This window comes from Lycium ferocissimum, chromosome 3 (assembly GCF_029784015.1).
Source record: "Lycium ferocissimum isolate CSIRO_LF1 chromosome 3, AGI_CSIRO_Lferr_CH_V1, whole genome shotgun sequence".
Classification (NCBI taxonomy): domain Eukaryota; kingdom Viridiplantae; phylum Streptophyta; class Magnoliopsida; order Solanales; family Solanaceae; genus Lycium; species Lycium ferocissimum.
Window position 1 is genome coordinate 7,180,490 of NC_081344.1, and position 72,089 is coordinate 7,252,578.

Here is a 72,089-nt window from a genome sequence, read left to right on the forward strand (position 1 = left end):
GTAACCCTCGATGATTTCTCGCGTGAACGCCGTAGTTAAATGCGAAGCGGCAAAAATTAAAGACCAAGAACATGAAAGAGCACCGAGCAAAGACCAATAAATACGATGAAAATTTAAAGCATCCACCCCAAAGTTAAGTGTTAACCGTAAAAAAAACATGTAGTCTTGCTCCAAGTAGTCATGGGCCTAGGTAATTCCCGGCCTTCTTTATATTGGGCTCATGGCATCTTGGATTTCAAGACACTTTTTGGGGTTGGGCCATGGAACTCTTTAAAAGTTTTATCAAGAACTTGAAATAAAAATTTCATATATATTTATTTGGTCGCCGCCATTTCATTTGTATTTATTTTTCATTTTTAAAATATAACTAGTTTCTCGTCACGTGCGACACACGTATATGTCGAGTTATGCTGTAAATTATTTTATAAAATGATTTCAGTACTATTGAAACAGAACTTTTTAGCTACTAAATATGCGCGAAACCATTAAGCAAAAGTTTATATAATTGATCTTTATGAATTATCGCCATCTACTTCCTTACGGACAATCTTTCTAGTGTATCCCCCTTTTATTATTTCGGTTTCTCTCTAGAATAAAAAAAATTGGGACTTTTTCCCTAGAAAATTTTGAGGAAAAATCTCTTAAGTCTCATCTTCATAGTGACTTGTTTGCCGATATAAAATTGATTAATGTGTCATATAGTGACTTGTTTACCTATGTCCAAATGATTGGATGTCGTATGAATGAAAATGAACAATCAAAGCTTAACTTTTGGTAGGAAGAGCGTTTCTTTAGTAGTATTATTTTTGTACTTTTTCAGTCACCATTATAGTGTGTAACTGTACACATTCAACTAAGTTGGTATCATTTTTTCTCACTTAGTAAATTTATTGTTTGATTTACCACTATATTTTGTACAAATCATATTATTAATATTGTGTTGAATAAAACTCCATGCAACAAAGTAATGTTTGAATGATTAAAGTTCAACTGTTGCCTTGGTTTTTATATATTTCAACAACACAATTAGTTTAAATGTCAATATGCATGATTATAAAAGTTTCATGTCGTAAACTTATAGTTAATTATTTAACTAAATAGATACTCCCTCCGGCTCAAATTATATATCCCTTTTTTGTTTTACACGCCCGTTAAAAAATATTAATATCTCTCTCCATTAAATGTTTTTTCTATTTATGGTGTCATCTCCAATAATGACAAGATTATACTAAGGTTAAAACGGGAAAAAATAATTAGTTGTGCCTTGGAGTTCTGAAACGACAAATAATTTGAGACAACTATTTTTAGTAACCACGATAAATAATTTGAGACAGTAGGAGTAATAAATATAGAATTGACTTATACAAATGGTGTGAAATATAACTTTGACATCTTTTTTGATCGAATAATTATCTTTATAGGTAGATATACCTTTGAAAGTCAAACACAATTAAAGTATTACAAAATTATGGATCAAACAAGCTCTCAAATTTTGTCTCAGCTGGCAAGTATGCCCTTTAATTTTGAGTATCTTAAAACGTTAAGAAGACATAACTTCGCCTCCATTCACGCTTAAACACTTCAACTTACAAAATGATCATCTAGGCACTGCTCCAATTTTGTATGTACCGAAAAAGCATTTGTGTTTGTATTTAACTTACACAAGTTGAGTTTCACTACAAGACACTCAAAATCGGAGCATACTTACCGGCCGTAGGTAAGTTTGAAACAGGAACTCGTTTATGTACATGCTATTAAAAATTGAATTTTGAAAGAGATATATTATGTATGACATTCGCAAGAAAAAGATTACAAATCAAATATATATGAGAACAAATACATGTGAAAAGGTATCAGAGAAATAAATCCAAGACACATTAATTCTCCGAAACTTGAACTTCAAGAATCTTTATTCCAAAACCTCTATAATGAAGATGTTCTTAATTTGTTTCATTGATTTCTTCATTCTCACAAGAAGCAACACTGGTCATATTTAAAATATACTCCCTCCATTCCATAATATACTCTTTTAGCTCATGCACACCCTTTAAGAAATTACTTACTCCTAGAAAATTATGAGTATTTTTACTAACTTACTCCTAATTAATGCTTAGAAAAAGAAAAGTTATTTAATAATTCTTGATTATAACTAAGGGTAAGTTTGGAAGAATAAGATTAATTTCTTCTTGAAATCCTAAAGCGTCACTTATTTTGAAACAAAATAAAAAGCCTAAAGGTCACTTAATATGGAATGGAGGGAGTAATACCTTAACTCTTGAGGAGTTACAAAATCCATTTAGGATGTAACTATTTAAAGACTTAATGAGACAATTTTTAGACTTCTCAACGATAGTCTTCTCAAATTTCACCGTAAAAATAAAGAACACAAAATTGGGAAAAATGAGGACAAAAAATGAGAAATAAATAAATAAATAGAATTCCTATTTCATGAGAGGTGCTACATCGCTTTACTATTGCCCAGCTTTATATTTGTAGTAAATTAAAGCATAAAATACAAATTGATAATGAGCCCTTATTAACTATCGATTACATGTGCCTAGTGTCCATAATTTTAAGAGTCAATCAATTCAATATCTGTCATACTTTCATGTGACCTTTAACCTCTTTGTAGGTGATAGAATATGTGAATTAAACTGAAACTATAAGTTGAAATGAGTAACTCCGGAAGTACCAAGTTGAAATTTGCTCTTCATTTTTTTTCCGACCAAACGACATCCACTTTCTGAATTCGGGAAAACAAATTCAAATAAAAAATCAATCTAATTCACCATTTATTTCACGTGTAAAGAATAAAATAATATTAAATAGTCAGATCGTTCTAAAATGAAAGTGATGTTTGAGTAGTCTTTATTTCCGATGCACTGTGTATTAATTGTATGTAGGAAATTAAAAGAACATGAGTTTTTTTTTTATAAAGAATTGTAATATTTAGTTTATTTCCATGGTCTACATGGATAACTCTTAAGAAGCCATGAAAAGTTGGTAATTCAAACTGAAAGCAAAAAAACATACCAAACAAACGAAAAAATTGGCTAGCTAACCAACTCAGACGCCCATGCTGCTCCAATTAATGTGCTGCTTTCATTTTGATACTTATTTCTATCTCTTTTTCACCATTGTTATTTCTTTATTTCTCCAAATCATTTTACAAAATCAAAAATATGGGGACAACCTTTTTTGTTGTTTACGAAGGAAAAAGAGTTGAATTATTATAATTCAGAAGGGATAAAGCCAAAATCTTGAAGAAGAGGTTGTCTGCATACGGTTAAAGGGCTTTTAATAAACGGAAAAGGCTCAAATATGCCATCGAACTATCGGAAATGAATTTATGCCACTCATCAATAGTTTGGCTCATTTATGTCACTCACCAATAGTTTGGCTCATTTATGCCATCGCCCGTTGCCAAAATGACTCATCCATGCCATTTTTCATTAACTCCGGTTTTACAATACTAGATATGACACGTGGCCTCCAACTAGATTATGGTTGTGGGTGGTAGGGTGTATGGTTCGGATTTTTTATTAATTTGAGATTTAAAATTTTATTGGTTTAATTAAACACTGTAGACCTCTAATTGAGGGCCACATGTCATATTTGGTATTATAAAACCGATTAATGAAAAATGACATGCATGAGTCATTTTGGTAACGAAGCGTAATGCTTTAAATGAGCCAAACTATTGATGAGTGGCATAAATGAGCCATTTTCGATAGTTCGATTGCATAAATAGCTAATTATTGATGAGTGGCATAAATGCAAGCCATTTCCGATAGTTCGATGGCATAGTTGAGCCTTTTTCGTTTAATAAAAGCCACTTAAATCAAATTAAATGTGAAGAATAGGTGTCTTTTCTTTCTTGAAAGAAGGCATCCGTTCAGTGAAGGATTGTATCCATGCAACAATTGTGTTTTTTAATAAATAGAATAATTAGGTTTTTAAGAAGGATATTTTACTAATTTAATTTTAAGTTTAGGGGGTTCATGCTTTTAATATAGTATAGATAGATAGACTAGTATTCAAATTATAGGTAACTTCAGAAAAATTCTGCTCTATTTTGCCTCCTCCTCTTATCTTCTTCTTCGTTGTTGTACAATAATATTTTCAAATTTATAGCAATTGAAATATAATGTTTTGAAAAAGTGATCTTGAATTTTAATTATGAAAAGTAAATCTAAATCAAACGGACGTTGTTGGAAGAACTTGAAAACCTGGCAAATCATCATTGTTGCAAAATGAATTTGTTAGATTTGTCGTTATTTTGCCAAATTGATGATTGAAGTTTGTTCTTTATGATATATGGAACTTATGTTTCAAATTTGAGCTCATTTGAGGTAGATTTGGGTTTTGCATTGTGTGTTGAATTGTTAAAATTCGAAGAACAAATTGTTGATTCTGAACAAAAATTGTTCACCTGAAGTTCATGCCAAATGTCTAAAGTGCAACCAAATATATGCTTTACCTCTTGCCAAAATGTGTGTAGTGCAACATTATATGTCAGAAGTTTGGCCTTGTCAAGACCACTACTTTAGTAAAATGTATCAAGTTATGTTGGCACTGTCAAGGCCACAAGTTCAGCAAAAAAATAATTGAAATTGGACTTGGCAAGCCATTAAATGTCTGAAATGCAACCATAAAATGTCTAAAGTTGGCCCTTGCCAAGGCTACAAAAAAATATTTTAAGTTGGCCTTGGCAAGCAAGGCCAAATTTCAGCAAAAATGTTCGATGTTTGGCCTTACACATTTCAGGTAAAAAATGTCTGAAGTTTGCCAAACTTCAAACAAAGAATTTTTGCAACTTCAGTCTCATATGTCTGAAGTAATTCCAAAATAGATATATTTGTTTAAAAAAAGTATTAACTTCAAAATTGAGTATTTTTGCACTTTCAATGACACAACATAAATCATCATAATATGTATATTACAGAGATTAAAAAAAATATTTAACAACAAAAATGCTCTTAAAGAAGGTAATTCCTACATAATATTTCCCGTATTATTGTCCATTTCATAACAATTGATATATTCATATTATTGTTTTCACAGTATAATAATCACTTCGTTATGTTGATGTATACATAATTTTTGCAATATAATTTCACGAAACTACTACGTCATCCAAAAGATCCTAGTTTTGCACTTCATATACATTTCTAGATCTGGTCTTGTGGATGGACATTATGTTCCTTGACGTTTAAATAATCTCTGCATAGCTGCTAATGCAACATTTGGTTGACGTCTTGACGTATTAAATAATACAAATCTGAAGTTATCAGAAATAGGATTTGAAATAAAAATATAACAATATAAAAAATTAAAAAAGAAGAAGATAAAAGTACTTAAAACAAAAATGATCTTAAAGCAGGTAGTCCCTTTCTTACAGATTGTGTCATTATTCACAAAATAACAATATCTATATTTAGCAATGTGAATCAGACCACCCTAGCTTTTCTTTCTCTCCCTTTGACAGCAATTTCATATATTAATTTCTGCTCTAGTGGATGAACATTAATTTCCTTGAGGCCTATTAACTTGGGCTATGATTGATAAAGACATAGAAGTTAACTTTCCATAAAGATTAGACATTAAATAGGGAGCCGTTGATTCTTAATGATTTTCATACTGAAGCCCAAATTAGCAGAGCCGTGTAAGAATGGAAACATTGCATTTTGCAACTTCCCCAAATGGTAATGTGAAAGTCATTAAAGAATTTGAGCACACTATTTTTGGATTCTTTAATTAGTGACCCCAACATGATGGACCATTTCATTCTGTCTCATTAATCCTTTGATTACGTTTGTGGTTATGCTATAGAGTTTAGACAGACACATTTGCAGAAATCACAACTACGTCAAATTGGTTGACACATGTCTGTCACAACTGAGACTGTTTGTTCTGGCCCCCCTCCACCTTCCTTTATTTTTCACTTTTAGATATCACGGCTTGGCTGCTAATCACATGCCCACTTGGATATTCCATTTTGGATTTAAGTTTATTAATTGACAAAATACTGTAAAGATCTTTTAATATTATCAGTGTAATTTAACACGTGAAAAATAGATTAATGACATTTTTCCCGAGTTACCGATTCCGACAAGGTGTTTTTCCGATAGACACTTTTCTGTATGAACGACGTCGGTAATCGCCTGTGTCTGAGGATTCTTCCGATGAAAAAGAACTAGATTTTTTTGAAGTGAATATCAAACTATAGTAAAATATGTCCAATATCATTATGCCTCCAGAATATTTTCCTGGAGTTTTAAGTTGCAAAAAGTTGAATTATCCTGAAGTTTCACTTATACAAGTTTTGAAAGAAGAAGTGGTCGTCTATCGTTGATACGTGTATAGATCCAAATATATTTTCGTATTAAAAGTGACTATTATTTGTCAATATCTTCCGTTTGATTCAATCTCACTTTACTAAATCAAACATAATTAGGATTGCAGATGTAAATGATTTTCTTTTTTTCTTCCTTCTGTTCATGTAGATATCACAATCTTAAATTATTGGGCGATAGTGTTTTTCTTAATGTCTGTTTCGTATCTATAAGCTTTGTTTTCTAAAAAAAAAAAAAAAAAAAACAGAGAGAGAGAATGATTTGGTCGACATGCGACCAAAAGTTAAACCATTACTCTTGAAAATCAACTATTATCTAATTAAAAAAATAAAATTTAAATGGGGGATAAGAAGAAATAGCCCACCTAAGAGAAATGTTTCCAGTTGAGGGATTATATCATTATGGCAAGCAAGTTATGATATTTTTTTTTTTTTTTAAGTTACATTCGTCAATGTCAAAAAAAAATTATGTCATCAGGTCACCTTTATATGTTTTTGAAGGTAACATGATTTATTTTAGGAATACAAATATCGCATTTTAAAGAGATTTACTATAGATATTCATCTGATAGTTTTAAAAAAAATATAATGATAGTGTATATAATTTAACTTTCTTTTTCCTTGTACCATCTATGAGTTGCCATTTTAAAGTGTTGCAAACAATGCCAAAGGACTATGCCAGCATCTAATCTCTGGCTTTCTGTTGCACTTTGCAGTTTGCATGAAAAGAGTTGTCTAAAATATTAATTTCTTCTACCTACCAACTTAATGCAATATAATTACTACTTACTGATCGTGTCATTTTCATTATCAAAACTCTGGGTACTTATTATATATGTTTCTCATCAAACATATGGAAGTACCAATTTTCAAGTGCTACTTTAATTTGATGTGCACTGCCCCATTTGGCTGTCTATTTCACTTTCTAAGTAAATGATACTTGACATCAAATATTGGGGTGAGATGAGCGGATTTTGGGGTTTGAGCTCTGGAATGAAAAAAGTCTTAAAAAGGAGCGTGTTTCTTTTTAATAGATCATATGTGACACGAATCCGAATTAATCAAGATCTCAAAACGGATATAGAATACCGAGTAGGAAATTCAAAAAGCAAAATGATGATTTACCCCATCTGTTTCATTTTTGTAAATTCTTCACCTATAAATGAACTTAAATAATTAACATCCAATCCAACCCCCCCCCCCCCCCCCCAACGCCACCTCTTTGCTAAGACCAAATATTTTTCTAACCCATCCCCTTTTTCATCATAATAATTTGACATTCTTGGCACACAAATAAGCACGTGGCACTTGGAAGAGCAAATGAACTTGAGGTTATATTATGTTATAAGATGTTTTTTTCTAAGTCCCTTGCCGACATTATGTTATTATAGTCTCGTGTCTTAATTTATGAAGTCTACTTTCCTTTTTTTCTATTTTGTCTATAAAATAATGTTGTATCTTTTTTTATTTAGAAACAATTTAATTTTAAACTTCTCATTTTTAGCCACACAAATATCTTTGACTTATTCTAAAATATGTTTTTCTTTCTTAAATTCTGTGTCAAATCAAATACCTTCACATAAATAGGCCGATTGAAAGAGTAGCAGAAAGCCACAATATAGTAAGAGAAGGAAGGGAAGAAAAACCATGTGAGTAATAGCCTTTGTTTATATTTAGGGTGGTCACTTACATCTATAAATTAAATACAAGTAATAAATAGGGTTTATGTTCATGCATCCTTGAAGTTTTCTATGTGAAGTGGTTCTCCTTCATAGACCATTTGTGGCTCCAATAAACACACCCATAATGATAATGAAAACATGCAAAAATATTTGGATAAGAAGAACTTCTTGATAAAGAGTGCTGCTCCTTTTAATAGATCTACCTAAGGTAAATCCTAATCAATTGGACGAGTAAGTTCCGAATATCGAATATGCAAAAGAAAAATCTTTGCAAGCCTTTCCCATGTTTCAACATCATTGCACTAATTAATTCCTTGACGAATTTTCACAATAAAGCCCAAGCTAAAACAGAAAATAGACTCTTCAACCACCAATACCATATGCCTTTTTGCCGCTTCTCCATATATTCTCCAAACTAAAACCAGTTGAGTATTCCTCGTTATTATGCATGAAAATGGGGACCAACAATATGGTGACTATCATTTTATCTAGAAGAATCAAATAGTGGACATGGAGTCTGTTCCTTTCTCTTTTGCAGCTAACCTTAATTATTACCCCTTCCATGATATATCAGTGTCAATATATCTCATTTGTTTGACTAGAGGCACCACTTACAATTCCTTGAATATGAAGCAGAGGCCCCTCTTTTAATTTCTCCCTCTTATTGGGCCCCCTTCTGTTATCTGTCTTGTTCAAGGCCCATAGCATTGTTATCGTTGTCCCTTAACTGAAACCTTAACAGCAAATACCTATCAAAAAATCAGTTGAAACATGTCCATCTGTTACACAGTATAGCCCCTCTTTTACCATTCCCCATTCACGAAACGTGTCAATATTTTGCCTTTTGGAAAATTGTCCCTTAACTGAAACCTTAACAGCAAATACCTATCAAAAAATCAGTTGAAACATGTCCATCTGTTACACAGTATAGCCCCTCTTTAGCATTCCTCATTCATGAAACGTGTCCATATTTTGCTTTTTGGAAAAAGTTTTTCCATATTTTGCTTTTTGGAAAAAGTTTAAGTTTTGTGCACTGACGTATGACGGTGTAGACATTAATTAGTAACCTAATAAAAATGATAATTGACCTGGTAGAACAGTAAGCTATATTGATTGTGTGTACATCTTTAAAATGTCAGTGTATATAATTTAAATCATTCAGACGATTCAATTGTCTCTGGCTTAATTTTGTAGTACTAGCTGGTCCTGATCTAGTGCATCGTGGAAAATGTGACTGTTTTGTTAATGTAGTGAAGTTGCAAGACGAAAGATCAAAATGGCTTCATTCATATCAGTTGTTATCAAGAAGTTGCTGTTGTAAATGAACTTGAACATGATTACGATTTGTTGCTGCTGTGGCTGTTTTAGTAATGTAGTAAAGTTGCAAGACGAAAGAGATTGACATGGCTTCATTCATATCAGTTGTTATCAAGAAGTTGCTGCTGTAAATGAACTTGAGGATGATTACAACTTGTTGATGCAGCAATGCATAGTTGATTTATTTCATCATTTAACATTTTTCTGTATATACTTTTTCAAGAATCAATCCTTAAGCATCCTTTTTCAACAATTGGATGATCTATGTTCAGTTCTTTATTAACTTTTTCTGTTTATGTGGTTTTAATTCATGGCTGATACGAAAGGAAATCACATACTAAGTATATAACAAATGGGGACATAAGCTTTAAAAGCTTGGGTTGAATCAGAAGACAAATAATCAGAAATACAAAAAGAATTTAAAAAGGTCAACTACGACAATTGAGCCTACAAATATCACTTTTGTTTCTTTTAGGACTAAAATATCACTCAAATATCACTATTTTCCTCGGAATATACTAAACACATAATATTCTCCTCCTCTCCTAGTTGGCATGCCTTGTCAAATAAAATTCTATTTTTACTAAAATTGAATTATTTTTCAAATATTCTCCATTAATAGAAACTTTAATTATTTTATGGCTTCCCAAAAGGATTCAAGAGTCGGGTTTTCTCTTTTTTGATTTAATATCTTAACGGCATAGAAGTTTTTAGATTTTTTATTATCAAATGTTATGCTATTACAAAATATGTGAAGTCACTTTAATATCAAACTCTTGATTTATCAAAGCTACTTCAATGGCTAACAAAAATGAAAAGAGTATGCAAGGATCCTTTTTCTAGACTGAATAGTGAATAGCAAATAAACAACAAAAGACGTCATGTGAGACTATCGGTACTGAATGACACAGTAGGAATTTTACAACTATACTTCTCAGATTGTTAAACTATCAAAGTTGGAATTATACACTTCTCGTGACCAAATATCTCTAGTATGATATACAACAGGAGTATCAATGGCATACAACAGGAGTATCAATGGCAGGTTACGTTCTGTTACATTTGAGCTGTTTAGGATGGATTATTTGCACCGTACGTGTGACTTTTTGCTTGAGGTCACTTTTTAAATTTTATTTTCATTACCCGAGTGAGTTAAGTTTCGCTAATAAGTCTTTTATGCATGGTTTTGTAAGAAACTACAGAGATTAGGGTGCATATAATTTTAAAAATAGGATAGGTGCAAATCATAAAAGGGAGTATACGTTAAAGGTGCAAAATGCAAAAAAAACAAAATTGGGTATAAAAGTTATGCTTCTTAAATGTTTTCTAACCAGGTTAAATGTGTATAAGACACGAGTTGATTGGTTAAATGAATTTGAGTTGGATTGAATTAAATAGATTTGATGAGTTAAATGAATTTATTATTAAATTAAATAGATTTGATAAGTTAAATGAATTTATTATTAAAAAATAGAATTTTATGTGACATGACATGACATGCCAACTATGAGAGAAGGAGAATTTTGTGCATTTAGTATATTTGGAGAAAATTAATGATAGTTGGTGATATTCTAATCTGAAAAGAAACAAAAGTGATATTTATAGGCATTCTCAATACATGGCTGACCATTTAGGGAATTTACTCGAAATATAAGGACTAAACTACACACTATAATAAACATTAAGAAGAAGTCCATATGCATATCTTAGTAGTTACAGCTTACAGTAAACAAGGAAATTTCCACTCTTGAAGGGGGTGAGATACTGTTATCATTTCTAGAGTGATTTACAGGATGAACACAAAAAAGAACACCCTTCCCCATGACAAAAATTAAGAATTTCAAGTTAGCTTCTCCCAGTAATTCAGTATTTCCACGTCCTAACGCACAATTCTATGCTGCAAATCCAGCTTTCATCTTGCAATTTCTTGTGCTTGGGGGTAACCAAGTTGCTCCGTCTCCCAGCTCAACTTAGAAGCAACTCCTTCATGGCAAGGAACATATTCCTACAATCGCAAAGAAAATGTACACTTCAATAAAGAATGAAATATTTTTTATGTGCATGGCCATTCCAACAAAGGAAGTTAGTTTCTTTTTTTAAAACATTGTGTCTACCTCCAGTTTCTTGACTAGTTCCTTTGGTGTTGGTGCTGATATGATGATGTGGCGGGCATTTGGGCTGATGAAACCTTCCTCAACAGCTTTGTCGATAAATGACAATAATGAATTGTAATATCCATCCACATTCAGCAATCCTACCTGCAAAATTCATGTTTCTTGATTACGAATATTAAGCTAGAAACTCAAGTACAAGAACAAAAAAAATCTTGATGATCTAAAAGTACATCAAAAATTAAAAATATACCGGCTTATCATGGATGCCTAGTTGCGCCCATGTTATCACTTCAAGCAGCTCCTCAAGAGTTCCATAACCACCTAGATGTGAACGGAGACAATATCGTTAGTGTTTAATGATAATAAACCCTAAAATCCTACTTAGGTTGATCAAATTAGTCAAATGTAAAAAACAAAGTGGCAAAATGAAAACATAAACAAAGAACAACAGAGGAATGATACAGGGCATGAATCTCATAAATACAGTGTGTGACTAAATAATATGACTAGTTTGAATTTGTGAAGAAACTGGAGACTCCTAAAGTGGAGTTAGCATGATGGCTTGTTATGTCCAGCAGCCAGTTGGCATTACCAAGTCAGTGAAAGTATGACACTTTTCTCCTTTTTCTATCACCCCCCCAGTGGCTATAAGCACATTAAAGGAAAAGAACAAATCACAATAGTAGGTTTTCTCACAGTGAATAACCTCCAATTTCAGTGTAAGATGTTGATAGGTCAACAACTATGGTTTGAACTGTTGGTCCTTAATGATGAGTCTTGGAGATTGTGACAACTTCAAGGTCCAGTGAACTTGTAAAATAGTACTGATTTATCCCAGCATTAACCTATGTTTGCTCGAAACCTCAAAAAATGTTGCCGTGTGTGTCGGATTGTATAAAAGTAATGTATTTTTGGAGAATCTGACAGGGGTGCGACGACAATTTTAAAAAAAATTCAGCAACATAGCCTCTGACCCCTCACATTCTTGATATACATAATTTGAGCATAATTATTCTTTATGGCAATCACTTATTTTGAACTAGTATCCAAGAGTAAGATTATCAATTCAAGGTTATTATAAATCCGGCAAAACTCCAAAATTCTATTATTTGTGTCCTTTTAAAGGAACTTATACATAGTTTCTATTATGAGGACAGAAGAGGAATACTAAACCAAGAAGATGACTGACTGAACTATCAGAAGAATAAAAAAAAGGAAACATATAATGAATCCAATGCCCAAAATAGCAAATATTAAACCACTGATTGTCTTTTTTTCCCTCATTTATTCTTTTAAGTATTTTTGCATAGGAATTTGCGTGCAAAAGTTAAACTTTGACTGTAAGGCCTTTTACCAACCTGGTAAGGCAATAAAAGCATCAGAGTGCCTAGCCATCTCTGCTTTCCTTTGATGCATACCTGCAACAGCCTTCACTTCTCCTACTGTTTCACCAGTTAACTGTGAAAACAAGTACCATATATCAGAAAAAAAAATTATTACATTTTTGGACCGTACTAAAAATAATAGTCAGTAAATGTATATGCTTTGTATATTAAGTATATAAATATACATATAGTATGCATAAAATATTCATAAAGATATACATATAATTTACGTAATCAATGTTTATGTTTTGTTTGTTTTGGCTAGCGCCCGAAATTAATTTTTGACCGACGGGCCAAAAATGGCAAAAGCCCAAAAAAACTTTTTTTTTTTTTTTTTCAAGAATCAGAGTATTTGGTAGAAATAAAGATAAAAGAAGTTATTGTAGTGTAGTGAATGTTGCTGCACAGTGAAGCAATGATGAGTACTATTTCAGAAAAAGAAGACTTAATCCCAAAAAAGTCCATAGGGTCAGCAGGTGCAGAAGAAAGTAATCTTAGCCTTAGCCTTATCATACACCACCACTTCAAGATATATACACATATACATACATATAAAAGTTGCAGAAACAGCAAAGGAAAAAAACACAGGAGCTAATAGTGGTCTCTGTATGCAGAAGGAAAGTGAAAAAAACAACATATATGGAACCTAAAAATACATTAGACTAGTAAAAAGCCAGATATCGAAGTACCATGGTATATGGATAAGGCACTCAAAGGAGAAGAAAGAAAAAAAAAAAGTGTATACAGCACAGCATAGAACTTTGTAAATACCCTCTTTGGTACATCAACTGACAGAACCATAATCAATATTTAAATTAGAACCAATAGTTTAAACTCAAAAGTATCAACTCTTTAAACATGGATTATAAAAGATTAAAGGGTACTACTAATACTTTTCTTGATCATAGTAGACATACCTCTCGAGGCATGAGTGTCTTGGGAATGACTCTGCAGACAAACAATAACATGACAAAAATTCAATTTTTAACAGACAAGAAAAAAAAAAAAAAAAAAAAAGAAAGAAGAACATTTGCACTAATTAACACAAGACACACAAACTGAGATATTTTTCTCACCCAATAACATGGCGACCACCATCATGAACTGCTTGTGAAACTAAGCCCATTAGGCCTATGCTACCTCCTCCATACACCAAATCAATATTCCTTGAAACCTTTCATAAGACAAACACCAGATCAACCCCATAATTTAAAAAAGAATGACAATTTAAAGTATAAAGTAATCACGTTTAAGTCTAAAAGCACATTCAAGTTGTTTATTGATTATAAAGAGGGAAGGGTAAAAATGGATTATACCATTTGTTACTAAAAACAGATGTACTTTTAAGTGCAACTATTTCATTTGCTTGGTGTGAAGAAGAGAAGAAGGCATAGAAACAAAGATTGTGCAATGAGAAAACTATGACAGAAAAGAGGGCCCGGAAGAAAAAAAATCCTGTAGATGAAAGTATACATTACACAAAATTGTAAAAACTAGCACTAAAAGCTGAAAACCTTGTCATATTTCACATGTGTGAAAATCAAAGCAACTTGCAGAAAAGAATGAAACTTGAAATGAGTGGTATATACACACACACAAAAGGAAACAGAGAGAAAAACAGAAGTGTTCTGTCATTTTAGAGAAATATAAGCACTGCATGTAACAAGAAAACTATGTTGCTCGGACTCTTTAGAAATATCGACGGGTGCGTCTGGTATTCTCCAAAAGTAGTGCATTTTTGGAGAATTCAACATGTAAGGGCTTTAATATTTTGAAGAATCCATAAAGCGAATATAAAAAATTACTAGAATAATAAGGGGACAATAGACCTAAAATTCCAATCAAGAACCATGTGAACAACTTGAAAAAACTAAATATCATTATCAAGAACTTGTATTTACTTCAAAGTAAGAGAACCCCATTTTCATGGACACAAAAAAGGAACAATCTTTATGCAAAAACCAGCAAAATGAGAAAGAAAAAAGGAAAAGAAAAAAAGGGTTAAAGATAAAATCAAGAACAAAAAAAGGGAGTCATTGTTGATATTTGAAGGTAATATACCAATTCTTTGCCAAGTTCAATGGCAGCATCTTGATAACTACTCTTTTTGCCTTGACTACTCCCACAAAACACACAAATCCTCTTGAATTTTGAACCCTTTACTACATCACTTTCCCTCTCCATATTTTTACACTGTTCCTTTTATGTTGTAAAACAAGAACCACTTCTTGGGTTTTGCAAAATAGATGATAAAGTAAGAATGTTGCTATGCTATTATTCTTTTTGCATATGCTGAGAGAGACTAATATATATAGAGAGGGAGCTTAGCTAGCTTTATAGATATGCATCCTTACATATACATGTACCATGGAAGAAATTAAACAGTGCCTATATAACTTTTCAGCGTGACCACTCCATTGGCTACTCACCAAATGGTTCTATGTACGAGCCGCATTCCACGTCACCAATACTCGACACACTTGTTTTATACGCACTCCAGTAAGCACTAGTGGACCATTTTATTTCTTTTCTTTTTGTTTCCATCCAATCCAATGTCCCGTACATATATGGGGGTCTGATTTAATGGGAATTCACGCCGAAAAGTCTCACATAGCGAGTAATGGCAAAACTACATAGATTGAAAGATGGTCAGTGGTGAGCCGCAAGTCTTCCGCATACTGAGAAGTCTTCGCTCCAAGTGGTGAGCCGCAAGTTTCCATACCTCTATATTTGTGATTAAAGCTCGGCTCTGCATTCGTAGTGAAATCTCGACAACAAGTAATCCGTCCATTCAAGAACAAGCAGAGCCCTTGATTGATGGTCGTATCGTGAGGAGAAGAATCAGAGGATTACATCTTTTTATTTAAGATTTCATAAATATTGTAACCTCCGCACAAATTCTTGAAATCAAATATTACCCCTGCACAAATTCTTGAAATCAAATATTACCCCCGCAGAAATTCTTGAAATCAAATATTATTCTTTGTTGCTATTTTCTTGTCTTGATTATTATTTTCAGGAACGAAAACTTAGTCGTTACAGTCACTTAAACACTCTTCACCGAAAAATTATACGTTGATCATCCTTTGCCAGGAAATTATATAGTATATATATAAAAAATAATACTATGTATATAGGTAAAACAATTACTTCTTATAGATATAGATATTAAATCTTGAACACCCTTAGAAAATTATTTTGCTACTGTTTGCGAAACCTCTAGTTAGGAATGAAGGAAGACTTACCACACCACAACTCATGTAGGTATCAGTAATCTTGTTGTCGTATTATTACCGTGATATGATTGAATATGAAATTATAAGAAAATCAAAATTTTAAAATTGAAAGAAAAAGTTTGACAAATATGAAGAAGAAAATACGGATTTTTTCAGGTACTTAATTTGGCTTTCTCCAAATTTAAATAAAACGGTTGATTTCAAAATATCTTGAAATCAATGACGAAGTTAGATTGTGTGATCAACTTATCCTAGGGACATTTTAATATTTTTTGAGTTATTGATAAAAATATCTCGTCACGTGTAAATTTTTTCTCGATAAATTTACACGAATAGTCACTTTTGTGACTTTGTATTTAGAAAGTGACCTTTTTTTTAATTGGGACTATTGGTTTAAAGTTCTAAAGTGATATCATCTGATCTTATATAAAGGCAGACACGTATAGCACATCTAATTAATTGATGTAGCTCAAAAGTAATATTCAGTTAAGAACTTAAGAAAATTGTTTTTTGTTTAAAAAAATGAAGGTAGAATGGAATTAGGACCTAAAATCTCTTGTATGTTCTGAAAAGGTGTTAGATTATGTAATTACCTTTTTAATTGATTTAACTTCTAAAGAGAAAATAAGTTTATTTATATAGTTATGTCTTCAAAATCAACAATTTTATATGTGAATATTATAGAGATTGACATGTATGTTTTCCAATTTATGTCACAATAAAAACTGTTGTCCCGTCAAAAGTTCACAACGGACTCCACAAGGTACAGTTCTCCTTAAATGTGGTTGACTATAGTCAACTGTAATTATTAATCAAAATTTATCAATTTCTAATATCTAATTTTTTTATAAATTCTATATCCGATTGACTAACATTATTCAGTCTTTCATGTATACGATCTTTCCGAAACTACCTTTTACTTTTCAATGTGGCATTGCAAATATTTTTTAGAATAAATTATTTTTATAAATATTTTCCAAAAGATATTACCAAACACCCTAGTTAGCACAATGACATGCTACTTTTTCAATAGTATTATCCGGTTTGCATTTTTCCTTTTGTTTTGTTAAATTCCTTGGATCATTCTAAAGAATCTTCACAAAAATAATTCCTTATAATTTTTACACTTTGACTCATCAATGTTAAATTTTTCATGTGCTCGTTTTAATAAGAGTATTACATACCATCTGCCGGAAAGTTTTCAATGTACCCTTGTCTCTTTTATTTTTAAAGTGCATTACTAATATTGTTTCTTTTTGCTTACTTGTACTTATTTATTACCACTCATGTTCTAAATTCATGGATATTCCTTGATCCACGTATGTAAAAGGATTTCAGTTAAGAGTAAACAATAAAATTAAGTCATATAATCAATAAATTACTCCTACTTACTATATATATTTTGAACCAAAAACAAAAATAGTCTTTCTTTTTGCTTACTTGCACTTATTTATCACCACTCATGTTATAATTTCGTAGAGATTTCTACATCCATGTATATAGAAGGATCTCCATTAAGAGTAAATAATAAGATCAAATCATATAATCAATATATTACTCCTACTTACTATATTTTAAACCCAAAAAAAAAAATTGCTTACTTGTACTTATTTATTACCGCTCATGTTCTAAATTCGTCGAGATTCCTTCACCCACGTATATAGAAGGATCTCAATTGATACTAAATAACAAGATCAAGTCATATAATTAATATATTAGTCCTACTACTTATGATCTTTTGAACCAAAAAAAAAAAAATGATCAAGTCCCGTTGTCTTTTTCTTTTCCAAGTTCCAGTCCTCTGCCCCTTTTCTAAAAGTGGCCTGAGAAACTTTAATTAGAATATAAACAGCACATAAGAATTACGTGATCAATACCTATAATGATTTAAATTTTTATTTATTTACAGCATAAAGACTAATTTGACAGTCTCTAACAACTCTACACCATTTTTTTTTTTTAATTTCTGATCAGATGCTTAATTAATGTAAATATTTACATGATGATCAGTAGAGGAACCAGAATTTTCACCTAGGGGGTTCAAAAATATGAAGAAGTAAATACAAGAAAAAGCCAAGGGGGTTCAACATCTACTATATATATATATATAAAAATAATTTTAATCGTGTACATACACTGTAATTTTCCACCGAGGGAGTTCGGATGAACCCCCTAGAGCCTACGTAGCTCCGCCCCTGATGATGGTCGCTTTATAACTTGATTGAATAAATACTTTTCATAACCATCAATCATACAACTTAAGTCATAAATAGAATTCATGTCCTCCCTGTATGCAGATAGGGCTGGGCGTAGTGCAATAGTTACTGGTTCATTCGAACTCAATAATTTTGGTTTGAACTCTATATAGTATGTGTTAAAAATAGATTTCAAACCTAGTGAATCAAATAATTAATTGAGATAGAATTTGATGATGAACTCATAAAGTTTAAATCATAAATTCGACTTTGGATACAAATCTTTGATCTTTAATCTTACCTTTATACCTGCAACTTGAAAAAATTGGCACCTTTTCAACCTGAAAAAAGTTTTTTTCAGATGAACATTGCAAGAGGATAGGTATTAAAAAAGTATACTAGTAGCTTGGAACTACAAATTTTACAAAGCAATGTAATGTATAAATACTAAATTGTATGGGCAATAAATACATGGGAAAACTCAATGGAGGCATGTGGAAATAGCCATGGAGGTCTGTGGAAAGATGATTGAATAAGAAAACATATGGGTATTTGTGTATCAGGCTTGTACCCTCATACACTAGACAAACTTGTTACATTCTTAGGAAACATTTCATTCTTATTTCATAATCCCCATATCACTTCTTTTACCATGTTGTCCCCAATCCCATTCCCTATAAAATACTCCCTCCGATCCAAAATAATTGAAGATTTAGCCTCCAAAAATTGGTCTAAAATAATTGAGGCTTTTAGTCTATCAAGATGGTATTTCATTCTTTTTCCAAATTTATACCAATATACCCAGTGTAAAATATACAGTGATAGCATTATTTTTTTCATAATAGCAGCATATACAATAATACTAGGGTATATCAACATTCAAATGTAGGGGTCAATTCCGCAGCAATGAGTGTAGAGTGCAGACTAAGCCTGTTAACCGGTTCACCCGGAACCGGAACCTGACCCAGTTGGCTAACCGACCTGTTACCGATTTGGTAACCGGTAATCTATACCGGTTACCGGTTAGCTAGTTAGTTTTTGCTCTAACCGGACCGGAACCGGTAGGCTTTGTAAAAACCGGCAACCGGTTAGCCCAAAAACGTATTTTTTTTAAATTTTTTTGCTTAATTACGTATTTTACACATAAATTATGTTATGTTATGTTACTATAAGTGTGTATATATATATATATATATATATATATATATATATATATATATATATATATATATGTTTAAGTTATATGTATTACTTAAGTTTATATATTTACTAACAAGTAAAAACTTATGAGTATTATAAAATTCATGATTGTTTTTTTTTCTAAGTATATAACTTTCTATTTTATGTATATTATAAGTATGTTCTAAGTATATTGTAGGTGTATATATGTTTAACTTATATGTAATACTTAAATTTTATATTTACTAATAACTCATGAGTATTATAAAATTCAAGATTGTATATTTATAAATATATATAGTTATGACTTTCTATTTTTTAATTTAAGTAGATGTATATTATAAGTATATATATATATATATATATATATATATATATATATATATATATATATATATATATATATATATATATATATATATATATATTAAGTATATTTTTATATATGTATATAAATATATATAGTTATAAATTTCTATTTTTTAATTTAAGTAGATGTATATTATAAGTATATTATAAGTATGTTGTAGGTATTATTTTGTGTATATATATACAACTTAAGTATATTTTTATATATGTTATGTTTGTATATTATAACTTATGTGTATCTATATATCTATCTATCTATCTATCTATCTATATATATATATATGTGTGTGTTTAAGTTATATGCATTACTTAAGTTTATACATTTACTAACAAGTAACAACTTATGAGTATTACAAAATTCATGATTGTTTTTTTCTAAGTATATAACTTTCTATTTTATGTATATTATAAGTATGTTCTAAGTATATTGTAGGTATATATATGTTTAACTTATATGTAATACTTAAATTTTATATTTACTAATAACTCATGAGTATTATAAAATTCAAGATTGTATATTTATAAATATATATAGTTATAACTTTCTATTTTTTAATTTAAGTAGATGTATATTATAAGTATATTATAGGTATTTTCTTAACTTAATATAAGTAAGAATATGAACACAAGTAAATAGAAAAAAGCTCAATGAGCCATAATTTTTATTCATTAATGGATAACATTTATTTACAAGTTATAATTTTTTTTAACTTGCAAATAATACATGAGTTGTACAAGAATGAAATTACATTGTAAGCACCATTTCGCTAAGTTCTTCTATATTATATTCTTCCATTGGGATATCTTCTATGTCGTCAATTTGGTCCCCATCACTTGCAATTAAAAATTCAATTTCTTCCTCTTCGCCTTGCCTTTGGTTGGGCCGCTCTGATCTAATCCAATCGCGAATGCAAACTAGTACTTGCAAGCTAAATCTGGACAAGGAGTATCTATGATCTTCAATTTGTTGTCTTCCTTGGCTAAATGCAATTTCCGAGGCCACAGTTGATATTTGAACATTAAGTATATCCCGAGCCATTCTTGCAAGTATCGGACAATTCGCCTTGTATTTCTTCCACCATCCTAAGACGTCCACTTCAAGCATGGTCATTGTCACCAATGACTGCGTCAAATAAAAGTTAAGTTCATCAAAGTTTGCAGTAGTTTGTAGTAGAAGAAGACATTCTCCGAAAAACACCTAAACTCGATATGCCTTTTCCTTTATTTTGAGAAGTAGAAGTACTAGGTGGTGGAGGTTTGGGAGCAACACTTTCTTCCAACTTAGAATAATATTCAAAAACTTTTCTAAGCTCAATATCTATGGCTCTTTGGGCCTCAAATTGTGATGGTTCCTCGGTGATCATTTCTAAATATTCATAAATTTGTTTAACCAATTGAGAGGTAAAAGAAATTTTAAGACAAGGATTTAAAATAAAACCCAATATGAATAAAGTATGAGAAAATAATACTTCTTAAATTTTTCCCTCATAGAATGAATAGCCGCTTGGTAACCCGGTTTTTCCTTATACTCAAATAAAACTCTAGTTAATTCGGTCAAGTATGCTAAAATTCCAGTAACCGCGGGATAAAATTGTCTAGAAAAAACAAGAGTAGCATGATAAAAATGTTCTAAAAGCTCTTTACATTCCAAAACATCTTCCCAATCGCTATCAAATAACCACTCCGAAACCTCTTTATTGTGATTGTTGTGAGTATTTTGTATGGCAATCCTATATTCATATGCTTGTTGCAACATAATGTAAGTGTAGTTCCACCTAGTATCAACTTCAACTTGAATTTTCCTAGGTCTAAGACCAAGACTCTCACATTGATTTTTAAAATCTCTCATTTTAGCCTTACTTGAATTACAAAAAAGAAAAGCAACCGCATCTCTAACCTTTTGAATAGAATCATCAAATAAGGAAAGACCATCTCTAACAATCAAGTTTAAAATGTGACAACTACATCTTACATGAAAAATATCCGTTAGTGGAGGTTTTAATTCCCTTTTTATAAGGCAAACCGCTCTTGTGTTGTTAGTAGCATTATCTAAAGCAATACAAACTGTTTTTTTGTAAACGGAAAAGGGCCAAAAATACCCTCGAACTATTGAAAATGGTGCAAAAATACCCTCCATCCACCTTTCAGCCCCCAAATACCCTTACCATCCACCTATTGGGTCTAAAATACCCTTATTGCTAACAGAATCTTTTCATTAAACACGTGGCATTTTTCTATTGGTTGGCTTATAAAATTAATTAAACTAATTAACTTTTGTTGTCACCCCCGACCCCACCCCCCCCCCCCCCATCCGTGAAAAAAAAAATTATTTTTTTTGAAAAAAAAAGTTGACTTTTTTTTTGCACCCCCCTCCCCGTACCCCCCCCCCCCCCCCCGACGCAAAAAAAATAATATTTTTGAAAAAAAAAGTTTTGACGTTTTTTTTGGGGTTTTTTAGCTGGGAGGGGAGGGGGGGCGTAGGGTGCGGGGTTTGGGGGTTGGGGGGAGGGTGAGGGTGCGGGGTGGAAAAAAAGTCAAAACTTTTTTTTCAAAAATATTAATTTTTTTTTTTGCGTCGGGGGGAGGTGTGGGGTGGGGGGTGGGGTGGGGTGCAAAAAATATTGTAGTCTACACTAGTGCACCCCACCCCGCACCCTACACCTCCCCGCACACACCCCCCCCCCCCCCCGACGCAAAAAAAAAATTAATATTTTTGAAAAAAAAATTGACGTTTTTTTTGGGTTTTTTGCACCCCCCCCCCTCAAACCCCGCACCCTACGCCCCCTCCCCTCGCAGTTGAAAAAAAAGTTGACTTTTTTTTCACCCCACACCCTACGCCCCCCCCCCCCCTCATCTATCGCAATCGGTACCGAAAAAAAAAAAGTTGACTTTTTTTTCACCCCGCACCCTACGCCCCCCTAGCGGCTAAAAAAAAACCCAAAAAAAAACGTCAAATTTTTTTTTTTCAAAAATATTAATTTTTTTTTTGCGGGGGGGGGGGGGGGTTATTAGGGTGTGGGGTGCAAAAAAAAAGTCAACTTTTTTTCCAAAAAAAATAATTTTTTTCACGGGGGGGGGGTCGGGTCGGGGCGGGGGGCAATATCTGGTCAATATTGCAAAAGTTAATTAGTTTAATTAATTTTATAAGCCAACCAATAGAAAAATGCCACGTGTTTAATGAAAAGATCTCGTTAGCAACAGGGTATTTTAAAGAGGTGGATTAAGTAAATGGGGGTATTTTTGCACCATTTTCAATAGTTCGAGGGTATTTTTGGCCCTTTTCCGTTTTGTAAATGTTAAAATATTTCATAATAGTTGTCATGCCATCCGCTAAAAATTTACCGTCATGACGACCCTTACCTTCATCGTATAAATAAGCTATAATTCTTTTTTGCATGACCCAATTATCATCTATCCAATGACATGTAGTAGCAAAAAATTCTAACTTATTAAGACTGAGACCAATATCGGCGGTAAGGGAAACATTACAATTTAAAGAATTAAGTAAATGACGCAAATAAAATCTATATTTTTTAGATAACTCAATAATATCTGCTCTACAAGTACTTCTAGGAATACCCTCAAACATCGGATTATAAATACGTTGAATATAAGTAACAAACCCGCCCCTGAAGGAAAGGAAAATGGTAAACAATCATAAGATACCATTTTAGCTATCTCTATAGGGTCTTTCTTTTTGTTGTAACCAAAAGATTTTCCGGTATGTGGGTCTATTGTTCATTGAGTACCCCCTACGGAACTCGTTCCCTCTACCCCAACGTCCATATGTGTATTCATTAAATGAGTCCTTAGTGTTCCCGTTCCCCCAGACTTATTGTTCTTACACTTGAATTGAAATGCTTTTTTTACATATATTACATATGGCTATTTCTTTCTCCCTATCTCTAGTCATAAAATTCCAAACTTTAGAGATTGGCGTGCGAATTTTTGTCGCTTTTTGTTGTGTTTGTGATTCTTGTGGTTGTTGTCCTTGTTGTGTATCACTATCTCCTATCAGATTTTCCGGTGATTGTGTTTCGTCATCATCAATAATTTCATTATAGGTTGGGCCAAATCGATGTTCTAATTGTTCATGTTCTAAAATTGGATTATTTTGAGTAATGTCAACTTGACCCATCATATACACTTTCGTTTCCGGCACAAATGTTTCCTCCATAATTCTCCCCAGCCCCCGACTACCACCGTCTCTTCTAACTCTCTTGGACATAATTAAATCGCAAGCAAATAAATTGCAAGAAAATGAATTGCGAAAATTAAAAATAGAGTTGGAACGAAGGTACCAAATTGCCGAAATAAATTCCGCCAAAACAAATGTTGAATTGAAGGCGGCTAGACTTGCAAATCCACCAACACTTCGTTTTTGTATAGTTGCAAAATATAAAATAGCTAATAATTGAGAATTTGAGAGAACTTGTAATTTTAAAGTAGCTAATAATTGAGAGAATTTTAGATTTGAGAAGAGAAAATTGGTGTGGATGAAAATAAAATGGAGAGAGATTTATATAGGAGTGGAAAAGGGGTTAAAGTGTTAAAAATAAAAGTTTGGAGGGCGGTAGGGGGGAGAGGGGGCCAAAAAATGGGTTTTTAGGCCGTTGCCAACGGCCAAAAATAAAATTGGACCGTTGGGCAACGGCCCAATAACGGTCAGCTCCGCCTAGAATTGAAAAAAAAATTAAAAAATTTAAATTTTGACCCTTTAACCGGCCGGTTCCGGTTAACTGATTACCGATTCTCGAAAATAAAAAACGGAACCGATCCGGTATAACACGGTTTTCGCAACCGCATAACCGGTATACCCGGTCCGGTTCCGGTTAAACCGGAACCGTTTAACAGGCTTAGTGCAAACACACCATTAACTTTCAGCACGATTTAAATATGCATAGTTGATAATTATTAAACGTCTCTCTACTTGTACTAACTTCACCGAGGGATGTGGTGGGATAATAGAAGTTTCGGATCCTAACGCTCGTAATGAGAAAAAAAAAAAAAAAAAACAATAGGGCTCACATCATCCTTCAATGGACCCTACGCTACGTGCATTTGAATTTATCGAAGCAATAAATTTTGAATACCAGATAGTTATAAAAAAAGTTTTTGCAGCCATCATAACAAAAAAAGTAGAGGTACGTTGGATGTCCACACTCCACACGTACTACTGTAAATGCTGATTCTGCATCTATTAGAACGTTATAGTATATAGTTTCAAATGATAGATCACATAGAGTAAGTACAAGCAATTATAAACCAAATATTATTGCTGTACAATACCAGTAGTACAACCTTTGGGGGTATAAGAAAGGTACATTATCAAACTTCTGAAGTTGTTATGGGCCTTTTATTATCATACTAATGAAAAATGAGTCCTTGGATAATTTACATAATTTCTCATAGTTGAGTGGTGATCTTAATTTTAGCCTTTTATAACAAATAACTTTTTCGCGGGCATCAGTTTATATTTTGGCATCATAATATCCTACAAATTGCAACCCACACCCTTAAAGAACTATGCCTTACTAGGTATAAGTTCGACTGCTAAGGGCACTAATTAAAGACCAGCGCATTTGAAGGGAAACCGTCCAATTTCTTCATGAAAAATTAATTTTGTTATCTTTCAGGAACTGAGAGTAAGTTAGCCCATGCCGTTTAATTAAACTAATATGTATGATAATGAGCATTGACAAATCCCTAGGTTGGCCTATATATTTGGCTTTCTTCTCTCTGTGTTTTGTCTGCCTAATTACAGCCACTCTGCAGTATAATGTGCTTAACTAATATACGACAGTGTAATTCATTACTTCAAAGTCAATTATAAGCAACCTTTTTATGGTAATCAATGGTGGAAATCTATATAAGGTTATTAAAAATGCTATACTTAGAATTTGAACATGTAATTTAAGGTAGTTTTTAGCACCTTCATTAGATTTTCCCTGTTCAACGGATTCAACAGCTTTTATATAAATACGAAAACAAAGGACTCTGACTAGTGAGTCTTTTCTTCTACTAAAATGTGTCTTTTACGTAACTTGGATAGCTGAGTGGTCAATCCTGCACCAATCTTTGATGAGTTGTCCCGCTCGAAAGCTATAACCTGCTCCCCGAACTCGGTAACCATTCTGCCTGATGTTTCACTCCTCCGAAAGGCTATAGAAACAAGTCCTGATCCGAGACTTCTCATCTTTCCCCATAGCCCTGGGGCTGTGTGAATTTTTCTCTATTTGCGCAATATAATTCAATTGAGTCCCCTTTCTTCAAGCTAGCTCCACCACAAGTACAGATTGGTAACATGCAACACATGATAAATAACTACTTTTGAAAGTGTGCCTTTTCTAACTGCTTAAGCATTTAAATGAGATGGTCGACACATTTCAGTATGGTATCACGGCAGAGTTCGAGTCTCACCGCCACCCACTATATAAAAGGGATTTTCACGTACTTAGTCCCAAGAAAAACAATTCGGCTGGCACATGAGGGCGCACGTTGAAGATATAATTACGTAAATGAAAGTGTTCTCTCACTGACTTCTTAAGCTTTTAGAAGATACGACCCGTCACAAACTTCAACTGATTTTAGCAGGTTAAAAACACTAATTATATAAGTAACAATATTGTACAATGTTATTGTATATACTTTAAATTCAAATTTAATTAATAACTTTAGTGGGGTGGGGGAGTTTGAGGATATAGCATACTCATAAAATAGAAGTGCATGCTTGCACGCGAGTTTAAATGTGTATGGTTAATTAGCTAGTGTGTCCATGTTAGTGGGCGGTGTAGCATGCAGAACAAATTGACCTTCAATTTGTTTTGGTATATAGGCTGCAGACTGCATGTTGAATAGTAAGGGTTGGCCAGAAAGGTGGCAAGACAATGGGAACATAAATAAGAAGACAAAAGTTACTAATGAGCCCAACCATCAATTTGTTGTTAGAAAATGACTAGTGAATGGGGTACATTTATAAAAATTGGCACTGTCACAAGTTGCATTTTTCTTGAATTGACGCAGGCCTCGGCTTCACTGCCTTTCTTGGAAAAGAGTTGGGGGAAGGACAAAGAGTGGTAGGTTTTCTTTTCTTTTAGTTTTCTACTTTGAATTCGCACTGCGTAAGGTTCATTAAAGAAGGAAGCGCTCTTTATCAGGATTTTTTTTCATTCTCAAGACTCAAATTTGAAACATCTGATTAAATGTGGACGGAGCAAATCAATCCCAGAGTAGTAGAGTTTCATGACTAAGAAATGCCTATTACTCAACCTTGGAGCACAAAGATAAAATAGTATTTAATTAGGCGACATATGTCCTTGTACAAACAACTTTATTCCATCACCAAAAAGCATAAATTTGTTCTTGAACTATTCGAAATTGTTCAATTTTACTCTCGGATATATTTTGGTTCATACATATCCTTGATGTTGGTAAATGATCTTGTATTTAATTTGCCCTTTCTACTAACAAAGCTCCAACGTGAAACAGATGGCTCCACATATGTCCAAATTCTTCGAGAAAAAATGTCCAAATTTACCTCTTAACTTTGACTATGATCTAAAATTACCTTGAGCTTGAAGTTCCGTTAGGGGTCATAGGCAAAAGGAGATTTTATTCTAACGTCATGGGCAATATTAGACCAAAAATTTTACAGATGGAAAAGTTAATTTTGATAAGTTTAAGGGTAAATTTGACCATTTTCCCTTTTAAACATTTTAAACTCACTTATTTCATTTTTTGGTGCGACTGTCCATCACATATATCAAGTGCCAAAAAGAAAGGAAAAATAAGGTGACCAGTATGCTCAGGTCACATTCTCAAATTAAATTTGGATACATGCATGTACAATGGATTTTTCTAAAATATGGTCGAAAGAACAAAATATTCAATGCACTTACGAGAGACAAACGCCGCAGTAGCTTCATTATCCTCACAAGTATAGGAGAACTAAAATTGACCAAACATACTCAGATCTCTTTAATTTTTCCCCTTTATTTCTTTATCTCAGTATAGAAAGAAAGAAATGAAGGTACATGTCTTTCTTAGTGTGTAAGTTTATCAACTTGCAAGTTGCAACAAGGATATTTTGGATAATTTTAAAGTAGTTCAGTACATAGTGTCAATATTTATATGAGTGAATAAAATAAATATTTATAATATCACTTTTTATACAAGGAAGAACCTTGGCCAATTAATTTAGTTGATTTAAGTTAGAAACTACTTTTTTTTTTTAAGTATAGATGTTCAGTCAAATTTTTACCAAACGGAGAAAGTCCAAGTTGAGGTTTCAAATCTCTGATCTCTTTGAGCAAAATTAAAGCACTCTTTGTTAAGCAATGTCATTTCTTTTATTTATTAATTTTCAATAATATTAATCCGTGTATAATATCATTTCTTTGTTGGTACACTTTGGTTTATATGGCATTTTCTTTTTTAATTTACAATTTAATTTAATAGAGAATCACCCTACCCTTAACGGTTTAAAACAACATAAAACTTCCAAATAATTTCTTACGGAAATTCCAAATTGAGAGCGGGCATATAGGATCTCAAATTTGTGTACAAGTAGCAGCTGGTCATTGGTAAGTAAAAGGCTGTGTTACATCACGCCGTGGGATGAATGAAATCTCTACACCTGTAATGAGAGATTGTTGTTCGGGTTTTTGAAAATTGGAAATTTACATTTTTGTATTACAAAAAGCATGTTTAGTTTCATTAATCTATATCTATATATTATATAAAGCTAGGCATAGACAAGGAGATGTGTCACCTCTCTATGGCTTAGAAACACATTTATCTTTTTTCTCCCTTTTTGGCATATTTCTCATTATTTTTTGGTTTATCTTAATTTAAAAAGTCTAAAAGTGCCTAAATAATTACTCAATTAATTAGGGGATGGTAGTTACTCAAAAAATGAAAGAAGAAAACTAAAGACGTTAGTTTTCAAGCCTTCACATAACTTTTTATTAAATTTGCAGTTATAAATGCTTCATTATAAGTTTTAAATGACACTAAATTCTACATACATAATGGCTTGAGTCTCTTGAGCTTCCTATAACTTTTTTACCTATTCCTTTACTCATTTTCCCAATTGCCGACTCTTCTATAATTTGACTATATGAGAAGACTATAGTTTAAGTATTTAGTGAAAGAATCTGTTACTTTGCTCCGTTTCATTTCTCTTTATGATAGGAAGGTAGAGTTTAAGAGTATAATTTAGTGAACAATATAGTGGTAGAATTCGTTCATTTCCACTTAAGTTACAAAGGCAAAATTCAAAGTTCAAGTGAGAAAATCAATAAACAACCAAAAGAAGACTTTGAGCCCGTTTGGATTGGCTTATAAGTTGCTTATAAGTTCTTTATAAAATTTGTTTTACTTTTTTGAGTGTTTGGTGTCCTTTAAAGTCGTTGTCTTAATTGCTTAAAATAAGCTCAAAAAATTGAAAAATTTATCTAAAAGAAATTATAAAAAAATAAGTTAAGGAGCTCTTTCTCTTATTTCAAGGCACTATCATTCGGGAAGAAATGAATGGTCAAATATGGAGCCTCTTACAGGAAGGATTTCTCGCATTTTCATAATGATTTGGTCAGTTTTCTCTCAAGGCAAGTGATTATAAATAGTTTTTTTGTACTTTTACTGATAGATTAATAGTAGGGAATATGTTTCCTCTACTTGGAAGGTGATTAATTTTATCGCACTGCTTTTTCTGATTTTCTAACTAATAAATAGGTTAAAGAACATATATTCATATTCATATTCTTCTCTTACATTTGTTTTTTCCGGATTCAAGAGGAATAAGTTCAAGTACTGGCAGACTATATAGGCAGCAACAAGATTAAAGTATTGGCAGACTATATAGACATAATTTGAGTTCGTCCATCCAGGAACATGCATTTGCAGAGCTTATACACATGAAATTTCTTTTTCTTGAATTTTTATCCCAAGAAAGTGGATTTTAATTATATATCAAATTCATGTCACGTTACGAAGATATGTGATTCATCTAATCGAATTGATCAGCCACGGATGTCATTTCTTATATTTTACCTCATTAGATTCTTCTCTTGTTTGGTATTTTTTTTTTTTTTGGACTCGGGAAGTAGATATCATTTGGTCGATAAAAGAAATGAAGAGAAAATTTCAACTTGATACTTCCGGAGTTACTCATTTCAAATCATAATTTTAGTTTGAACCGGACTCTATCACCTTCAAAGAGGTTGAAGGTCACATGAAAGTATTACAGATATTGAATTGATTGGCTCTCCGGAACATGAGATCGATAGTTAGTAAGGGCTCATAGTCAATTCGCGTTTTATGCTTTAATTTGCTAGCAAAAGTCAAACAAGGACATAAATAAATATCAACTTTCCTATAAAGTTAGTTGCTTAAGCTTATTATTCTTTTTATTGAGATTCCATGTTCCTCTTTCTATTCATACTCCCGTACGTTACAAGGTTTTACTCAAATCGAGCTAAAATAACTAAGGGTTTGTGCTTTGTGCTAAGTGTTTAAGACAAGAGTTCCTATGCATTTAGTTGATATAGTTGTGCCTTATGTCCCTTTTGTGTTTAATAATTATTGCCAGCTTGTCATCATTCCTACGAGGTAAGACAAGAGTTCTATGCATTTAGTTGATATAGTAGGTGTGCCAAATATTATGTCCATTTTGTTTTAATAATTATTGCATTTAGGTAAATGCAATCTTTGTCATCTTAATAATTTCTCTGTATTTGGAGAGTCAAGTACGATTTTAATGTTTATTTTGAAGTTATTGTTCATCTTTGTTCCTTACATTTAAAGGAGGAAAATTTACAGCCCATAACTATCTTTAAAATTTATTTATTAGAAAGAATTTTAAAATTAATCAAATGTCCTTCAACTTGCTTTACCGCGGGGTACGAGACTACTGAAGATTTTTGTGAATGTGAAGTTAGGTGTGTCCGTTCAAATATATAGATTGTTAACATTTAAATAACATTTTGTTTTTCAAAATAATATTCTTTTTGCATTTAGGTAAATGCAATCTTGGATACAAGTGAACGAGAAAATCTTAATAATTTCTCTGTATTTGGAGAGTCAAGTCAACTGTGAATTTTGAGTAATATAGTTTTTATTTTGAAGTTATTGTTCTTTCTCTTTGTTCCATTTTCCTTTTTGGTGTTTAGGAGGAGGCCATTTAAAGGAGTACAAGGAATAAACATGAATGAGGACTTAAGCCAAGTACTATTGATATGAACCTATTGGTGTATATTTTAGTTTTCTCTATGAGTATATATATGAACTTACACGTGATTTATTCATTGCTAACCTTTGCGTATGGATGTGTTTTAACACAAATTCACATGCCCTCGGATATTTCAGGGAGCATACGACTTTGTTAGGAACAGGACTTCATTTTTTTAGAATTATATTTTTTGCGATTAAAAATAACTTTCTTAAATCAAAACCTTTATGACCTTAAACAAAACTTGTCTTATTTTTAACCCCTAAAAAATCGAACGAACTTTCAAATAAAAAAATTTTTCCAAATTTAATCGGTCTTAATATGAATACTAAATACAACAACAACATAAATAATATAATTTCATAAATAGGGTCGCAAAAAAAAAGAATAAATTTTATTTAGACTTTATCCCTACTTTTACGTATTAGAGAGGCTATTTTCGATAAATTCTCGATTCAAGTAATTTTGATGTTGAATATCGAGCGGAAAAGAAAAATCGAGGACTTTGATAGTAATATGGCTATAACAACATAAATAAGATAATCTCGCTTCGGTTAGAAAAAATAAATTATATTCTTAAATGTGGATCAAAAAGAGAGGCTATTTTGTCTGTGATGAACAATGAAAAAGATGAGGGAAGTCCCTGTTGAGACACTTGGACCCATAGGCTTATCAGTTATGCTTTGTGGACCTGTGGATGAAAAACACTCATTACCTTCTGCACCAATCCCATTTCACTTGCATGCAACCTTGTCCCCATAACTGATGTGACATTTTTGGCCCCTATTTGTCTTTCTTTCATCATATCTTTTCTTCCATCATTTTATATGATAATAATAATAATGTTTAATTGAACTCAAAGTTTACGGAGAGAAAACTCCACACATGTTAAACTATTGTTATAATTTATGATCCTAAAAATACCATGATATTTTTTAAAACTAAGTAGGTGTTTCTCCATGAAGACCAAATATTTTTCACTTTATTTAAAATTTTGAAGTTGGAGTTGTGTTTAGTAATAATTTTTATAAAAAATATTTGATTATTTGAATGTACTAAAAGTGAAAAAAGTGAAAAAAAAAAACGAAAACAGAATTTTAGGTGTTTTGAAAATTTCAAATACAACTTCAAATTATCCTTGAAATTTTCATGGCCAAACATTAATTTTCAAATAAAGTAAAAAAAAATCAGAAGAAAGTAAAAAATTCTGATAACCTAACGGGTCCTTAAGTTCAACATGTCATTATTGTAAAATGGGACTCTGTAAGTCCTTATTAAATGGCAGCAACAGTTTATTACCTCTAATAACAGTTTTAGCATATGGTGATGTCATATGTCTAACACATAGGTCTTTTTAACAAGAGAAAAGAATCAAGTGTCCTTAAACAATGCGAAATGATCCAAATTCACCTTTGAACTTTGAAGAGTATGGTACAAATTTGACCACCATAAATCTCAACCAACAGTATCTCATCTCTCTAAATCGATCACCCATAGTAAAAAGTGATTTTGACAATTCTAAAAAATATCATTTGTACGTTATTCCGCAACCACCTCATTCTCGCATGATACTCAAAGGAAGTATATAAAGATTTGAATTTTGTGGTGCAATTAATCATTATTTGAGTTCTATTCAAGCTTATTTGAGGCTTATGAGTGAATAATTTGAGTTTGGGATACAAAAATATGATCGTTGGAGATTCTAAGTGTTGAAAAAAATGGTAACGCCGGCGTTGACATAGTGACCACATTTTTCAAAATTCAGGGGCACATATGAAATTTATATCATAGTTCAAGAAAAAATGAATCATTTCTCCTTTACAAAAGGCCCATGTGGAGTTCCATTTAAGCTTATTTGAGATTAGTGGGTGATTAATTTGAGTTTGGGAGATAGAAATCTGGTTGTTAGAGGTTCTAAGTGTTGAAAAATAATAGTGGTGTTGTCGCCGAAAGAGTGATCATGTTCTTCAAAAGTCAAGGACAAATATGAAATATTTGGCACAGTTCGAGAAAATATGAATTCTTTCTCCTTGATAAAAAAACGCACGTGTAGAACACATAACATCATCGGGTGTTAAACAAAGGTATATATTAAAGACTAAACTTCCCTCATTAGTCAATAAGAACAAATCATCCCAATTTGGTAACAATAAGGGTAGATTTGACTCCAGCTATATTGACGGATGACAAATCTGAACCATTTTACATAATTCAAGGGCAAATTTGGACCTTTTACCTCTTTAAACCGATTAAAAAGAAACTATGCTATCTAAAACCAAGTAGAAGGACTTGTTTCTAATATTTTCAAACCTTTGGTCTCAGAAAGATGAAACATAAAAAGACAAGTGCTCCAATTTCGACAATCCACTTTTTCCTCTCTGTTTCATACATGAGATCGGAATGACCCAAACCTTAACCTTGTGATTGCATACAGACCAAAAGTAAGTGAAACTCCTATTTAACAAAATGCAAATAACAAGAAAACATAAAAGATGAAACCACTTTTTTAACAAGATCAAGTAGAAAAATTGAATTATGTAAAGTGATAGACTCGATTGATGCCAACACAATTAATTAGCTATCGTTATCACCATTCACCAAAAACAATTTGTCGCCCATAGATAGTCAATTCATTATCATGGGAGGTTTTAAAATAGTTTGATGATTGAGAAAATATAAGCATGACAATTTTCGCATTAACTTTTATCCATTACAAATATTATTTCAGTTATATGATTCTTTTTACATGAGATTAATAAAAAATAAAAAAATATAGGAGACGTCTAAATAAAATATAAGAAAATTTGCTAGGTGATTTCTTCTATTGTGTGAGCATAAGAGATCATTTCCTCAAATTACAAAAGACAAAGAGAGCATATATCATGGTGTAATTGAAAAATTTCATGAGATTTAGGGAGGGGGTTTTTTTTTTTTTTTGGGGGGGGGGGGGGGGGGGGGTTGCAAAAGATAAAAGGCTAGGTGCAATGTAAAATAAAGCATAATTCGGAGGTAGAAAAACAAAGAACTGCTAAAATTGTGAAAACGACATGAATAATTATAACTTTATGTGACTATTGATCAACTGAGACTCGACAACTTACTAAACTGTAAAAAATCTCATCATATATTTGTCTAATGCCTCAAATTAGACAACAAAAATAATCAAGAACGTTGCCGTGTTTCCTAAATTGTTCAATAAGATTGTGTTGTTATTTTACCAAAGTCTTAATTGATTATGACCCTCCAAACTTTCCTTTTCGTAACTAACATGAGTGACACTTTTTTGTCGAACTTTGGAATTGAAGAATCTTTTTTGGTGGGTAACTATTTTGCAAATTAACTTTCTTAGTGAAGAAATTAACCAAATTTTATGTGATTTGTTTTGGTCACTTTTCAATTGTAATTTTTCCTTTGTCACATCATCTCTTCTTCCACAATGCATTGTCTTATTTAACTTCTCAATAGTCAAAAAAGATTTTATTTTTAAAACGCATCACATAAAATTTCGTCGGGGTGGTGGCGTGTCTGTGGGAGTTTTGAAACCTTTATTAATATCTAGCCACCATTTTAAAATGTAATTGAGCAATACTAATCAATATTTAATGCAAAAATTACACTCGCAAAAAATACGTCTTGCTAAAACATGGAACTACTCCAACACCTAACACGTGAAGTTCAAAAAATTCTTGAAGTTACAAATACAGTTAAACTCCGGTATAAACTATATGAAGTTTTCATAAGCTCAAACTTGAGGGATTTTTTTACAGAATTTGAAACAGATATCATGAGTAAAATAATATTAAAAAATAATTTTATTCATGATACCCCGTGATAAAGTTTTGTCTTCTTTTATCTTCCTTAATTGATAGTAATTCGTATATATTATTCATGGACTCGTCCTACCTCTTAGTATTTATTTTTGAAAATAAAAATAACAAAATAACAGAAATAAAAATTGGCCGGTCAGCTTTAGGAGAAATTTATCTAACTTTTAGTAAGAGAAAGTTTTTTTATTTGTGCTCAAGGATTTAAAAGTTAGCAAAGCCTAATTTCAAGGGATTGAGCCACTGGTTGCAATGCTTTTGTGTCTTCAGTCTTCACAATCCTTTTGCAAAGGCCAATTAAAAGGTATATCCCATGATGAGACACACATTTTGAAAACAACGCATATTTTTTGGTTCCAATAATGATGAGGCATATTATATTTTCAGAATATTAATTCATCTCCTAATTTAACCTATTTAGAGAAAGGATTTTTCTTTAAAGTTAAGAATAAAGGCACAAGAAAAAAGCTCTTTAGAAATTTCTGTTATCAGTGTACCAAAACTCAAAAGCATAAAGTTTTTATTTTTTTATTTTTTTTGAGAGAAGAAATAAAGTGAATGTACACTTTAGTTAGAAAAAATAATTATACCCTTTGATTTTGAAAAAAAATAAAAAGCTCATTACTTTTTTGAATTTTCAAATTTTGCTCTGAAGATTTGACAATATGGCAGTTAATATCGTTAGCAAGTCAAACCAAAACATTCTCACACGAGACTACTGACTTAGAGCCTATAAAAAAGGTACACACCTCTCTTTTGCTTTCGAATTATTGTTAATTATCACTATTGCTATTATTAATTCATATCATTTTTAAATTAGAAGTCCATACAAGTCAATTAACCATGGCGAATTAGAGACTCTTTAGAAGATAAGAAAATACTATAATTAAAGAATTTGACCCATTTAATATAATTTAAAGAAGGGATCCCTTTAAAGAATGCAGTTTCAAAAAAAAAATTTGGTAGGTAGCTATTGTAATAACAGGTTACTAACATATTAAAAAAATAATATATTCCAAATCTGTCGACCCCAAAATTTATATACTCTTTTCTACAAACTTAAAAACCAAACTTTTTTTTTTTTTTTTTTTTTTGCAAAAGTCCAAACAAAAGGCATTTTAGTCAAAGTGGGCCTCTTTCAGCTGACAAAAATGAAAAGATTAACCACCGAAAGGGCTTCTGAGTAATATGACAAGAACTCATCACTTCATGCTATTCTCTTTTTATTCGGAAAACAAATTTGTAGGACGTAAAGGAAGGAGCTAACATCGTTTGGTTCAAAACAACAAGGTTATGTCAAAATTATTATTTTGAGATAAGTTTGAGAGAATTTTGGTTATATATATGTTATCGGTATAAGAAAGTTTCACACAATCAAAATCAGCTAGTAAGGTACATATCTTATTCTTGAGATTATGAATTTCACAGTAAGAGAAGATTTATTTGTACGTAGTATTATTTGGTAACATGATTGTGTAAAAAAAAATTCTTATACTGCCAGTACATATAATTTAAATTTATTCTGAAATTATAATCGGAACAAACAATCCAACCTTCTATATAAATAATGAAATAGATTAATCCCATAATTTTAGTATAAATTTTGGGTGTGTTCAATATGGAGGAAAAATGAATGTTTTCCAATTTTTCAATTTTCTCATGTTCGTTTAGTCAAAAATTTTGAAAAACATTTTCCTCAAAATTGGGAAAAATGACTTCCCTAATAAAATTAGGAAAATTTGATTCATTCCACCAACCACCCTACCACCACCAACCCCAACCACCAAAACCCTCCCAACCCCCACCCACGCCACCACCCCATCCCACCCCCAAAAAAACACTCCCCATCCCTCCCAAACCCCCCCCCCCCCCCCCCCCAAAAAAAAAATTTTTTTTTTTTTTGAAAAAAAGTTTTGACATTATTTTTTATTTTTTGCACCCCCTCACCCAAACCCCGCACCCTACCCCCACCCCCCAAAAAAAAAAAAATTATTTTTTTTGAATTTTTTGGCACCCCTTTTCCACCACCCCCCTACCCCTCCCCCGACCCCCTACCCCCTCCACCCCGAAAAAAAAAAATTAATATTTTTGAAAAAAAATGTTTTGACATTTTTTTTGTTTTTTCAAACCCCTTTACCCCCCCCCCCCCTCTAAAAAAAAAAGTTGACAATTATAAAAATTGAATGTTTGCGTGGTTAAAAATTAAAGCTTTTGGAGGGGTTATGGGGTGGGGGGGGCGGGGTGAGAAAAAAGATTTTTTTTTTTTTTGGGGTGTCCGGGGTGTAGAAACCCGTAAAAGACAATAAAAAACTTCAAAAAAAACTTTGGGGTTGGGGAAAAGGGTGTTGGTGTGGTATGGGTTCGACGTAAGGGGGGAGGGGGGTGATGGGGGATGTGATTGTGTAGAAAATTCAGAAAAAAAAAATTTACAAACTTCAAAAAAAAATGTTGTGGGGTAGAGGGGGAGGGTGGGGGGAGGGTGGTGTATGGGTTACGGGAGTGGTTGGGGGTGGGGGTGCAAAAAAAAAAATGGAGGGGGGTGCACTACTAAAAAACTGCCAAAAATCGACGGATAAAAAACCGACGAACAACCGACTTCCTGCGTCGGCTTTTTACATTTCTAATTTTTTTTAATTATTTTAATTAGAAAACCGACGGACGATGTCGGTTTTTTTGGCAGAATTTTAAAAATATATATCCGCAAAAAAAAAAACCGCGTCCACGTCGGTTTTATTAAAAAAAAATAATAATTAATATAAAGCGACGGACGATGTCGGTTTTATTTTTAAAAATATTTTAAATAATATGCAATTCAATTTGTTTTTTTAAAAAATAATAAATAATTTTTTTTTCAGGAAACCGACGGACAGGGTGGGTTTCCTATTTTTTTTAAAAAAAAAATTTTGGGTCAAATCTGGTCAAACATGCGGGAAAAACCGACGGACAGGGTCGGTTTTGTCCGAGCTTTTTCACGGGTTTTCATACCCATTTCTTCTCTCTCTTCCCAATTAAGCTCCCATTCCCCTCAAACCCTAGCTACCCGCCGCCCCCCTCCCCTCCGCCCAGCCCCGCCGCCCATTTCCTCGCCGCCCAGCGCCACCGCCTGCGCAGCCCGTCCCCACCAACCCCAGACCCGTTTTGAAGTTAATTAATTGAGGTTAGTTGTCATTTTTTTTTTTTTTTTGAGTAGAGATTGTGCTATATTTCATGTTCTTTGTCAATGTATTTGTTTTAGCTTAGTTATCATTCTTTGTAATATTATTGATGTTGAATATGTGCAAAAATGTATACTTTAATTATTTGACTAGTTTTTTTTTTTATTGGATTGTGCTTTTTGTTAGAATTCCATAAGTTATTAGAATTGTTATTGATCATTCCAAATTAGAATTGGTTGAGATTGTGCTTTTCAAAGTTAGAATTGTTAAGTTATAGTATTTCTATAACCTCAATACTAAAATGTAGATTTTATTTCTCTAGATTTACTTTTCAATTTTTAGCATTGGTTGGAATTGTGCTTTTCAAATAATTATTAAGTTATGTTAGAATTATTAAGTTATAATCTATATATATATAAAAAAGAGAGACTTAGGCTCGGTGATGTGGCACTCTCTAAAGGCGAATTGCTATTTGTCTTTTTTCTCATTTTTTTTAGTTTTCTCAATTTTTCTCACTCACAAAAATTACTCTTTTTAAAATATTGGTACCTTTTCGGATTCAAAACCGTTTATCTCCGTAAAACTTATGGTGCCTTTTCACTATCCAAAGGTGAGGTACATTAATGGTCTATTAGATCAAACTTTATCTTTTGTTGTCACACACACACCGTTTGGATTTCGTCTCCCTTTCTTGCTTCTTTTTCATTTTCTCTTATTCAATCATTAATTTTTGTTTTAATGACAGACTACACTCATCTTATGGTTCCATCCAATTGTCAATTTCAGTTTCCACCATTACATTGAATGTTATATAGAGAAGTAAATAAAGGTATATATAATGCCCTCTCCTCACCGAAAAAAAGTAAGTGAAAATGGAATAGTACACGTTCTCTCATGTTCCCGAGTTAGAATTATGGAGAGATCTCTTTGTTGTTATAAATTTTGAAAAATGGCCACACGTACCCGGCCATAGGAGATACCAAAATTACACTCGACGGAATGAGATTTGATGACTTTAACACCAAAAAAGTTATGACATGGCTACGAAGGTGGCGAAATGATGGCGGTGAAGGGAGAAGCGTGAAGATGCGGCAACGCTCAAATACATTTGGTATGTGCTTAGTATTATATATATATAAATCATAATATAAAAATGATAAACAAATCGAAGTCTCACAAAATTTTCATTATCCATAAAGATCATATTATACTCTCTTTTTCCTTTCCGTTGAACTTTGAGTCGCCCATGATGCCTTTATTTTATAATTAGTGTGTTTTATATGCAAAACCGGTGAAAAATTATAATTGGTAAAGATGATTTTTTTAGATATTGGTGTATTAGAAGTGGCGTTTTATATTATGTGCGATTTTTCAAGGAAAATTAATTTTGCTAACGTTTAGTGGTTGCTAGAACAATGATTTTAGTTGCTCGGATATATGTGCCAAGTTTAGAGGAGAAAGAAGAAAGAAGTTGAAAACAAAATTACGAAGAAAAACAAGGCAACTAGAAAAGAACAACAAAAGATAATAAATGAACAACAATATTAAAAAAAAAAAAAATTGCTAGCTACAGATGATAGTCAGGGTCAGGATGAAAAAAGAAATATACTTATTTTCAAGTCCTATGAGGTCCAATAGTGTACAAATTGGAAAATTTAATGAAGTTGTAGTAGCCTTTGTTTTTAGTTTTCACACCCTTTTTACTTTCCGTGACATGTTAAAATAGGAAAAAGTTGTTAAAGTACTAATTTTCAACTATCTTTTAAGTGAAGAAATCAAATATTTACACCTACTTGTACCCACATAAAAATAAAAAGGTAATTGCCTAAGAAAACAAAATGTGTTTATAAAATAAAGATGGAGTTCCAAACACTATGTAAGAAAATTTAAGCAATATTATTTCTTTTTCAAAACAACAAAACATCGATAATAAATTCACAACTAGAGATCTCAAAATAAGATTTCTTAAAAAAATATTTAAACACATAAAACTATACATTTTTTAAGAAAATGGAGAGTTAAATAAAGCATATGTAAATCAAAATTTTGTTATTCTTAATATCCAAAATTCCATCTAAAAATCATTTCAAGAAAAAATATTTTATAATCGCGCGAAGCGCGTGCAAATCTACTAGTATTTCTATAACCTCAAAACTAAAATGTAGACTTTATTTGACTAGATTTACTTTTCAATTTTTAGAATTAAAGTTAGAATCCATAAGTTATTAAAGTTAGAATTGTTATTGAGAATTCAAAGTTAGAATTGATTGAGATTGTGCTTGTCAAAATTATATTAAAGTTAGAATTTATAAATTATTAAAGTTAGAATTGTTATTGAGAATTCAAAGTTACAAGTGGTTGGGATTGTGTTTCCTTAAGTTATATTTTAAGTTAGAATTCTTAAGTTATAATATATTTCTATAACCTCAATAATTTGTGGGTATATTTTTTTAGATGGATCGTATGTGGATGTATAATATGAATAATAGTAATCGTGTGGCTGTACATGATGAATTTGTTGAAGGTGTTGATGGGTGTTGACACCCGATTTTGTCCCGCCCCTTTCTCCGATTTTTTTTTTTTTATTTGCGAATAGCCATGTATATTTTACCACAATTATTTACTTCTATAGTCGTGTGTCACTGTCCAACTATAGCCATCATCATCATCATCATCATCATCATCATCATCATTATTATTATTATTATTATTATTATTATTATTATTATTTGTTATTATTATTATTATTATTATCAGTATTATTATAATTCGCATTTTTATCATTTCAGCATCACATTTATTTTTGCATAATTAAATAATAGCGTTTATTTACTGTTGATTTTCAAAATATTATTGCGCGGCTATTACGACATAATATTTTTTTTATCTGAGCACTAATAATTACATATTTTAATTTAATGCAGTCCATATTTAAGTCCTAAAACCACTTGGGCTAAAAGCCAATTCGTAGAAATCAGCCCATTTTAATGCCCAACCCATATTTATATTCACTCAACTCAGCCCACACTTTATTTAACCCAAAAATCGGCCCATTACCCGCAAACCGAACCCGACCCGATTCTTTCACAACAAATGAAGTATTAGGTTCTTCTTTTTCCCTTTCTTTGACACCCGCACACCCCCTTGCCCTTCCTCCTCTCCTCTTCTTTCTCACCTCAATTTCCAGTTGAACCTTCCCTTCTCTTTAGCCATGAACAGACTACCCCCTCCCATTTTGGGCAAACCTCGTTTGCTTCCTCTTCGGCAACTCATCTCTCTTCCCTTTCGTCCCTTTCTCTCCTCTGCATTTCTCGACTAAAATGGCAAAATCACAGGCTTATTTCGAATGCCTTGCATGGCCATTTCGGGAAGGCAATTAATGTTCGATTCGAGAGGTCAACGGTTGAAAGTTTGGTTGTGTCATCTTTTCCGTTCGCTTTTCAAATCTGAGGGCATCTTAATGGATTTCGTCCGTTTGTGAAGGAAAATCGCTTTCTTCGTCTTCCCCTTTTGTCATTTTTTCGGGTATGAATTTAATAGCTTTGCTTTCTTCTTCGTTTGATTCGATCGAGAAGGACTCCCACGTTTCGATTTGAAAATTGAAACCTGGAATCCCTCCTAATTTTTGAACCTCAAAAGAAACCCTAGAAGTTTCCTATAAATATTGGCTTCTTGAGTCACTTAGAGGGGGAGCCGCACAAAACCCTTCCTTGAAAATAGAGTTCTGTTTAGCCGCACAAAATCCTTGTAAATATATATATATATATATATATATATATTAGATTCTTAAGCCGCGAAATTCCTCGAAAAGAATACGAATCCTTTAGTCACCGAAATCCTCTAAAATATTAATTCTTTAGCAGTCGTAGTATTGTTGGATATCGAGTCAAAATTTAAATCATTTTTTTTGTTGTTTTGCTCTTGGTGTCTATTTGGATTCGAGTTTGGTGGTGTTTTGAATTGATCGAAGACCCGAGGCCCCACTTGATTTTTGAAAAAAATGGTGATCCTCGCCTTTCTTTCTTATTTTGATTGCTCTGTTTGTTATGGTTTATTACTCCGTGATCCAAGCATGTTAATTTAGTTAAGTTATTTTAGTTCGATAGATTAGCCTGTTCCGTGTCGGTTCATTTTACTGCCGCCGGAGATTTGCGGGTTCGGTTTGAGTATTTATATACGTGTTAGGACAGTCGAGTTCCGCGTATGAATCATATTCGTTAATTTGACGTAGTTAAGAGGAATAGAGTTATATGAAATAATTCACCTGGTTATTAAACATGTTAATCAGTTAAATAATATTCTTGTGTAGGATGATTAAGCTTGCTTGATGTGTTAAGTTAGTTCAACATGGTTTAAGCCCTGCCATTTAAATCTTAAATAGGTTGATCTTCCTTTGCTAAGCATGTTTGAATGTCTTGGTTCTTATTCGTCGCGGGCTGTTTAAATGGTCAACCGCGACTATGTGCTATGTCAGTGTGGATTCCTTTGTTTCATTTGTTGAGAAACCATAGCATGTTTAGCTTGATTTTTTTTAATAAAGACGACGTACATCACTTGATTTAGGTGTTGAAACTGTGATCATAGTCTAAGCTGGAAATGACATGTTGAGATCCCTTCTTAAAAAAAATTTCTTGCTCGTAAAAATAAATAACACTAAATCCTAAATCTCTTTAAATTTCGGTCTGGACTGTGCTGCTATGATAAACTCATTATTATGACTGGCTATTTTGTTTGCTGAACTTTAAAAGAACGAGCAAATTTAACAGAGATGGGATCTGAATCTTAAACTCATTGAAAAGGAATCATCTGGTCACTAGGATCATTTAAAACCTTTGCCTTTCAAAAGCATAACTGATTTCCTGCTCTTCGCCCTTTTTCTTTGATTTATAGCATGTGCAAGTCTTGAATTCATTCATGCATTCTTGATATCATTTTGAACTCGATACTCCCTCTGTTCTTGTCTCTGTAATGTACGCATGTATGCCGCCTCCTGTAACTTTTAAAATTCATCTTAATGTGTGCTTCACGGTTTGAATTGGGTTAAATCATGCCAAGGATAAATTTGATAAATATAAGTTGATTGCCACTCAGTTTGTATTTTTCTTTTCATGGGTTATGCCAGTATCTTGGAACACAGGCGGTGTAATATTTGTTGTGTGATTTGGAATATTTTGAAGTCTTTTGAATGAATGAGTGAACTACATGTTAGTCAAGTCATGCATACATTCAGATATTTGTCCATATCCTTGTTAGAACCTTGCATATTTTGCAAGCTTATCTCGTTCAAGTGTGTGTGTACGTAAGGTATACTTAAGACATACATAGAATATACACAATCACGATTTGTCCGAGTTATATTCCATATGTGTTTGTATATTAATCTTTTCCTCTTTTGTTTTTGCATGAACCTTACATACGAGTCCAAAGGACTCGTCTCCCTCCGCATTCGGTGTTGGGCCAAAGCCCAACGAAACATTATTCCTCCCATCAGTTCTGTCCGTAGCAAAGAAAAATAGCAAAACAAAAACTTTGGGGGGTACCACATATAAAAAATTCTTGGGCCCAAAAACCCGGTAAAATGGAACGTAATAGGTCCTAAGAATGGGCTGAACACATTTCACTTATTTATTCCTTCATTTTACTCTTTTTATGCATTTAATTTGTATTGCATGACTAATACTTTGTTTGTTAATTTAGATGAACCTTAATGAAGTTAGTGGGTTTTAGTTTTAGTAATGGGTAGTTAATTTAAGGAAAACTGATAATTAATTCCAGAGGTTTCATTCTTGTTTTTCGTTTTACCTATAGCATTTATCTTCTTAGAATAATTGATTTTCAAAATGGCATGATTACATATTTTTGAATCAAAAGAATTATGTTTCGTTCTACTATCTTAAATTTCAAAACATCCCTAATATGCAAATACTAATCCAAGTATACTTTATGACATTTAGGATAAATCCGATTATACATATTTTAGCCGAATATAGTTTAATAAAAGTAATAAAAGGGAAAGAAACTTATGCCCTTTACAACACGTTTTAAAGAAATAAGTCTAGGAGTTTCTACATCTCCATATTGATATAAATTTACATAAAATTCATATTTTGCTAAAAGCTAATTATAAGCAAGTTATTATATTTTACGAACCTTGTTTTCAATAGCATTATTATATATTTTTTAAAACCTTAGCAACATTTATAAGTTTTATTTAAAACCTTTTTTATATAAATTATTATATTTCCTATAAGTCTTATTTTAAGATAACATTACTATTTTCATTTTAAGTTTTAACAGCATTTATAAATCCCATTTTTAAAAGCATTTCCTTTATGCAAATTACTATATTTTTCTACAAGTTAGTTTAGATGGCATTATTATATTTCCTTTAAAACCTTAGTAATATGTACAAGCTATTTTCTTAAAATTTAAGCACTACATTTAATCTTAATTAATTAACCTAAGTTTGACCGGATAACCATAGTTAACGGATTCTAAAGGATGCCTAACCCCTTCCCTTTAGGATAATCTAGAACCCTTACCTAGAATCATCTTTGATTAAGCGGATCATTAAACGGAGGTTTAGTTTTAACTCTGCCTTAGTTAATACTTAGGTGTCCTAATTCACCTTAAAACCAATTAGGTGGCGACTCCTTAAAACCAAAATAGGAATCTCCAATATGTTGTACCTGATTTAACCCATTTAAATGGGGTATAACAATGGGTTTATCACACATGCAATGACACTTCACACTAGTAAAGCTTTCACTTTAAAACATGGCCACAAAAATTCATGGTTTGATTGTCATCGTCAATTCTTGCCTATGGATCACCAATTCAGGAAAATGAAACAAGCATTTATAACTAGTTTGGATTTAATAACGGACTTATGTTAAAACTAGTTAATGGTACTTTTGGTTGAACATTTAAATATTTCTGAACTTTGAAGGTCTATTTAGATCGTATTTTATGTGTTTAGATAGTGTTTGATGTGTTTTATTATTACTTAGGGTGATTTTATCCGTTGTAGCTCTTTTACAATTGATTTGGAGCATTTGAATACTAGTTTTGAAATGTTTTTTGATCGGTTTCGTGGTGTGGCTCGAAAGTGCATGAATTGCATGCAGGAAATTTTCCAGAAAACCGACGGAAAACCGACTCAGTCCGTCGATTTTCTGGAAATTAATTATTAAATTTTATGAAAAAACCGACATACTGTGTCGGTTTTTATTTAAAATAAAAAAATTTAAATAGAAAACCGACGCAGTGCGTCATTTTTTTCATAAAATATATATTATTTTTATATAAGATAAAAAAAATCGTATATTAAAAAAACCGACTATCGTCAAAATTTTTTTTTAATTTTTATTTATTTTTTAAAATTATTGAAAAAAACCGACGGACTACGTAACCGACGCTGTCCGTCGGGAAAAACCGACGTGGTCCGTCGGTTTCCAAAAAGCGAGGCTATGAAAACCGACGGACCGTAAAGGTCGGTTTCCGTCGGTTTCAAAAAAAAACCGACTCGCCCGTCGATTTTTTAGTTGGTGGAGGGGGTAGTGGTGGGTGCGTGGAGTGGGAGTGGGTGTGGGTGGGGTGGGGGGTATGGGGTTGGGTTGGAGTTGGTGAGGGGTGGGGTGGGGCTGCAAAAAAAAAAAATCAAAAGAAGTTTTTTTCTGGGGGGTGGGGGCACAGGTGGGTGTGTGGGAGTGGGATGTGGGTAGGGGTGGGGGTGGGGGTATGGGGTTGAGTTGGAGTTGATGAGGCTTGGATGAGTATTTTTCGGAAAACGTTTTCTATCAACCAAACGAACATGAGAAAATAAATAAAAAATTCACTTATTTTTCACTACCCAAATGAACATGAGAAAATAAGTGAAAATTCACTTATTTTCTAGGAAAACATTTTCCTCCATACCGAACACACCCTTTATCTTGATTTTAGATAGTAATACTTAAAAGGGCCCATGCAAGTTTCCTACTGTAGTGATGTTAGTTTGTTTCTCTTTATGAAGCTATTTTATGTCCGAAGCTCATGAGCTTGTCTGGTGTCCACCAAGCATATCATTTTGACCCTATCCACTTCTTTCTTTGAACTAATTGGTTCTCATGGAAAGTCCACCTTCTTCTTCATGGGATGATGGTCCCTTTTTTATTTTGTCTATCAACTTTTTAATTAATCATGGTGATTCTGGTAAATTGACAATTCACATCCCGCTTGGATCAATTAAAGCATGCATAAAGTTTAAAGCTAAGCTGCTAATTATCTTTCTTGCCTGAATCTCACCAGTCACCACCTTTGAGAGACATATTTGAATTTGATAAAAACTTACTCGCATCCAGTATTTACACCAGATCAATAGATGCATGACATATATTTGCACATAGACTTTTAGTGATTAATTATTTTAATTAGCATACATTTCACCTTATCAAATCACCTAACTATATTGCATTATTTCGTGTTAGTACCCGTTGCACATAAGTATCTATCCGAAAATTAAATCCGTAGGTGCATATTGCTCCTATTTTAATTCATGGCGTTTGACGGTATGCAAAGTTTAAGAAGAAAAAAAAAACTTCTAGTCTTTAACTCTACAATTATAAAGATGCTACAAAAAGTAAATGAAAAGTTTAAATTAAATTATTTTTTAAATATAATAACGTATCTTTTTAAACAATGTCATATAAATGGAATAGAGAGATTATCACATTATGTGTGTATTCTCTTATAACAATGAGCGTAAATGTATTCTCTTATAACAATGAGTGTAAATAAATTACAAACAGTTATTGAGTTTAAGTTTTATATTCAGTCAGTGTGAGGAATTTTTTACACGATCAAGTCATTCAAAAGATATCTATAGGTAAACCTTCAATCCTTAAAATGTGAGAATTTTTCTTGGACATAAAAAATTACTTTGCTACAATAGATAAAGATGACCTAATGGTGTAAAAATTCTCTACACTAATAATGTATTAGTAAAAATTCTCTACACTAATAATGTATTACTAACTTAAACTGTTAATTATTTAGTTTATATTGTATACGTGAGTCAAAGACGGTGTATACAACCTCCAGCACAAAGTTCATTCTTCAATAGCTCAAAGACAAATATTTAATTTTATGCTCCATTTTCCAAGTTCTCACTCTTTTGACCTACAAAACATACTAGATATAGCAAAATATTGTGAATACAATGAAAGGAAATCGTAAAAGTGACAAATGATGTTAATTTAAGCCGTGATTTCAGCAACCATAAAGCCAGAAATATGTCTGATGAAATCTAAATTGTTCAAAAAACAGTCACTAAAAATCCGTCTTTATGATTGTCTGTCGGTAACAAATTCACTGAACCAGTAACTACCATTTCTTCACCAAACAACAGATTTGACTAAAAGAAAAAAGAAGTTTTCAAATCAAGTCTGATCAATCAAGACAAGAAAGTGAGTCTTGTTAAAAAGGATTTTACTACATAGTCTTAAAACTTTACATTCTCAAGTATTATTATTTAATTTGTTGTAACAAGTTGTCTAATCTATTTTTTATATTATCGATTTACTCATTAGGTGCAGCGATCTTTAGCTATTAATTTAACCTTGTATCTACCTACCGAGTCATCTACTTTATTTTTGATTTTGTAAATAATTCACTTGCAACCAATGGCTTCTTTCTTGTGGACAATGAAACTAGGTTGGTTGGTGACCCTAGCTAGTAATAGAAGACTATCTAGCTTGGTTCTAAATGCACTTGTTGGATCATTACTTCTTGTTTGCTAAGTGTTACGGTGTAAATGCTGAACTGTTGACCCTACTTGTTCGGTATTAGAGTATAAATAATTAAGTTAAAGTCTATATACAAACTTTGAGAATCTTGCATTTTCATCCTACGTGAAAGATCATGATTAATTGTCTACTGTCTTCTTTCACAACATATTGCTGTTTGTTAAAAGTCTCTAAGAAATGTTAGTGTCACAACTTTAGACTTCTTTAAAATGATTCAAACACTCGCAGAAGCCAACGAGTTTGTAACAAATGAACGTAATAATTATTAGGCAATGAAGCACACTCTAAATTGTAGGCCCTTTTCCTCCCCTCAATTAGAACTTTCTGGGTGAAATGTGTTACTACGTACCTTTTTCACTTTAAGAGTTATCTCCAGAAGTTATGGGGTCAAGTTTGATCAAGTCAACTTTTCTCTTCAGCGCGAATAGGATTCAAATTTTTAGCAAAGCTCTTTTACTATTCTCATGAAATTGGAAGCACAAATATACATTCAATTTCAATGGTTTTAGTGAGAGAAATGTATTAAGCCTTCATATACTGCACTCAGTAAACTGGGAGAGAGCTAAAAAGACCTCAAGTTACATATTTTAATCGCCTATACATGAAGTTATTAGAAGTGAATTAACAATCCAATGACCTCATTTGCCATAGAGTAACTGTAAAACACAATTGTTCAGATTGCTCTGAACCCATTTAATTTTTTCTCTACTATACATCTTCGAGATAAAGCAAAACAAAGGAATAAAAAAGGTAAAACAACCTACTTTTTTCAGTTAGTTATTCCGTAACTAAAGTCTGCTAGCCTGATTAATTCGAATTTGTGTCAGGTAGGTTCACTAAGGAGATAAAGTTCTTCATTTCGAGAGCTTAATCCCAATCATTTCACTACATCCGTTGGTGGAAAATGTTCAAGGAGTTAATACTAAAGTAAGACTAGGAATTTTGTCACAATGATACTATTTTGGTTCCCCTTTCACCATATTCAAATGTGGACGACATATTTTGACCCTTTGGTACTGCTTTTCTTGAAAAGTAAGTCGATCTTACTTCAATGCTCAGGCATTGCATGAATTGCAAGGATTTGTGCATGTAAATGTTAAATTTTGTTCACTAAACGAACTCCTTGAAGACTACACTAGCTAAACATTTCTGTTAAGACCAAACATTAGCATGTTTGTGCAGATGAATGATGCCAAATGTTCATAATTTTTACATCATATTTTCGTTAAGTGGTGTAGATTTGTCCGAAGTATCTTGTCAAGATACTTGGGGTCTCTGTCAACTGCGTGTATGAATAACATTTTTTGTGCGGAATACCCTTCAAAGGCACGGGACTTTAATTTTTACCCCTCAAATTTGAAATCTCTAATTTTTTTACCCTTCGCCTAAAAACCCATGGGTTCTGGGTTCGAACCATTGATCAATCACATATTTTAAAAAAAAAAATTTGCAAGGCAGAGGTTTGTAGCAAAATTAGACCTATTCAGGCAAAATTAGGCCTATTTGGACAAAGTTAGGCCTGTTCAAGCAGAGGTTTGCCTTTCCTAAGTAGGCCTAACTTTGCCCCAAAAGTTAGACCTTAAGCAGAGGTTAAGGCTCAATTTTGGGTAAAAGTTTGCCTTAAAGTAAGCCTCTGCCTGAATATGCCTAATTTTACTACAAACCTCTGCCTTGAGATTTTTTTATTTTTTTTTAACTGAGTTGAGGTTCTAACCCAGAACCTCGGAGAGACCAATAATTTGAAGGATAAAAATTAAAAACCAGTGCTTTTGAAGGAAATCGTGCAAATGACCCTATGAATACTAGCTTAATTTGCCTGGGCCGAATGGAGGCCATTTCAAAGCCCATTCTAAAGGGACATGGTCTCTTTCTTTTACAAATACAAATAGCCATATTTAGGACTGTTAATTAATATTTCGCCAGCTTACATATTTGGCCGGACGGCCAAAATAATGACAATCGCTATCCAAATATAAAAAAATATATACACTATTGTGTGTTAAAACTGTATGTTTTATGTATATCATACATTAATATACAAAACATATATATTTATTAACTATTATTTTAAAGGGTAGCTATTTATGTCAATTTCTGTTAATGTTTGGCTATGAGTTTTCTATACTTTCCAGAAGATGGAAGAGGATAAAATGGACTTACAACCTCTCTCTCATACTACCTACTAACCTTCTATTATAATCTTCAATCTCCAAATCTTTCTATCTAAGGCCATATCTTCAGTCAGCTGAAGTTGTGTCATGTCTTGTCTAATCACCTCCTCCTAGTTCTTCTTCGGCCTACCTCAACCTCTCCTAACTTTTGCGACCGTCAATCTCTCACACCTCCTAACTGGTGCATCTTCAAAAAAAAAAAAAATTGGTTAAAGTTAAAAATAAAGCACAAAAGAAGCTCTATAAAAACTTCTGTTATCAGGGTACCAAAACTCAAAAGCATAAGGGTTTTTTTTGTTTGAAAAACGTAATAAATTAAAGTGAATGTCCACTTTAGTTAGAAAAATAATTATACCTTTGCTTTTGGATTTTCTGATGGAATTATGTGTTTGGAGATTGGACGATACGTGGCTCTAAGAATGCTCATTACTTTTTGAATTTTCAAATTTTGCTCTGAAGGTTTGACTGGAATATTGGCAGTTAATATCGTTAGCAAGTCAAATAAAAACATTCTCACATGAGACGACTGACTAGAGCCTATAAAAAGGTACACCTTTCTTTTACTTTAGAATTATTGTTAATTATCACTATTGCTATTGTTAAATTAGAAGTTTTTTTTTTTGTTTGTTTTCCATTTAATGTGGTAATTCGTATTAGGCGACTAAATTTGGATTGGACAGAAAGTCCCACGTGAGGGAGGGGGCGGGGGTAAAACGCTTTATGACAAAAGCGACCCCGCACCCATGAAAAATCGAGCCCGAAATTTCTTATTAAGGATGAGAGAGTACATATCACTCCACCACACCCCTTATTGGTAAATTAGAAGTCGATACAAGTCAATTAATTATAGGGAGTTAGAGACTCTTCACATGCATCCTCTATAGAGAATAAGAAAATACTATAACTAGTTATACCAAGTCTCTTTAGAAGATAAAAAATAACCTCGAAAGAATTTGAGTTATACACACTAATGTACAAAGAATTTTGTTGTACCCACTAATGTACAAAGAATTTTACACTATTAAATACAATTAAAAGAATTATAGTGTAGCTAGTTATTGTAATGCGTATAAAAAGGTCACTTGTTCCAAATCATTCGATTCATTATACTCTTTTCTGCAAACTCAAAAATCAAGCTTACAAATTTATTTATTGCAGAAGTTCAAACAAAAGGCATTTTAGTCAAAGTGGGCCTCTTTCAGCTGACTAATATGAAAAGTTTTAAGCACCGAAAGGGGTTTCAAGAACAAGAACTCTTGCCCTATTCTCTTTTTATTCAGAAAACAAATTTGAAGAATATGAAGGAAGGAACTAACATCGTTTTGTTCAAAATAAGGTTATGTCACAATTATAATTTTGACAGGATTTAGGTTATATATATCGTTGGCATAAGAAACTTTACACAATCAAAATTACCTTTATATGTGTTAGTAGGGTACATGTCTTATTTTCAAGATATAAATCCTCATTTCAAGGAGGTTTATCTGTAGATATTATTTGATAATTTGATAGTGTAAAATAATTCTTATACTAACAGTGTATATAACTTACACTCATTGTGAGATTATTACCTGAATAGACAATCCAACCTTCTATATGAACTAGATAACCCCACGATTTCAATATAAACTTTATCTTGATTTTAGATAATATATAATCAAATACTGAACAAAGTTAGCTCCCGTTCGACCATAAATTTTGAAGTTGAAACTTGAAACTTGAAAATTTGAGTTTTTGAAGTTGTGATTTTTCGAACTTGAAGTTGTGTTTGGACATGCATTTTAGTTGGAAAACATTAGAAGTTTTGTGAGTCGAAGTCAACTTGAAAATCTTTTGAAGATAGATTTTCAAAATTTGATCTAAAATCTATGGCCAAACAGATATTTAAAGATAAATTTTCAAAATCTGATCCAAAATCTATGATCAAACGCTAGCTTAATCTCAAATTTTATGTTGAGATAACCCCGAATCCCTGTTACCAAACAGTCCCTCAAAAGGGCCCATACAAGTTTCCTACTTTAGCGATGTTTTTTTGTTTCTCTTTATGAAGCTATTTTATGTCTGAAGCTGATGTGCTTGTCTAGTGTCCACCAAGCATATCATTTTGACCCGATCCACTTCTTTCCTTGAACTAATTGGTTCTCATGGAAAGTCCACCTTTTTCATGCGATGATGTGCCCTTTTTTATTTTGTCTATCAACTTTTAAATTCATCATGGTGATTTTGGTAAATTGGCAATTCACATCCTGTTTGGATAAATTAAAGCATGCATAAAGTTTAAAGCTAAGCTACTAATTATCTTCCTTGCCTGACTCTCACCACTCACTACCTTTGAGAGACATATTTAGAATTTTGTAAAAACTTATTCGCGTCCGATATTTACATCAGATCAATAAATACATAACATATAATTGTACGTAGACTTTTAGTTAGTTAGCATAGTTAATTAATATGCAATTCACCTTATTAAGTTACTTAACTATAATATTACATACTTTGGTATTAGTACCAGGTGCACATGCATAAGTATATGTCCTAAAAATTAAATCAGTAGGTGCATATTACTCCATTTGAATTCATGATGGTTGACAGGCTGCAAAGTTTAAGGAAAAACAAAATTATGGTCTTTAACTCTACGATTATAATGATGCTACAAAAAGTAAATGAAATTTTTTAATTAAATTATTTTTAATTATAGTAACAAGTTTTTAAAAACAAAATAATAAAGAAAATAATGTCACATAAATGGAATGGAGAGATTGTCATTTATGTGTGTTATAATTATTCTCTTGTAACAATGAGTGTGAATAAAGTATGAATAATTATTGAGTTTAGTTATATATTTCATCAGTGTGATGAATTATTTATATTGATCAAGTTATCCAAAAGACATTTATTAGTAAACTTTTTAAATGTGAGAATTTATCTTAAACATAAAAAATTACTTGCAACAACAGATAAGGTTGATCTAATAGTGTAAATTTTCCTACACTAACGATGTATATTAACTTGAACCGCTAATTATTTAGCTTGCATTACATGAGTAAAAGACAGTGTATACGCAACCTCCGTCACAAAGTTCATTCTTCAATCGCTCAAGGACAAATAAGTTTATGCTCCATTTTCCCAAGTTCTCATTCTTTGGACCTACAAAACATCCTTGATATGGCAAAATATTGTGAATACAGTGAAAGGGAAATCATGAAAGTGACAAATGATGTTATTTTTAAGCCGTGATTTCAGTAAGCATAAAGCCTAGAAATATGTCTGATCAAATCTAAATTGTTCAAAAAAAAAAAAAAAAAAAAAAAAAAAAAAAAAAAAAAACAATCACTCAAATCTGTTGGTAATAAATTCACGAGTCAATTCCTCAAACAGTCACTCAACTTAAGTAAATTACCTAGTAAAGTCATTTATCTTTTTTTTTCTTTTTTTTTTTGTTCATATGGCCATCTAAGTTTATACATTTGCCTTACAAAGTAAAAAGGACTAAAAGTCACTTTAAAAATAAAAGAAAAGGGTTAAAGTAGTCCCTTAAGTTTAAATTTCAATTAAATAGTCCTTAGTTTTCAATTAAATACCACAGTCAACTCTAATTATGGTATTAAAAGTAATAAAACACACAAAAATTGTGACTAATAACTTTAGAAATGAAAAAGAATTTTTTCATTATATCATTGCTAAAAAAAGAATATGAAATAGCCTATATGTACTATATTTTCTTGGAAACTTAGGAGTTCAACAATAAAATAATATTCTTTATGTATTCATTTTATGAGTAATCTTTGTTTTGATAAAATAGTCTAAATTAGTTGTTAGCTTCAACGTAGAGATTATAGCCAGAAAATTCATAATTAATAAGGAAGAGGATGAATTCCTTCAAATGGGGAAAAAAAAACTAGGTCCTAATAGGAAAAAAATTCATATGTAAAGATTAATTATAAAGGGTTTCGTAAAGAAAAAAACACATAGGTATATTGAAGGACAAAATCATCATAAGAATTTAAATCATTCGACATCACATAAAATGAGAAGATTTTATATCATCATTGTGTACTAAATGTTTTTAAAGTTTTCAAATATTATTTTGTCGATCTTCCTCTCCAACCCCGCTTAAAAAATTAAATATCTCCCCCAACTTTGAACAATAGTTGTTCCTCCGCTTATCTCATTTAAAATTTTTAGTACCTATATATTTTACCCTATACGTTAACACTTCATTTCTTTTTACTTTTAAACATTATGATTTGTTTTTTTTTTTTTTTAACATGTATTATGAACTAATCTATAGGACAAACACAATCAAATTTACAAAGTGAGAAAGTGAGAAAGTGAAAAAGTGAAAAATAGTTGGAGGACTATTATTGTTCGGTGTCAAAAAATAAGAGATGTTTTAACTCAAAATCCAAACTTAAGGGACTACTTTGACCCTTTTCGTTTACTTTAAAGTGACTTTTGGCCCTTGTTACTTTGTAAGACAATTGCATAAACTTGAATGATCATATGAGGAACAAAAAAAATGACTTTACTAGATAATTTCCTTAAGTTGAGTGACCACACGAGGAATTGACTCCAAATTTACTGAACAAGTAACCACAATTTCTTGACCAAACAACATATTTGACAAATAGCAAAAAAAAAAAAAAAAAAAAAAAAGGATGAAGTTTCAAATCAAATTATGAGTCAAGACATGAAAGTGAGTCTTGTAGAATTGGATTTTATTTATATACACTTATTTCTAATAAGGTAAAATCTTACATTATCTGCATTATTTATTATTTAATCTGTTGTAGCATGTTGTCTATTTTATTTTTTAGATTATCGGTTCACTTGTAGCCAATGGCTTCTTTCCTTACCGGCTTAATGATAGGAGATGCTATACATCTAGCTTGGTTTGAAGAGCACATTATTGGGTTAAATATTTTTTGGTTATTAAATAGTAATATGACAGTGTAAATGTTGAACTATTAACCCTACCTTGTTCGGTATTAGAGAACATAATTAAGTTAAAGTCTATAAAGTAAAACTTTGAGAATCTTGCATTTTTATCCCACGTGAAAGACCATGATTAATTGTCTACTACCTTACGTGACAATATTTTGCTGTCGTGAGTCGTGACTTCAATGAAAGATAACTATGAAAGTGTAAATTCTCTTAGAAATGATTAGTGTCACAACTTAATTAGACTTGTTTAAAATGATTCAAACAATTGCAGAAGCCAAGGACTTGGAACTAATGAACGAAATAATCATTAGGCAATGAAGCACTCTAAATTATAGGCTTTTTATTCAATTAGAACCTTCTGCTCAAATCTTAAGAGTTAAAATTAGTTTAAGGTTTCTATTTTTCTCATGTTTGTTTAATCAAATTTTTTGAAAAACATTTTCTTTAGGAAAACAACTTCATTAAAAATGGGGAAAATGACTTTCTTAAGCAAAATAGGGGAAACAAGTCCACAATTAAACACCCACCCCCGTCCCATGCCCTCCCCCCCCCCCCCCCGCCACCGTCCAAAAAATATTATTTTCTTCGTAAAAAATGTTTTTATTTATTTTGGTTCTTCAAAAAAAAAAAAAATTTTTTTTTTTTAAAGTTTTGAAAAAAAATTCTTTTTTGATTTTCTAAACCCACCCAACACCCCCCCCAACCCCTTACCCCTTCCCAAATTTTGTACTTCATATTTAATTTTACCTTTATAAAAAATTTATAAAAATGGAAAGTTTACGTGGTTAAATTTGGTGTGGTGTGGGGGTAGATGTGCGTGGTGGTGGGGTGGATAAATTTTTTTTTCCAATTTTTTATAAAACTGAAATAAAATATATGAAGAAAATTTGGGAGGGGGTGGGTGGGTTAGATAGAGCGGTGGTGTGGGGGGGGGGGAGGGGTTGGTGTTGGGATAGGTGGTGGTGTAGGGTAGGCGTGGGTGAAGATGAAGGGGTTGGAGGGTGGTGGTTGGGTGGGGGCAGAGGCGAACCCAGTATTTTAAGACGACGGGGGGACCATCAAAGGAAGATGTGCGTTAGTCGAAGCATCGACTTCAAATCCTGGGTCCGTCTCTAATCACAATTTTTTGCAACATCACATCATTTGAAAATTTTGTTAAACACCCATAAAACCGATGTAAATTTTATATAAATCAAATGCCATAATTGTTTAGAACTTGCTCGCTGGCTTGGTGGTTTAGTGTCAAGTTATACATGTTAGGTTCCTTGTTCGAAACCTGCCAGCAACATGTTTTGTTCTTTTTTTTTTTTTTTTTAACTGTCATCTTAAAAAAATGTTGTAGTCTGAACTCGAACTTGGGTAGCGCGCTTATGCACAAGGAGCTAAGGGGCATGCTTACCAACCAACGGCGGAGTCAGGAATTTAGAAAGGGTGTGCAAATTTTCTTCTCGCTTGTGTTAAGGGTGTGCAAAATTAGATATATACTCATAATAACTAATATTTAACCTATGTACACCGCGTAATTTTCCAGCGAAGGGTGTCCCTTTGGACCACCCTTCGCCTAAGGTAGCTCTGCTCATGTTACCAACTGACCCACTTCAACAGATATTTTTTAGGGGTCCTCTTAAAATATATGGTAGTTTTTCAAGGTATATACACATATATATAGAGTTTTTCTCAAAGTTAAGGGGGACACGTGCCCCCCCCCACCCCACCCCACCATGTAGGTTCACCCCTAGGTGGGGGTGGAATTAATCGAACATGAGAAAATAAATAAGAAATTCACTTATTTTTTCACTACGCAACAGAACATGAGAAAATAAGTAAAAATTCACTTATTTTTCAAGAACACATTTTTCAGGAAAACATTTTCCTCCATACCGAACACACCCTTAGTCCAGTCAACTTTTCTCTGCACGGCGAATAGGATTTATATTTTTAGCAAGCGTTTATTGTTCCCATGAAATTGGAAGCACAAATATCAATAATCTAGTCAAATTCAATGATTTTATTTAGTGACAGAAATGTATTAAAGTTGAAAATAAGACATGCAGAAGTGTTCACAACTTCAGATTGTTTTGTATATATACCCCTTTCTTCTCTGCTATAGCTTTGAGACAAAGGAAAATAAAGGAAGAAAAAAGGTACAACTATTTTTGACACTTTAATTTGTTTCCGGTTTCCAATAATCAGGGGCGGATCTACGGCTTCAAGCGGATTCATATGAACCCACTTCGTCGAAAAATTACACGGTATATATATGTATATTTAATCTATCTTTGAAAGAATACAAGATAAATTCTAAATTTTGACTCCACTTGAACTAAAGGCATCGCTCTGCCCACTGGCAAAGTAGGTTCAAACTTTTGAACGGATCCCCAGTTCGAGCATGCCCTACAACAAATGAGCTTTCTTTTTCTTTTAAGCATTTAACCACTGCATAAAAAAACTAACAGTTTTGTTAGCTTCTTTGCTTATTTATTTTTTAATATATTAAACCCGCTTGGTAAAAATCTTGAGTCCGCTACTATTTCCGTGAAAAGCATGTTGATCCCTTATAGGTTCAGATGCAGATCCTACTAAAACAAATGATAATCACTTAAGCGTGCGCGCACTCTCTCTTTCTCTCTCTCAAACACATATGTATGTATGTATGTATGTATGTATGTATGGAATTAACTATACCAATCCACGAAAGCTAACACTTGAACTCGAAAAGAGGTTCACCTATGAACTTGCTTTAGGCAAATTCTACATCGGAGTGTGAGGGGATATAAGACAAGTTCATAATTCAATAATCAAGGTGCTTTCTTTTTTTAATTTAGAATTGCTACTTTGTAAGATTATGTGCTCAGTCAATATTTTGAACTATAATACTTATTTATTAGTTTTAATACAAAAATATAGTGTTTGGGTAAAAACAAAACGGGTGCTTGAGCACCCAGTGACCCCAATGCAGGCCTACCATTGGCCTTATGGGTTAAAGCCCATCAGGATAAACCCATAAGGCCCCAGAGATGTAGAGCTAATAATAGCTCTTTTTTTTTGCGCGGAGTGCCCTTCTTTTGGGCTGGTCTTTATATTTTGCCCCTCATTTATGCCTTCTTTAATTTTTGCCCCTGCCGCCTGTTTAATGAAAGTTTTTTGACGAAATTACCCTTACCCCATTAAAACCCTTTCTATTTCGTCATTTGCCCTTTTCTTTTCTTTTTTTGCTTCTTCGTTCCTCCTCTGTTTTGTGTCTGTCTTATCTGTTCCAAAATTTAGGTACGAATTTGGATCTTTTGCTCGTTTCAATATTTGTTTTTATGTTAAATTGTTGTTTGTTGAATTGATATCTTTGTCTTCGTCGTTTTTTATATTTAATTGATCCTTTTTTATTTAAAATTATAGTGTTTTGTTAAAGTGTATGTATGATTTTTTTAACTTTAGTTTTCGTTGCCCATGTATATATTTTGGTTTTTTGAATGTCGTATTATGAATGTCGTAATATGTTTTAGTTGATTTTGATATGCGTTTTGGTTTTTCCTTAGTTGAATCTTTGAAGTTTTGCTGTGAGCATTTGTTTTATGTTGTTCTTGTTGTTTTTGTTTAATAATCGGTTTTTGTGAAGAATGTGTTTGTGCGAGGCGGCATATGCCTGTTCCCGAATTTTTATTTTTTGAAACTGCATTTATGCCTATTCCGACATAATTTCGTGATTTAAGTTACTTTGTATGTGTTTTGATTTTTTGGTGTGTTTTTGTCAATAATGTTGGTTTTTATGATAGTTTATATGTTTTCCTGATTATAAACTTTAGTTTAAGATTTTTGGTGTTTTTTTTGTTTAGTAACCTGTGTTTTCATGAAGACTGTGTTTGTCTGAGGCAACATATGCCGGGTCCGGCAGAGTTCTTGGTTTTTGAAACTGAAGTTATCTCGGATTAAGCATAAAGTTATGCCCGTTCCGCATAACTTCATGAATTAAGTTAATTTATGTGTGTCTTGGTTTTTTGGTGTTGTCTTGTTAATAATTTTTGTTTTTATGCAATCTTATGTATTTTTGGTGTTGTGTTGTTAATAATGTTGGTTTTTTATGCAATCTTATGTGTTTTGGTTCTTTCTTCTATTATGCAGGTATTTGTGTACCAGTCTAGGGGCTGATTTTTTATTATGGTATATGTTAATTATTTTCATTCTCATTTTTGGTTTATTCTTATGTAAATTCTTGGTTTCTGTTGACATTGATTTTTCTTTTATAGGAGGAACATCCCTTGGTTAAGTTTGAACACTGGGTTTGAAGGAGGTGGCATGTGGAGTGGTGATTTTCATTTTCGGAGTTTGATTTTGTCCTTTTTGAGTGTCTCTCAATTGGACTTGTTGAAAAGGGTGTGTTTGGACAGTTTATGGATTTGGTTGATGTCCACCTGAGTGATAGTATTTTCCATTGCTTGATCTTATCGCAACTTTCATCTAGTAATGATAGTGCGTTAAAGTTTAAGATATTTGATCGTGTGTGTGTATTTGATTCGAGTGTTTCCATCTTATTCTTGGTTTGGATTCTTGTCTTGGCGATTTTAGTGTTGTGTCTAGCGGCACCAAATAGATTGTTGAGACTTTATTTTCCAAATCGGGATAGAATAAGGTTGTGTGATCTCAAGAGTTTCTTACGGATCAAGTCAAGTAATCGTCCGGTGGTTTTTGGGAAAGATCTAGTGATCTGTTAGACTTGCTGAGATCTATATAATGGAGAGGGTTTTGTTGGGTCGTAACGAGAAATGTGTTGTTAAAGGTCATCTAATGAAGATAATTGATGATGACAGTCTTCGAGTGTCTTATCCTTGGGGTTCCCTTAGTTTTAATTGGTTGGTACGGTCGATTCGTGGTTGTGTGAAGACTTTTAAGAGCATGCCATCTACACGTTATATGATTAGTGGTTTCCCTTACGCTTTAAATGTGTGGTTGTTGGAAGTTTTCCCTATCTTTCGAGGGTTTTCAAGTTTTCATGGTCTGAAGTCTCCTCGTATGTTGTCTTGGGGTCCTTCAAAGCAAGTTGATTATAAAGTTATTATTGATAATTTCTTCCATGTTGAAAAAGTATGTGTTTCCCTTTTGTTGATGCTTCTTTTTCTTGGTTCTTTTTCCCTCTTGTTATTTTTGTGTTTTTGTCTAATTGATGTGTTTATATTGTGTTATAGCGATTCAAGAAATTTATTGTCCATGCTGTTGTTGTTGGTACGGAACAAGAGATCTTTGGATTATCCAGTTGCACTTAAATTTCCTGATGATTCAGGCCCTTGTTCTTCCCGTGCGGTTTTTCCATCCGAAGTTACTTCTCGGATAGTTGATGTAAGTTGTACTTTGCCTTTTGTGTTTTTGGTTGTTTAACCGAATTCCGAGTTAGAGGCCTTGTGGTAGAGTATTTTAGTAGGTGACATTTTTGTAGTCTTTTGTTTTGGTTATGGAAATTAAAGTTTATGCCCCTTGGGGCATACTTTTTGGTTTTGCAAACGTAGAATCCGCCTTCCGCATACATTTCTCCTTTCATATTTCAGTTCTGCCTCTACCGGCATACTGTTCTCATTTTGAGACTTATTTTAGTAGGTAACATATTTTGCAGTCTTCTCTGTTTTGGTTTTGGAAACAAAACTTAAAATCTGCCCCTTCCGGCATACATTTCTCCTTTCATATTTGAGTTCTGCCGCTACCGGCAAACTGTTTTCATTTTCAGACTTAAGTTACGCTGGTCCGGCATACTTATTCAACATAAATTTAATGACATCAAAAGTAATGTGTTGTTTTATTGATACGTTATACAGGGTGTTTTGTCTAGTGTGAAGAATCAACTTGATGATGAACGATCTACAATTGTCAATCAAGTAAAGGTATGGCTTTTTATTTTTTTATTTTTGAGTTTGTTAATATGATATGTATACTTTGCATGCTGCATTCGTTGTTTTTGTTTATTCTCATTTTCTTTTCTTCTTTGTTTAATTTTTTTTTCGTTGTTTTGTAGTTTTGGATAGCCGTTTCGAAGAATTAGATAAAAATTTTGTTGGTGCGATTAATGCTGTGGATAGCTTAGTTCGTGTACATGATGAAACAAAGTCATGTGTAGCAGCTTCTGAAAGTGCTAAAAGAACTTGTTTGGAAAGTAGACTTGACGATTTGGAAAGTAAATTTGATTATGTGATGCATTGTGTTGAAAGTTTAGTTCGACTGCATAGCGAAAACAAATCTTGTAGAGCTTGTGCATCTGGTAAAAGACAACCAGATTTGGGTTATTTAGTGAATAATGAGGTGAAGTTAGATGTAAATCTTGAAAAAGATTTGCAGGAATCTTGTAAAGCAAGGTTTACAAAAAATGAGACGTCTCCCATGCTTGATATGCTCTGTGATGCGGCTGTTTCTTCATCAAGTCAACTGTCTGATAAAACTCAAACTCTTTCTCAGTTTGAAAAGGAATTTGTGAAAGAAAATGAAGACCGCGCAAAAAAAGAAGCACTTAAAGAAATTGCTTCAATTAATAATGCTTTTTAATGCGGAGATTATCTGTTTTCTTCTAATGAAGCATCACAAAATGTAAATGAAGTAGCAGCTGCTGTTGAAGATAGTAGAAAACGTCCGAGATGCGAAGATGGAAACAAAGAAGATGATGGTTATCCTAATTGGTGTTTGCTTACACCAAGCAGTACTCCAGTTGAGAAACGGTTGAGTTCTGCTGTTGAAGATGTATACTGTACTGCAGAAAGGAAAGTGAATTGATTTTTTTGTTGTTATTTATGGCAAGTGTTATGTTATTGTGTCTCCCCCCTTTTTCGAATGATGTATATGTAAATTGGTCTTTCATTTCGTACATATAATGAAGTTTCACTTTTTCAACCGTGCTCTATTGTAGTACGCTTCAAGCGGCATACTTTTGCCATTTTGTGAACAGTATGTTACGCCCTTCCAAAGATACTTCTAAGATGGAAGTAACTGTTTTTTCTAAAAATAAAAAAGATAATTAAAAAGTGACAGTTACATCTCGAATAAGTGCGACAGTTACTTCCAATTAATGTATTAATTGTTTTGTTTTTAAAAAAAAAAAATGGAAAGAAAAACTGAAAAATTCTTTGTATTTTTGTCAATAGTTGCGACAGTTACTCCAATTTAAATTTGAGTAGCTGTTTTTGGTTTTAAAAAAAAAATATTTTGTTTTAGTTGAGCAAGATCTGTGAAGAAAGGAAAAAATAGTTTGTCTTAGTTATTTTTGCACTATGTAATTTATTTATTTTTTGTGCGCCCTTGTGTTTTTTGTAAATGTTATAAGATTGTACAGTTTGTTTGTGTTATAAATTTCAACTTTAACCACCTTTGTAATTTGATGGTGTTCATTTTTAATCTCAACTTCTCTGTTCATAAAAGCTGTTATTTTGTTGAAAATCCAAGTTATACCGTTTCCATCACAACTTCATGGTTGTTATATAATAGAAGTTTGCCGGGGTCGGCATAGTTTCTCATTATGTAAATAGAAGTTCTGCCCATTCCGGCAGAATTTAAGTTAAGAAAACTTGCCATAACCAGCAACAAAGACAAACCATTTGAAGTTATTTGACCAGCCAAAATGCATTTATTGGGGATTATTTGTGACGGAAAGCTGTTTTTTTGTTGAAAACCAAATTTATGGTGGTTATTTAATAGGAGTTTGCCGGGGTCGGCATAGTTCCTCATTTTATGAAGAAGTTCCACCCATTCGCAGTGAGAAATCAGCAACAAAGATAAAACGTTTTTAACTTTTCGAACATCATGAGAACGCATTTTATTGGGATTAGTTGAGATGCCATAATGGTTGTTTTAGTATGAATGAATTTTCATTCAATATTTGTATGAGTGAAATTTTGCTATGAATGAATGAAATATTTTACTTAGTGTTAATTGTATTGTGCTGAATGTTTTATCCAATTTTCCAAAGCATTTTAAAATGTTTTATAAGCAACAAAGACCATAAGTATGCCCCTAACGGCATACTTATTTATTTTGTAAGCGAAAGACTGCCGGTCCTAAGCATAAATGTGAAACATAAAAACAACAGAGAGAATAATATTGTTATGTCCCAAGGCATACATCTATTAAACTTACCGGGATGTAGTATTTGAGATACCAATTTTGTTTCCGGCAAAAGCTGTTATACGCCACATGAGGCATAAATTATAAAAACTGGATAATTAAAGTTGATGATTTTTTTTTCTTTTTCCTCAATGTTTTATGGTAGAGAATTGTAGATTTCATGTAGGGACATTTATCTCTTTCTCTTATATAGTTTTTTATTATCAACAACAAGAAGATAACAACTTAGTAAAAGAAAATAATAAAAGAAAGAATGGACAGAAGAATAAATGTGTGATTGATGCTTGAAGTCTCAGTCTTAGTAATACCAAAGTTTTGCCATTTCTTTCAGGCAGAGTGCGCATTATGCGTCAAGAATCATAAGATAAATTCATATAAACCATGTATAAGAGTGTGATGTTAGGATGACAATTTCCTCTTCCTGTATCGTCTTGAATATGGATTGAGAGTTGGTGTGGTTACGGAGTTGCCCTAGTGTGTCCAAAGAACTTGCATCTACCACGTACGTATGTGTACTTTGTCGATTCTCTTCTTGGGCGATATCTTTTTGTTTATTTTCTTCCGGGTCTTATTTTAACATCAGGCGGCGTTATTTTAATATCCATAATGTTTTGTGGAATAATCCATGAGTCTTGATTTCCAACTGATAGTATTTCACCTTTGTATGTCTCTTGGCAGGCTTGTTTCTTGAACCAGTCCGCACAGTATGTAGATTTTGGCAAACTTCTTTTGTCTATAGCGCCATGGCATGTGTGCACGGTAACTCGTCGGTTTGGAACTCCAAGCACTCACAAGTCATATTCTTCGGTCTACATTGTATTGATATCCTTCATCTTTCACAACAAATTTGACGGGAGTTATGTTTTCTACCTGTGGAAATTGACAATATAAATGAGTGATATTTTTTCGGGCAATTTTCAGATTATGTGAGAGTTATGCCCTTTCCGGCATACTTCCTGCACAGTGAAAATAAGAGTCTGCCCCTTCCGGCAGAACTAAGTATAAAATAGGGTCATAGTTGTTCCTTTGTCCAGCATAACTTTTGTGTTTGGTTGATTTTAAACTATACATTGCTCATAAAACTAAGATTTGAAGTGTATGTTGGTAAAATCTACTTATTTTCATTGTGAGTATAAAAACAGTGTCATAGTTGTGCCCTTACCGGCATAATTCCATGCTAGTTAAAATAAGAATCTACCCCTTCCGGCAGAACTAAGTATAAAAATGGGGTCATAGTTCTTCCTTTATCCAGCATAACTTTTGTGTTTGGTTAAAATTAAACTATGCATTGCTCACCAAACTAATATTGAAGTGTATGTTGGGAAAATGTACTTACTTTCATTGTGAAGCCTCTACTTATCTTTTCAAGCAAAATCTTTTACCAACATGTCGAGTCATGGGACGGTCTGTTGCATCAATTTTCTCTGGTAAAACCAATTTTGCGGCTTGTTTGGATGTAATCAATACATGCCATTATTGGCAACTCCCTTGCTTTCCTCGATACGAATTCATTGTCTCGACATTGTTCGTTGTGAGCATGTTGTAACGCTGTTGGTGTGGAATGAACGGGCCCATCTTTCCGGTGGTTCTTCTTCTATGTATTCTGTGCTTTTGGGTCGATTTGTTGTATCTGTGACATATAGGTACGAAACTACTTTGTTTGTAGGTAGTTCTCTGCATTGTAGAACAGTGATAGGATCACTTTGGATAGGAAATATTTTTGCAAGTTCTTCTCCATGTGGTAGATGCATATTCCATGCTGGGTATCTGGATACAATTCTTTGATTGCAGTTGCAATTGATGCGTGGCGATCGGAAAGAATTGATAGGTCTTTGCGCGTGCCAAACACCTTTTTCACGTGTCTGAAGAACCACCTGTAGGATTCATTAATCTCAGAGTCTGCAATACCAAATGCTAGAGGAAATATGCTATTGTTTCCATTTTTTGCTACTGCTATCATGAGCACACCGCGGTATTTTGATTTCAAGAAGGTTGCATCCACCATCATTACTGGTTTGCAGTGTTTCCAACCCTCAATTGATGCTCCATAAGCGAAAAAAGCATACTTAAACTTATTGTCGGCGGTCCATTTGATGTTTGCTTATTCGTCCCGGGATTTCTTAATTTCATCATGTGAAGATATTGCGGTAGAAGTGTGTAGTTATTTTACGGGGTTCCTCTTATGACATTATAAGCGTGTTGGAGGGAACGCCATGCTTTGTGGTAACCAATGTGCAAGCCATATCTGCTTCTCATTTCTTCAATGACAAACTTGGGTGTTATCTCTTATAATGTATGGCGTACTAGGTCTGTAATGTATTCCGCTATGACTTTTGAAGTTGCATTCCTCATGTCAGAGGTGATGAAATTTATTGAACAACTATGTCTCTTTTCAAAGTTAACTACTTTGAAAAGTTACGATCTACGAACCTTGAGCTGTGGAAACGCCAAATGCGGGTTGGTTCAACACGTCGATGTAATACCGGTTGCGTGCATGACTTTTCTACCTTGTCTTGTTGATGACGAGTAATTGCAATGTTATTCATGCACTTTTTCACGGTATCTTTGTCTTTGAATAAAATGCCAACTTCTATTTGATCAATCGATGCACTAGGTGTCAAAATTTGTGTATCATTTTGTATCCTCTTCCTCTTGAGTGTCTTTCTTTTGTTGCATGGTTGTGTTTCTGCCTCTTATTTGTCATGCTCGGAGTAAGTGATACAACATTCATTGAAGTTGGATCTTTGAGAAAGGTCATTGTTTACAACTTGCTCAATGTTTGGCGATTGCCATTGTAGGCTGGCGAGGTGTCGGTTAGGAGTTACTATCTCGCTCTGCTCATGTGGAATCCCAAGGTTATGTCAATAGAGCATGTGTGTTGTTCGTCATCAAGCCAACTTCGGACATGTCTTCTTCATAAGCAATGCAAAGTTGTTTGTCAATTTCCTCATGGTTTGTCCTTGTCATTAGGATAGAGTCATTACGATGTTCTTGTAATGGGTTGTTCTCCGCATCTAAATTTGAATTGAACTCTAATATGAAACGGGAATTTAAAGTTGTCATTGTTGTTGAGCGGTACAAGCAAGTGTGAAGATCAATGTCGTTTGTTACACGCATCCCTTTGGATGTTTTCTCCTTGGTGTCAAACCATATGTTGGTCTCTTTTTCTTGAGTATCTTGTGTATGCCTGCAAATATATCTGTTGAGTGAATTGTTGAAAATTTACACCATCATTGACAAGTATTAGCTTGGTTTCATGATTAACATAATTGTAGGTGGCGTCCCATTTGCCGTTGAAGGCTACGTAGATGCATCTTGGTGTCATTTTTTTGTTAAACTTCTGCATAAAGAGAGATTCACTTGAGAAAAAACCAAAATGAAATGTATTTAAGTTGTTAGTTTTGAAAATTTAAGTTACGCCCTTCCCGGCGGACTTTGCATGTAAAGTCATGATGTATGCACGAAACGGCATACTCTACCATTTTGTATGTGAAGTTACGCTACTAGCATTCTCAAAAACGGAGTAATGCTTGTTTGCAATAGCAGATTATTCCAATGAGATTGCAACAGTTATTTTCATGAAACTGAAAAACCTCCTCTGTCTTTATCCAATTTAAATCAAATCCATCCAACAGTTGCGTTGGTTTATACTTCTATATAAACCAACACAACTTTTGGAAGAAGGAAAAAAAAAACACTTTACTTCTGAAAATCAGATATAATCACATACAAAATGAACCAAAATCAACATATTGTACATGTTAATGGTGGCCACGGGCAAGCACATGAACATGCCCATCTTCATAACCAAATCCATCCTAATATTGCAAATTTGCAAATTACTCATGAAATTCTTGATATCAAAAGAGACATAGATTTTTGAGGGCTCTTTACGGTGCTCTAAGTAGAGAAAATGATGATGCGAAGAGAATTACGATTTGTAAGGCGAGAGGTTATTCCGGCACCGGCCAAATTGACGATGGGGCAATTTGGAATGGGTACACATGAAATTAGAACTGATGATGGTAGTTTGGTACTTATGAAGTTAGGATTTTATGTTTTGTGGACATATATATATATTTAAATGTATGTTAATGAAGTGTAAGTTTCTTTAGGTTTGTAGAATTTTACTTTAATGGCTTCTAAACAGAAGTATTGCCTTCTCCGGCATACTTGTTCAGAAGTTTGTTCAGAACTTTGCCTGTAACGGCATACTCTACTAATTTGTAAATTGTACTTTTGCCTCCTCCTGCATAAGTACTTTTTGTTTTGCTTAACATAACGCAGTAACTGTTTTTGGTTTAAAAAAATAAAAAAAATGAAAACCTCCTCTACCTTCATCCAATTTAAATCAAATGCCTGCAACAGTTATTGCAATTAGAGGATTGACGCAACTGGACTAATTTATACTTCTATATAAACCAGAAATTTTGCCTTCTCCGGCATACTTGTTATGAAATTGGTTCAGAACATTGCCGGTAACGGCATACTATACTCTTTTGTAAATTGACCTTTTGCCTCCTCCGGCATAAGCACTTTTTGTTTTGCTGATGATAATGCAGTAACTGTTTTTGGTTTAAAAAAATAAAAAAAATGAAAACCTCCTCTACCTTCATCCAATTTAAATCAAATGCCTGTAACAGTTATTCCAATTAGAGGATTGACGTAACTGGACTAATTTATACTTCTACATAAACCAGAACTTTTGCCTTCTCCGGCATACTTGTTATGAAATTGGTTCACAACATTGCCGATAACGGCATACTATTCTCTTTTGTAAATTGAACTTTTGCCTCCTCCGGCATGAGCACTTTTTGTTTTGCTGATGATAATGCAATAACTGTTTTTGGTTTAAAAAAATAAAAAAAAATGAAAACCTCTTCTACCTTTATCCAATTTAAATCAAAAACTTGATTATTGCAATTAGAGGATTGACGCTGGACTAATTTATACTTCTACATAAACCAGAACTTTTGCCTTCTCCGGCATATTTGTTATGAAATTGGTTCACAACATTGCCGATAACGGCATACTATTCTCTTTTGTAAATTGAACTTTTGCCTCTTCCGGCATGAGCACTTTTTGTTTTCTTTGATGATAATGCAATAACTGTTTTTGGTTTAAAAAAATAAAAAAAATGAAAACCTCCTCTACCTTCATCCAATTTAAATCAAATGCAATGATTATTGCAATTAGAGGATTGACGCTTAGTCGGACTAATTTATACTTCTATATAAATCAAAAAATTTGCCTTCTCCGGCATACTTGTTATGAAATTGGTTCACAACATTGCCGATAACGGCATACTATTCTCTTTTGTAAATTGAACTTTTGCCTCTTCCGGCGCATGAGCACGATGATAATGCAATAATCGTTTTTGGTTTAAAAAAATAAAAAAATTGAAAACCTCCTCTACCTTCATCCAATTTAAATCAAATGCAACTTTTATTGCAATTAGAGGATTGACGCAACTGGAATAATTTATACTTCTAGATAAACCAGAAATTTTGCCTTCTCCGGCATACTTGTTATGAAATTGGTTCACAATATTGCCGATAACGGCATACTATTCTCTTTTGTAAATTGAACTTTTGCCTCCTCCGGCATGAGCACTTTTTGTTTTGCTGATGATAATGCAATAACTGTTTTTGGTTTAAAAAAATTGAAAACCTCCTCTACCTTCATCCAATTTAAATCAAATACAGAACAAAGTTATTGCAATTAGAGGATTGACGTATTTCTTCGGACTAATTTATACTTCTAGATAAACGAAAATTTTGCCTTCTCCGGCATACTTGTTATGAAATTGGTTCACAATATTTAACGGCATACTATTCTCTTTTGTAAATTGAACTTTTGCCTCCTCCGGCATGAGCACTTTTTGTTTTGCTGATGATAATGCAATAACTGTTTTTGGTTTAAAAAAATTGAAAACCTCCTCTACCTTCATCCAATTTAAATCAAATGCATGATTATTGCAATTAGAGGATTGACGCTTGGACTAATTTATACTTATATAAACCAGAAATTTTGCCTTCTCCGGCATACTTGTTATGAAATTGGTTCACAACATTGCCGATAACGGCATACTATTCTCTTTTGTAAATTGAACTTTTGCCTCCTGTACACAGTTTGCCTTAATTCAAGTTTAAATCGATAAGCATTGCCTGATTTAAATTGAATTTATTATAATTACAATTTCAAGTAAATAAGCATTGTATACTAATTTAATTAAGGTATAAAGTAATTAAAATCAGAACAAAGCAATAAATCCAATCAATTCTATTTTGTTGATTAATTTTATCATGCGCAATGTTCAATTTGAGATGTATGTCATCTGTTTTTTAATAATCAAGTCGTAGAAGATGATTTTTTTTCAAATATTAACAATCTAAACTCAATAAAATCGTTAAATTGAGTTGAATTAAGATTTGTACCTTTTACGATGTTGTAGACAAAATCAATTGAGAAATTGGCTTGGAACAACGATTTGAATAATGTGAAAAATTGGGAACGAAGTTGGGTGAGTTAACGATATGAAAGAAGCAGGATTTGAGAATAACGATATTTGTTTTTATATGTAACGGTCAGGGGTAATAATGTCTTTTTACTATGTTGCTTTTGCTCGGAAGGGCAATAATTAAAGACCACCATTTTGAGGGGCAAAATCTAAAGACCAGCCCAAAAGAGGGGCATTCGCGCCAATTGCCCATAATAGCTTGGTAATTGGGTCTATTCATGATTGAGGGGTATTAGAGCCGACATACTCATCTAGTACAGTGGAGGAACAAATTGCAACGAGGGTGTTGCATCCCTAACAGGTGAGTGTAACACTACATGGACCTTTGACGCTTGTACTCGAAAAGGGATGCATTTTAAAGCTTATTTTAGGTAAATTTCATATCTAAATGAGAGGGGAAAGTTAGAATCTATGATTAAAGAGGCTAAAATTTAGGAGGACAAAACCGTGAGACCCCCAATGTTGGGCCAAATTGGACTATATTTGGACCTGGGCCACTACTACAACAAAGTTATCCCTTCTGGCAATCGAAAACAGAGCATATTTTAGGCAGATAATAATTATGTTAACAACATAGTAGGAAGTATAGGAAAGTGTATGAACTTTTAGGACTGGCATGACCTCCCAATTAAGTTGAACATATGTTATAGCTGTTAGCACATGCTAATTGTTCTAGCTGATTAGGATTAGTGTATATGTATTTTGGTACTTAATTTCTTCCTTCTTTTCTTTTTATTTCAAATTTTAAGTAAATCTCATTGTCCAAACTCCAAAGGGTTAGGTTAGCTAAGTTGTTAGTTCTCCATCAGAGGAGCTCGTTTAGAAAAGTTGCTAATTCAATAAAAGATCATGGGATAAGGCACTATACCCCCCTGAACTATAGCTCAAGTCCCTACGACACACCTTACCTTTCCTTGGATCCTATTACCCCCTTAAACTTATTTAAAACGGAATAATTACCCTCCTAAACGCTGATGCCCACTCTCATATGGGAGAGTGACATACACTCTCCTTGCCACATGTGTATTTATTTGTTTTAGAATTTTTTTCAGCTTACGTGTCAATTTTTTTAAAAAAATCAAAAACTGAATTTTCTTAAAAAAAAAAAAGATTTTTAAAACCCATTTTTTTTAAAATAAAAAAATTGAAAATTTGATTTTTTTTTTTAAAAAAAAAAACTGAAAACATGGATTAAAAAACTGAATTTTCTTTAAAAAATGATTTTTAAAACCCTTTTTTAAAAAAAAATGAAAAATTGAAAATTTGATTTTTTTTAAAACCCCCCTTTTTTAAAAAATTAAAAAAAAAAAAAACTGAAAACATGAATTTTTTTAAAATATGGAAAATTGGATTTGTTAAAAATATGGAAAACTTGATTATTTTTTTAAAATGTCTTAAAAAATCTTGATTTTCATTTTCTTAGGACACTTTTATTTTTCAAATAAAATCCGGAAAAAGTGTTTTTCTTGTCAAAATGTGAAAAAACTGAATTTTTATAAATTTTTCCAAAATTAATTATTTTTTGAAAATGTGGAAAACCCGTTCTTAAAAACTAAATTTGGAAAACTAGATTTATTTCATATTTTAAGAAAATACAGATTTTTAAGAAAAAAATTAAGTTTTCCGGTTTTTTATATTTCTCACTCTCTCAAAGAGAGTGAAACACACTCTCCTTGCCATGTAAGCTTTTAGGGGGTAATTATTCTGTTTTAAATAAGTTTAGGGGGGTAATTATTCCGTTTTAAACAAGTTTAGGGGGTTAATAGGATCCAGGGAAAGGTAAGGTGTGTCGTAGCGCAGATAGTATAGTTCAGGGGGTAATAGTGCCTTATCCCAAAGATCATCAAGTATTGTACTTTTATATTAATATTTTTATCATATCAGAGGTAAAAGAAAATCTAATGAATAATTTTTTTCACTGCTACATATTTATTAAGTACACACATTACATGAAGTCAAAGGAACCAAATACCGGTGTGCTAAAACTTAATGATGGTTCTTTCCAAGCTTAACATGACAGGTAAACAGATAGGATATTATTTCATTCCTCACTTGATATCTCAATCAATTTATTCTAAAGAACGAACTGTGAGAAAAAAAAAGATGGACAGACATCTAATAATCGCTCATATAGATGTATAAGAATTGTATTCACTAAACAAACTGCTTGAAAAGTACACTAGCTAAACATATTTGTCAAGCAAAAATATTAAAATGCTTCTGCAAATATATGATGCCAAATGTTCATACATTTTACATCATGTTTTCGTTAAGTGATGTAGATTTCTCCTAATTATCTTGATAAGATAGTTGGGCTCACTGTTAACTGTCGTATATGAAAAAGGGGAAAAGGATTTGAATCACAGATCCACTTTGTAAACTAATTCTATATTTAACTTTTGTTTGGGCTTAATCCCACCAAGAGTTTGGCCGGCCCAAATTAATGCCAAAAAATGGCCGGCCTACCAAAATAATGCCAAGGCTTTCAACAGGCGCTTAAAAAAAATTAAAAAAAAAAAAAAAAAGTCGCCACAAAAACGTTG

General features: G+C 32.5%; 1 protein-coding gene across 2 annotated transcripts; it reads right to left on the minus strand.

Moving 5' to 3' along the window:
* Positions 1-11,029: 11,029 nt before the first annotated feature.
* LOC132049509 (cytokinin riboside 5'-monophosphate phosphoribohydrolase LOG3-like) lies at positions 11,030-15,181 on the minus strand. Of its 2 annotated transcripts, none has more exons than XM_059440340.1 (7): positions 14,915-15,181; positions 13,930-14,027; positions 13,771-13,801; positions 12,827-12,926; positions 11,719-11,789; positions 11,469-11,612; positions 11,030-11,359 (listed from the first exon to the last, which is right to left on the minus strand). In XM_059440340.1, the coding sequence occupies exons 1-7, from the start codon at positions 15,035-15,037 to the stop codon at positions 11,267-11,269; spliced, it is 660 nt and encodes a 219-aa protein (XP_059296323.1). In that variant the 5' UTR covers positions 15,038-15,181; the 3' UTR covers positions 11,030-11,266. The 2 variants fall into 2 exon arrangements, with proteins under 2 accessions (XP_059296323.1, XP_059296324.1); XM_059440341.1 differs by lacking the exon at positions 14,915-15,181 and adding an exon at positions 14,170-14,324.
* Between the last annotated feature and the right edge of the window lie 56,908 nt (positions 15,182-72,089).

Coding starts and splice junctions, on each gene's coding strand:
- LOC132049509 (XM_059440340.1), bottom strand. CDS start 15,037: ATGGAGAGGGAAAGTGATGTAGTAAAGGGTTCAAAATTCAAGAGGATT. Junction 14,028..14,914: donor TTGAACTTGGCAAAGAATTG/GTATATTACCTT, acceptor GTCTTATGAAAG/GTTTCAAGGAATATTGATTT. Junction 11,613..11,718: donor TAGGCATCCATGATAAGCCG/GTATATTTTTAA, acceptor TGAATTTTGCAG/GTAGGATTGCTGAATGTGGA.